General features: G+C 45.6%; 1 protein-coding gene and 1 long non-coding RNA gene across 2 annotated transcripts; both read left to right on the forward strand.

Moving 5' to 3' along the window:
• Positions 1 to 2,741: 2,741 nt before the first annotated feature.
• On the forward strand, positions 2,742 to 8,349 carry LOC138818211 (uncharacterized). Its single transcript, XR_011369009.1, has 3 exons — positions 2,742 to 2,809; positions 4,727 to 4,804; positions 7,852 to 8,349. It is a non-coding gene; the product is annotated as an uncharacterized lncRNA (long non-coding RNA).
• A 644-nt stretch (positions 8,350 to 8,993) lies between these two features.
• LOC138818210 (dermatopontin) lies at positions 8,994 to 35,541 on the forward strand. The gene is made up of 4 exons (XM_070009195.1): positions 8,994 to 9,751; positions 18,428 to 18,553; positions 30,701 to 30,808; positions 34,452 to 35,541. The coding sequence occupies exons 1-4, from the start codon at positions 9,414 to 9,416 to the stop codon at positions 34,516 to 34,518; spliced, it is 639 nt and encodes a 212-aa protein (XP_069865296.1). The 5' UTR covers positions 8,994 to 9,413; the 3' UTR covers positions 34,519 to 35,541.
• The last annotated feature ends 36,548 nt before the right edge of the window (positions 35,542 to 72,089 follow it).

The raw sequence follows: 72,089 nt of genomic DNA on the forward strand, positions 1-72,089 counted from the left end.
TTTTTTTCTAGCAGCAGAGTTTGGGACTGGCTTCACACTTGCTTTACTGGCTTGTTCACTCAGTTGGCACATCTCCAGCCCAGCTTTTTTCTTGGTTACTTTTGTTTGTGTGTTTGCATTTTAGAACAGATTTAAAAATTACCTATAGTATCTGCATCTTGATCAGTGCCACCCCTTGCTGGTAATTTTGGAGAAAGGGTTTCACAGACTTTTCCGCCTGGGCTGGCTTCAAACTCAATTCCCTCAGATCTCAGCCTCTTGGGTAGCTAGGATTACAAGTATGAACTAATGTGCCCAGGTTGCATGAAGATTTTAAAGGATTTGAGTCAAAATTTAGGGATAAGTCTCTGTCTTTGGAGTTTGGATTTGAGGAGTTTCTAAGCTTTGTGCTAGACTTGCCATAAACAAAACAAATGTTCCTTTATCACCTTTTCAGGAAGTGTCCCAGCTCAGGAAGTATCCTGGCCTCAGTTGGGTTGATCCAGGATATTTATAAGAGAATAAGAAAGGAACAGTCATATTACTGCTACCTAATAGCTCAGTAAGAGCTCAATTCAGATGGAATTCATTCTTAAATCTCATTTGTTAAGCAGAGAATCAGGCTTCCCGAGGGAAGTAGAGAAGAACTCTGATTTCAGGACTTGGGAGAGACTTTGCAAAAGGTACTACCTTCTCCATCCTAGAAAAGTAAAAATAATATGTTTCTCAGTTGGCCATTTTGGTAGACTAGCTTTTAGCCTACACTGTAATTTATAGAGCAGCAATCTATAATAATGAGCACTCTGAAGAACCAACTGGCAACCATGAATATTAAAATGTTACTCAGAAATTAAGCATTATTTCTAAACTGAAACTGCTCAGTGTTCAAAATCCTATAATAGCAACAATGAATAATAGGCATTAATTAAAAGCCAATGTACTAGTCTAAAAATGGGACTTAAGGGTGAATAACCTAACATTTCCACCTGAGGGATTTTATAGTCCAGAAAAAGTCACTAAAAATAAAATTAGGCACCACAGTAAAGCTTAGGATGTGGTGTAATAGTCTTGTGAAATGTGAATGTCTGGGAGGGGGCTGTAGACAGCTTCAAGGGCCGGGCAAGGCCTCAAAGGGAGGTGGTTGAAGCTGCAGTCTGCAGGTGGGAGTGGGGACAAGGACATTAAGAGTGTTCTCTCTGCCATGAGATGAGGCACGAGCAGGAAGGAGCAATAATCACAGAACTTTTTTAAGGTACTTACAAGTAATGCAGGGGACTGTATCATAGGCTCTCGGGCAAAACGAGAGCAGACTCTGAGGAGACAGCTCATAATCTTTCTCAATAACCTCTTCTTTTCCAGATGAATAATTTAACAGTGGCTTTAAAATTACAGGGACAGAACCATTGTTAATGCTTAAGGAAAAGTGTGGTTTTGCAAGAATATATTTGAAATATAGAATCAGTGAATGCTGGTATTAGAAAAAGCCTCTCATCTCATGCAAATTCCCTAGTTTAATAAATAAAGAAATAAGCTCAGAGAAATTTAGTGACATAGCCAAGATCCCTAGTAATAAATGTCTTTGCTTTAATAAATGTGCAAATACTTGGGTGGGGAAACAATGCTATTCAGGAGGACAACAATGAGATGTACAAATCGTTATGTCGAAAAATGAACTTTACAACTTTGGTGGTGGGGGGGGAGGATTGGGGGGAGGATGAGAAGGGATGGGAAAGGGAAACAAAGGAGGAGGCAACAATGCTTCATAAGAAATGTACTCATTACCTTGCCCATGTAATTGTAACCCCTCTGTACAGTATTTTCACAATAAAAAAGCACTTCTTTCAAAGCTACGTATAGTATTCTTAGAATTCCAGTTAAAGTGGCAAAAAATATTTTTAATCAAATAAAATCATTTTAACCATGATTTTAACAATCAAATGAAATCATTCTAGAATTAGTGACATTTAAGTGCTTGGTTCATTCAGGTGACTATTTCTTAGGACATCTCAGGCAGAAACAGAATGAAAGAATGTTCACCCTTTTTAATAACGCACAAGGTACTTTGTATGTCACATCCCACTTTTAATGGCCATGGATGCATTTTAAAAGACATCCTTTCCAGAGAAAGTGCTCTTGTCTTTAACCCTTCTCATCAGTCTGACAGGTGGCTGACAAGCAGATCCAAAGTCCTGAGACAAAGCCTGTCATGAAGGGGAAACAGCAAAGCACCACAGTCAGCCCTGCCTCAAAGCCTTCTTCCAGCACCTAAAATGTTCCTACTGTATTAGATCCTCTTCCTTCCAACTGCAGTAATAATTCATGCTTATGTAACATATTCCATTTCAAGAGTTCCCAGGGACATGCTAACATTACAGTTCTTGGTTCCTTTCTGATTAGCCATGAACGAAAGCTCTGGTTGCTCAGGAAGAGTTCTGCCCTTTCCAGTTAACTTCACCATTGTTAAACCAGGGGAGGGGTCTGCCCTCACCGAAGGCAAAACCTAAGCGAGGGAGGCACTCGGTCAGTGTGACCAAGGAGGCATTCACAGAAGGCTTTGTTTCCTTGTGAGCAGGGCTGTGGAGGCTCTCAGAGTTTGAAATCGTGGACTTCCTGAAAGCCACATTGTGACCTCTCATAGGTCTAGCTCACGTACAAGGGGGAGTGTTACCTGTCACCCAACTGTGTAAGGCAGCACATATGGGAATGGCTGAGTATGGGGCGCCTTTCACAACAGTGCAATCTCACTTGTAGGTTCAAGTAATCAGAGAAAAGAGACTACGTATACGAAGGACTAAACATGAATGCTCTTCAATACTTCCACATTATCCCAGTAAGTATTGGGCCTAAACTCAGGCTCCCTCTCACTATCGGGAAGGATGTGACCACTTCAGATCTTGTTCTGGTGACTCCTAAAGGCATTTTATTTAGGGGGAGACAGACTTGAAATGAGGAGAAGAATGAAGAGTCCTGTTAACTCATTAGTGTTAGTCTGTTTCCTCCTGTCTCACCCATGCAAGATGCTGATCCAACTACGGCCACCAATGTACCAGATTGTGAACTGAGCTGTAGGCATCAGCAGGAGGGTGACTGGTCCTCTAGCCCAGTAGACCGCAGAGTTCAGATACACTGGGGTCATCTTTTCAACTGGTGATAGATCAAAAAACTCTTCTTTCCAACCCATGTCTTGGGAGGCATCAAACACCCTTGCTTCTGAAGATATGTAATACTTACAGAGCCAAAGATTGAGAGTGACTGGTGAGGTCATGGGCTTCAGACTCCCAATTTCAGACAGCAGACACCGGACCTGTGCTTATTGAATATCAACAATGTTCCAGGGGTGATACTATACACTGGGAAAATAGCCATGTGCTAGAAATTGGCCCTTCTGGAATGTGCAGCCTAGAGCAGGATGTCAGATAGCATCAGATGATGATACAAGGAAGTGTAGAATGACAATTGGGACAACGATCGCAAAGAGGATCTTACAACAATGAGGCAGGTAGTTTTCTGAGTCAGAGCGGTCAGGAAGACTTGCTCAGGGACCAACATCTGGAGGAGAAGGAGGTTTCCTGGAGCAGGGAGAAGGGATAAGCATTCTGGGCAGAGAGAAGAGACAAATTGATTGTCGCCTCTCGTTTTCTAAGTCCCCCTTTGAGCTGGATGGGTCTGTGAATGAGGCCAGGACGCAGCCCACGCAGCTCCCGAGCGATTCCCGCGTTGTGTTGGGATTCAGTGTGAGAACGCAGCTTTGTGTTCCGGAAGACTTCAAAACAGACCCTTCCCACTAGCTAGCTGACCTCGGGCAGGGTTGTCTTTAAGCATCAATTCCCTCTTATAAAACTGACAGGATGTGTCCCTGAAAAATAGGAGGCTGACATTCCATAGAACAAGTCCAAGAGTGTTTGCCGCCCTCAGGTGGGCTGTCATAGCAAGCGGCTCTGTGAGAGGTGTTTTCTTGGCTCATGCCGGAGAAGACCTCCAGGGACAAGGTCCATGAGCCCTAGGGACAAGCCTGGCCATCCGTGTGAGGACAGCTCTGGGGGGATTTTATGAAAAAGATTTATCTTTGACTTCCTAAGGGCAAAGATCGCCAAACTCCGTGTTTAGACAGAATGCTTTGAGAACTGAGGGTTAGGAGTGAACACCCCAGGGCCAAAGATAGTGATGAGCCACCAGAGCTCCACCTTGCTAGTCCCGAAGTGGTGGGGAGAGGAAGCTGGTGACTGGATCCACGCGGAGGCTTCCATCTTGGAGGATGGCTCTGCCCAGCAAGCAGAGCGCATGCGCAGTTCATCTGCTGATGCTTCTGCTTCTTGTCTTTCCACACGCTGTGAGCACAGAGCGCGCTCCACTGGCCAAGCCCAGCCAGAAACCAGGGCCCTGCAGGAAGGGACCCAGAGTAGGGAAAAGAAAAGAAATCCTGAAGTAAACAAGAGGCCATCTGGCATGTCACCTTGAAAGAGACCTTGGGGTTTTGTTGCTGTTATCTTAGTTGTTGAACTATGGGGGTATGCTCTGTTCCAAGTGGGTTACATGTACTAGATTACGTAATGTTCATGGTATCTTAAGAGTGAAGTATGCTCATGGATGTGTGAGCACCTCTCTCTCCCTCCCTCCCTCCCTCTCTCTCTCTCCCTCTCCCTCTCCCTGTCTCTCTCTCTCTCTTTCACACACACACACACACACACACACACACACACACACACACACACACACACACACACACACACACGGATTGGCAATGCAGAAGATATGTCTCAGCTTCTATTAGTGCTGCTTTGACCGAGGAGACATGAGCTCGCTGACGCAGCGTTGGATTATTTTGGTAGGTGTTAATATTGCAGCATTTTAAGGCACGGGGTAGAAAATAGGCCTCATTAGCGTGCAGTGTGTGGAGCGGCGGCTGCGCCAGGGATGGGAGAGGCTGAGACGCTGCTGCCCTGGCTGCGGCTCTCCGCACCGCACTGTCACTGTCTGCGTGGGCCGGGAGGTGGCGAGTGGGCTCCTGCGAGCTCCGCTGTGCTGCAGCGCCCTCAGCCCAGCCGCGTGCCACAGAGCCCTGACGCACCTGCAGTGTGACCAGCCACCCGGTCACTGGCAGAGCCTGCCTGGGGTCAATGTCATTCTTGGGAAATCAGAAGCATTCCCAGGCAATAAATAAGCACCTTTGCCTGTGGTCCTGAACTTTGCTATGCATGAGGTCAAGGTAGACCTCATTCCAAAGGCAGACCCGGGGCTCTGTCGCCAGCATTCAGCCTGGGGAGGGAGGAAGGTGCTGTGAGCGGACTCCTGCGGGAACTGTCTCAAGTGTCTGGCGCCCTCCCTGAGTCAGTGTTTTGGAGTGAGAGCATGTGTCTAGAGCTGGCAGAGACTCGGCTCCCCAGACGACTAGACCAACAGCTAGAATAAAGTGCCATGCTGACAGGAAGCTAAAGAACACGGCCACAAACCGGGAGCCCCTCCGTGTACGCACACCTTAGTTAAAGTGTAATCAGCTTCAGTGTGACTCTTCGTTAAAGAGTAAGCCAGGCATCATTGGAGGACAAAGCAGAGCGAAACAGTGCTGGAGGACAAAACCAGCTGGGCGATGGGAAGACATCCTATCTTCTCCAAAGACGAAAATTACTTTAAGGAAAGTGACTGCTTTTAAATCCTGACTGCTGTACCTCACGCAGGAAGGCTGCTCAGAGAGGGGAGGGCTGACGAGAGGTAGCTTTTCCAAGTCATTCCAGAGTCCACCATCTTGTCTAGCTACAGCGCGTGTTCAGCAAGCCCTGAAATGTGAGGTCCTCAAGAGACCTAGCGGAGCTTCTTGGGACTGAGCAGGAGCGTTGGCGGGTTCGAGGGCTTCACACGCATGGATATCTCATCTACTTTTCTCAACTTCTGGGTGCACCTCTACCTTTCAGTGCCTCCATTTTTTATAGTTATATTTCTTTTTTTTAATAAGTTTTTATTACGAAAATACCATACAGAAGGGTTACAATCACATGAGCAAGGTAATGAGTACATTTCTTATCAAGCATTGTTGCTTCCTCCTTTGTTTCCCCTACCATCCCTTCCATCCTTTCTCCACTACATCCTCCCCCTCCCCCCCCCCCCGCACTATGTACAAGACATAGTGTCTTGTACATCTCATTGTTACAATGGGTCAACCTGTATCCCTATTTAAGCAATTTGTTCCATTTTTAAACTGATAAAACAGACATCATCAAGCTAGCCTTACTACTTCCATTCATGCCAAGATAAACTCAGATCATGTTCAAATGAATATTATACTTGCCAGTCCAGGGACCAGGAAGAATTGTACCCAACAGGGTGTCCAGGGGGCCAAGAGGTCACACCTAGAATGCTTCAGTGGATTTTGGTCTGCTATAAATAAACCCAGGAGTCTATGCTATTCCCAGCAAGGGTTTAGCAAGATCTACTCCAATCCTGAAAGTATAAAAATAACTGTGTTTGAGCAATGACTTGGTTCTTCAGGCCATCCTCAGCGTTCCATCTGAAATCAGAGATTAGACCATATATTCCAGATCTCCCAGAAGAGATTGTATGTCCACGGAAGCTATCTGATAAGAGTCGATTTGGGTTTCAAACAGGATCAGTGGAGTGGGCCTTGCACAGTGGGTTTGCACAGCTTTCAGAAGAACCTAAGCCTGCAAAACAAGTGTTGGTGACAATGTGGGGAAAATGTGGGTCTCTCAGACATTACTGTTGGGGGATGAAAATTGTACTGCTGTTTAGAGAAAATGGTAGTTCCTGAAAGGTTTTAAATGTAAAGTGATCATTAGCCCAACAAATCTACTCCTGGGTGGATGAAAACATCTACATAAAAACTTTTATGCCAGTGTTCATAATACCCAAAAGAAGAAAACAATCCAAATGCTCCTCAACTTCACAAATGCATAAAATGCAGTATCCACAGATATAGTATATATCCATATATGGATATGTATATCTGGATATAACTATATATAGATATAATATATATGCACACACATTAGAGTACAGTATTTTGTAGCAATATAAAGAAATGAAGTGTAGATGTATGCTACAACTTATTTCACTTAAGTAAAAGAAGATGGACATGAGCACAATAGTCAACTGTCTAGAATATTAAATCCACAGAAACAGAAAACTTCTAAAGCGATATAGGATTTCTTGTTGGGTGACTTAAGTGTTCTAAAATTGATTGTGATGACGGTTGTATAACCGCACCATACTGAGCCTTAAGTGCAGTTATATGGTATTTGAATTGTACCTTAATAATCTCAATAAAGCTATTGAAGTAGGAGGGGAAGGGAGAGGTGAAGAGGAAAGAGGAGAAAGAGAAAAAGGAGAAGGAGGAGGAGGAGCAGAAAAAAGAGGAAGGGAAAAAAAAGTAAGCTAGAAAAAGAACAACCTAGTTGAAATCCCTTGGTAAACTTTAAGTACGTTGTCCTGACCTTAGTCTGCCCTAGGAAGCCTTCTCCCTAAGGCCTCCTGCAGCTTCTGCGTCCCCTGAGATACTTACTGCACAGCACAGGATGAGCTGCTTTCGTTCCCAAGTAATAGGAATCTACACCCAGATGGACCTAAAGTATAAAAACAGTGTTTTGTACATATTCCAGAAAGCTCACCAAACATGACAGCTCAAGACAGACAGCATTTACCCCATGTACAAGGCCCTGGGTTCAGTCCCAAGCACTACAGACAGAAGGATGGGGGGGGAGGAAGAGGAGAAGGAGAGGAGGAAGAAGAAGAGAAAGAGGAGGAGGAGGAAGAGGAGAGTTAGAGAGAGAGTGAGAAATCTGCAGGGTATAGGGACAAGGTCTGGAAAATGTTGAAAAATCAACAACGTAGGATAAAGATGAGCTCTTTAACGTTTAACAGAACTCCTAGGAATGCAAGATACAAGCTCTCATGAACATCAAGATACAAACAGAGAACGTCTCCAGAGTAGTGGTCCCCCTCTCCACCCTGGCTGAACGCAAGAATGATGTGACTATTTTATATGAACACAAGAGCGATCTCACTTTAACCACCCTGTCACCTGAGCCCGGCTCGGCGCTCCTGGGCCGCCGACTCTAAGGATGGCCCCGACGATGGATACTTTTCACAGCTTCCCAAGTAACTTTTAAGAGCGGATGGTGCTGAGAACAGCTGTGCCAGCACACCAGACGCCAGAGTTGAGCTTGAGGAGGACTACGTTGCCCGCATTGGCAGTTACTGAGGGGGAGAAGCGGTGGGACATGATCATGCTAAAGAAGAAAATTGAGACTCACACGGAAGTTCAACCTGAAGCCACGTTTCCTCACGCCATAACCATAACCATCAGAGCAGTCGTGCCTAATACACATGAGGACATTCCCCACCCGCCCCCCACTTGCCTTATTTTTATGTATAGCCTTCCTTCTCCCTTCCTGTCTTTTTTGTTGTTGTTGTTGATGGTGGGGCTTGAACTCAGGGCCTGGGCATTGTCCCTGAGCTTTTTTGCTCAAGACCAGGGCTCTACCACGTTGAGCCACAGCTCCACTTCTGGTTCCCTGGTAGTCAATTGTCTCACGGACTTTCCTGCCCAGGCTTGCTTCAAACTGAGTTCCTTAGATCTCAGCCTCCTGAGTAACTAGGATTATAGGCGTGAACCACCAGTACGCAGCAAGAGAGATCGTTTTAAATGATAACTCTTGTTTAATATAAATTATACCTCAATGGAGAGGAAAGTCAGCATGAAGAAAAGAACACCAAGACTATTTTAAAAAAAAAGTAGGATTTAAAACATCTAACTGAGAGCAGCACATGGCTTCTGCATGTGGCTGTGTCCAATTTCAGCAGCTAAAGCAGGTGCTTGTGGAGAGATAATGCCCAACGTTTGACTCCAAGGACCCAGAGTTCGGTATGTAGCCCAGGAATTCTGAGTGTAGCCCCACAGACAGGATGCCTTTGCTTACATTCAAGGTGGAAAGATGTTGAGCTGAGAACTGAACAAAGACAGGCATCCAGGTTCACAGGAATCTAAATGGTTCTGTCCCTTCAGCGACCATGTTTCGGTTTTGAAATCACTGCCTGGTGACTTGTGTAATCCTAGAAAGTTGGGTTGCAGAAGGGTTATGAAGGTTTACTAGTGAGCGGCGGATGCTGAGAGATGAGAATCGCACAGGCTGCGAATGAGCTTCTTTTAAGGGCCAGTGTTTGTAAGGCGGGAGCAGCAGTTGGTTCTTACAACCTCTCTATAAAGTTGTCCTTCTTCCAGGGAATGCCTTCAGTTCACAAGTTCCCACCATATTCCTAGCATTTCCACCTTAAGACAAGCTGGATCTGCTTAGGGCTGGTTTCTCCGCGTGGGGAAGTTTGGATTCAGACATGACACACTGCAGTTGGATCCTGTCCCCACATCTGGAAGCCACATGTCTGCCGCAGCTGTATAAAAGGCAGCCCAGCAAGCCCAGGGTGACATGATCACTCTTTTTTGCCTAAACCCAAGCAGCATGGGCCTTGCTCTTCTGTGGCTGCTCCCGTCAATGCTCGCCGTGGCCTGGGGCCAGTACGGAGACTACGGGTACCCGTACCAGCAGTACCATGACTACGGCGACGACGGCTGGGTGAATCTGAACAGACAGGGCTTTAGCTACCAGTGTCCCCATGGGCAGGTGGTGGTGGCGGTGAGGAGCATCTTCAGCAAGAAGGAAGGTTCTGACAGACAGTGGAACTATGCCTGCATGCCCGCCTCCCAGAGCCTCGGGGAGCCCACGGAATGCTGGTGGGAAGAGATCAACAGGGCCGGCATGGAATGGTAAGGGGCGGCTGCCACTCGGGGGCGGGGATAGCGCTGCATGTCTCCCCAGGGAGTGTCTGAGTCTCAAGGGACCGCAGCGCCCATCGCCTGAGCAAATATGACCTGGGCCTGTATCGCTGTGCTCTCCGGCGGGCACAGGGCTGGTGCAGATTGGGTCATGTCACTGGACCAAACCGAAGGCAAGGGCATGTCCGTGCAGAGAGATGTCTTTGTGGTTCTTTCCCTTCTAGAAGTGGCTCTGTGCTCAGACCAGTTCAGGGGCTAGTGAGAATCTGCAATGCTTACGGACTGCAGAAAGCCAAGTACAGAAATTGAAATCACTTGATGGTGATTGAACTTCGCTGTGACATTGGAATGTCGTTTCCATGTCGTAACGATTTGCCATTTTACAAAAGCATTTGGTCCAGACTAGTTGGGGAGAAAAAGAAACAGTTGGTCCCCAGCACATACAGCTTGGGGAAAGAATATTGATTTAGAGCAAGTGAACAGACAGAGGGGACGAAGACTCGATGTGAAGGGAAGTAAGAGTTCTTGCTGCTCTGATTCAATGTGGTCTCGGTTTGGAGTCCTGAGCTGCTTCTCTGCCTGGGTTCTGCTGGTGGAAATTAGTTTACTAAAAGCTTTTACAGAAGGGGCTCTCCCTCCTCTCTCCCCCTCCTCCTCCCCCTGCACTCTGTCCTTGTCAGTGGCATGGAATGCCCCGGCTTGGGCTTCTCTGTGGGTTGGAGGGTCCCACTTCCCTTCTCAGCCTTGTACTTGGTCAGAAGCAGCCCATCCCAGTGGCCACTGATGGCTAGACGATGCATCCACAACTGCCTGGAAGACCCTGGCTGCAGGGGTGGGGGAGAGGGTGAAGTCTGACCCTGGGGGGGGGCGGCAGGCACAGGGATAAGGAGGCCCTGCAGGCTGGTGGCCCTCCGTGGTGTCTGGAAAGCAGCTCAGACAGCTCTGCAGGGGGGTCCAGAGGTGGGCTGAGGAGTTGGGAGGCATTGAGCAGAAACTCCTAGGGCTCGCATGACGGTCACCAGGGACCCAAGAGGAACAGCCACAAAGGGCAGGCCGGGGTAGAGAGGCCAGGCGAGAGGGGCCGCCAGTAGACACAGCTGGAATTTATTGAGTGCGTGCCCCTGAGTGGGCCCCATGCTAAGCACTTTCTATGGATTATCTCATTTAATGCTCAGAACAAAGCCATCAAGGATTTTCTAGGCAGACAAATTGCTACAGCCATGTAGAGATAAGGTGTGTGTGTGTGTGTGTGTGTGTGTGTGTGTGTGTGTGTGTGTGTGTGTGTGTGTGTGTGTGTGTGTGTGTGTGTGTGTGTGTGTGTGTGTGTGTGTTTCAGCTAGAAAGCTGGGATTTAGGCCCAGAAAAATCTCAGTTTAGCTACCGTGAGGGGCCGGCCCCTGGGGGCTTGCTCCCCCCCTGATGTGAGCTCCGAGCGGGCGGTGGGCCCCGTCAGGCCCGTCAGCACGGCCGGCGCTCCAGGAGCAGACCAGGCCAGTGGCTCACGCTGGGTAAGATGGGACTCGCAAGACCACAGTGAAGTTCAGCCCTGGAACCAGGCTGCCTGGGAGGTGCTCGTCCACCCTGCTCCCTCTGGCAAGCAGATTTAATGATCCAAGCCCCTCCAGACGGAAGGCCGGCCCCGAGAGCAGGCCTGCTGGAGGCTGGACTCCAGGCTCATGACCCGCACAAACCATGGCGATGACTTCGTGACAAACGCCTTTCTGTTCCCCCCATCTTGGGGGACCATCATGGGGGTGGGGACGCCTTCTTTTTGGAGCCCCAGTTAAAAAGCACTCCGCTATGATTGCTCCCATCCTAAAGGGAAAGCACTGGGCTGAGTCAGGAAGTCAGGAAGCGTGGTTCTGGATTCTCGCGCTGAGGACGGTGTGCCGTGCGGCCTGGGCCCAAGGCTCGGCTCTCTGGTGCCCACTTCAGTGGGTGGGGAGCCCTCCTCTCAGACTGTGGAACCCGGAGGTCCACAGAGGACACGTTCACCCTTGAACGTGAACTTGGCATCGTTCAGCATTGGTGGGTCCTTGTGGCCAATCCTGGTAGGACAGGAAGGAATGGATGTTTACTTTGAACTTTGACAACTTGTGGCTGGTCTGTCGTAACCGCCCAGGGTGAGGAAAAGTGAAATGGGGGAAACCATGAATGTGAATAACCAGAGTCCATGGAGTCTAGTGAGAAAATGTCCCTGTCTCCGCCTGCTCTGCTTTCCCTGTGCAGAGTCCAGGGATCATCCTGCCTTCCTTCCCCCTCTGCTGCCTCCTTCTTATCCGAATCACAGGGCTGAGAGCTCAGAAACATGCCAAACAGCTTCTTCTGCAGGGCTGAGCTGCCTCACGAGAGATACCAATTACTCCCCAGGCAGGATTTTTTAGATGATTATGGCTTTGAGTTCAGACTGCAGTCCCAGTGAAAAATTTGGAAGGAAAGAAATTGCTCACAGGCTGAGAAGCAATTACATCTTCCCATCGGCTGCAGGCTCTTGATCTGTTCTGGGGGAGGAGTCGCTGATGATTTAGTGCCATTCGGCTGCCTTGTGTAAGGAAATTAGCTTTTCAGTTTTATTTGAAGAGAAGGAGTATGGAATAAAAACTTGACAATAGAGTTGTGGTAAAAACTTGACTTGCTGAAGAAACTCGCTGATGGACCTCCATCTTTTAACAGGTGCTGCTCATAGCGTGCTAGAGGCATCTGTGCTAGACGTAGACTTGGTCGCAGGCTCTCTCTTGAGACTGTGTTTGTTCCGGGGGGAGGGGCCGGGAGATGACCCGTTGGGGTTGGCAAGAAGGACAGTGCTAAGATACAGCTGTCAGGGGGTGCGGTGAGCGCTTTCAGTGTTAGTGATTTTCCATCAGTATCACCTCTGTGGCCGTGGCATTTGGGGTTTTGTTTTATGGGGGTGGGGAGAGGGCTAAAGAGAGAGAGGAAGACAGAAGAGGGAAAATGTGAGGAAGGGGAAGAGAAACAGATAAGGGAAGGGAAAGGAGAAGGAAGGAAATGAGGTTGTGATATTCATCTCAGAAGGTGTGATCCTTATGAAAGAAAGTATAAAAGAACTCAAAAGCAAATGGCAATCTTAAACAAACACCTGGGACATTGCATCCTGTTGACTGACAATCAGTTAAGATGTCGTGGAAGTTGATGAGGTTTATGTTGGACACATGAGGGTTAGCTCATTCAGGAAGAATGTTGTGTCTACTGATGACTGTTTTGCTCCCCTCTATTTCAAGGAAATTGCTGAACGGCGGCTCAAAGCGACAGTATATCAGAGCTGAATTTATAAATCCATCTAGGAAAGTCACCTAGTGAAGAAACAGAAGCTATCCAACAGAGCTCTGTTAGTATCAAGGCAAACTTGAAGCTGAATATGTTGGGCAGAAACTCCATTTTCCATACTCTGACTATAGTTAAGACCAAGGCTCCATGAAGTACAGAGCCATGGTTCCAATTCCCGGTCCTGAATGTTCAGTGTGTGCAGTGCCTGCTTCCTCTGCTCCAGCACCTCCTGGCCTCTGCCCCTTCAGCATGCTTTATTTCCTGCAGCACACTGTCACTTCCAGATTCCTGTGTTGGTTATTTCCTTCACAAACATATGTTTCATGAACTTCACGGGGGCCCTTGTCCTATCACCACTGTGTCCCCAGTGCCAAAATGACACCGGCACATGACAGGGCCCGATGAGCATGAAGGCTTAAAGCAGTTGAACTAGTGTTTCCAGGAGTGCAGTTCCTAGCCAATGTCCCACCGACCTCAACAAAGAAGCCTATAGTTTCTGGGGGGTTGGGGGATATGTTGCTAACATCTGTAATACGGGCTCAGCATTTCACTCGGGTTTGTTGCATTTACTAACATGCAAGATACTCTTTTAAGAGTTCTTGGGGGCGGGGGGCTGGGAAGGTGGCTCAGTGGTAGAGCACTTGCCTTGCATGCATGAGGCCCTGGGTTCGATTCCTCAGCACCACATAAGCAGAAAAAAAAAAGCTCCTGCCTGTCCCTTGCTAGGGACTGCACAATGCCAGTCTGATGCCCAGGGCCACAGGTAAATAGAGATGTTGATTGTTTTTTCTTAGCTAAAGCTACCATGAGTTCTGAACTTAAAGTCATCAAATCCCTGTCAGAATGACTTTTGAGGGCAAGAAGGTTGGGTGTGGGAGACAAGACCCTGGCAGGTCTAGGATCCTTTCCATCTAGGTCACTCTCTTAAAGACTGGGAAATCAATTGTCTGGGGGAACTTGAGCTTTCTGAAAACAAGCAAATTAAAAAAAAAAAAAAAAGGTCTAGGCTGTTCCTGCAGGATAAAATCTTCCCAATCGATACAAGATTTTTAGAGAACTGGAGGCTCATGCCTATGCTCCTAGCTACTCTGTAGGCAGAGACCCGGCAGAGCGCTGCACACCAAGGCCGGCCTAGGCAGAAAGCCTGCAAGACTCCATCTCCAGAAGAACCAGCAAAAGCAGGGCTAAAGGCATGAACCAGCAAAAGCAGGGCTAAAGGCATGAACCAGCAAAAGCAGGGCTAAAGGCATGAACCAGCAAAAGCAGGGCTAAAGGCATGGGCCGAGTGATAGAAGGCAGATAAGCAAGCGGTTCCAGCAAGTGTGAGGCCCTGAGTTAAACACATACATAAAAAAGAATTTTAGGGAATTAGAAATTGCCCCCCTCTCTCTTTCTCTCTGGGTGCAAGTGTTTCTGTATAGGTATGATTCTGAAAGTTTATGAATTTTAGAATCAGAACAATTCCTAAAATGTAGCCCCGCTATACATCTAATGTTTAAAACAACTAAAATTGTTAAGAATTAACATGAGCGGGTCTATTTCAATGGCTGTGTGTTCTTCGGGAGATTACCTACGTTGTAGTTCCTTACAGATTACATAGTGGGGTGCATTCTGTTGCTTCTGTTCCACTGCTGTGGCCACAGAAAAGTTTCCTGTCTTTGCGTTCAGGGCCATTTTCAGAAAACCCATTTTCTCAGAACACAGCTTCAGATGTTGTTGTCAGAGGAAGAGTAATTGCCTTATGATTTTCCTTGCAGAAAGCTTCTAGTGTCAGGTGGAGCGGGATTGATATCGCTCCAGCTTGTGAAAATGAAATTGATTCTTGGCCTTCCAAGAGACGGGGAGAAAGGAGGGGAGGAGAAGGGCTGGGAAGCGGAGCACCAGGCCACCATCCCGCCGGGGAAGTCCCCGCGGCGTCCCCTCAGAACTCAGCCGGGGCTAAGACAGCTTACCCGGGAAGCTGCCGTGTGGCCTGTGCCGCACAGGTCCGGGAGCAGCAAGCAGACGCAGGGAAGTGGCTCAGCGCCTCAGTCTGTCTTTGCACCTGAACCACTTCTTTTTAACTTTTTAGCTGTCTCTTCTCACCCAGCTCCTGTGCCTGTCCGTCTGCAGTGAGCTGTGGCTGAGGCTCAGGGGACTCTAAAGCTTTTAAAAAGCGTGAGAGAGACCGAAGCAAGAGCACTTGGGAGCGTCCATTTGGGGCCCTCATTGTCTAGTGGGCCGTTCCTGGGGAGACAGGAGAGGCAGAAAGATGGACGCTTTCCCTCCCTCCACGGAAATCACGTGGACTTGAATGAGAGGCCCCGGCCAACCCATCCCTCCTTCCATAGTGAGCCACCTCGCCTGAGTACTCATGCCGTTTATTATAACGAGACCTAACGAAGCATCTACACTCCGCAGTGGGTGGAAAGACATCCCATGTCAGCCAGCTTCGTCTGAGGACAACAGTAGCTCAGGGAAGCTCAGGACAGCCCAGGATCTCACAAAGGGCTCTCCTCACCACTGGGCAGCTTGTGGGAAAGTCAGTGACTGAACACGAAGGACTGCTCCCCCAGAAATTTTATATACCTTGTCATACTGGCCCCCCTCCCAGTCACTTTACGAATTATAAGCGATTCTTGTGCCCATTAGATGGGGATATAAAGCCCGATCCTCACGACACTGCTAACCCCAGGATACTGCTAACCACAGGACACTGCTAACCACAGGACACTGCTAACCCCACGACACCGCTAACCCCAGGACACCGCTAACCCCAGGACACCGCTAACCCCAGGACGCCGCTAACCCCAGGACACCACTAACCCCACGACACTGCTAACCACAGGACACTGCTAACCCCAGGACACTGATAACCCCAGGACGCCGCTAACCCCAGGACGCCGCTAACCCCAGGACACCGCTAACCCCAGGACACTGCTAACCCCACGACACCAGGCTGGGAACACAGCCCATGCACCGAGCAAGGCCCCGCTGCCACCCTCCACACTGGGAAAAGACACCCCTGCCCAAATCCAATTCCAGAAGGGACGATTGCATACCACCAAACTCCCAAGCAGGCTCGCTCGAGCAAAGTGAAGAGGCAATCTAAATGGGGGGGGGGGAGGGTATGGTGTTCTGTTATGCATTACTTGTGTTCTCAGGTCAGAGCTGTACAGTCCAAACACTCTTCACCAGGGAGTGTTATCTGAGGTGGTTGTGAGAAAATGACACCCCATGCTTCCCATACAGGCTGTGGGGCTAGCTGCCCGGCTGACAGCTGGTGGGGGACTTGTGGCACTTGGATTGGCTTCTGAAGGAGGACTTCATGAGACAGCTCTCCTTATCTGCCTACATTTATTTGTAGTGAAGGGAACTTAACCACCGTGGCAACTCTGTCCCTTGTAGAGGTCTGAGTACATAGGACAGACAAAAATAGAGCAACAGTCACTGCAGAGAAACCATGGGAAACAATGTGACACATCTTCTCTCTTTGGGCACACAAACTTTTGACATTACCACTTGAAGCTTAGGTTAGAACAGACCTGCCCAGAAGGCCAATTATTTGGTCTCCCAAAATGCTCACCAAGTGGAAATAGTCTTGACAAGATGTGACCAATGATGTAGTTTACCAAAGGCTAGATCATCAAAGGGCCATTTAGAGTAGCATATGCATTATTGATTTCCAATAGATGAATACCAGAAATTCTTACAAGTCTTGAGAGAATGGTTGACCAACTATCAAGCCCATCTCTCTGCTATTCTCTTACTTTGTACAGTGATTAAAATCATAGCCTTGTGTTAAGCAGTTGAGTGGGTAGATGAACTTAGAAATGCCTATTTGAATGTGTATATGTCTAAATGAATGAATGTCAGTGATACAGTAGATATTTTCCAATCAACAACAGGAATACTTACTATTTAGTTTGGGCAGAGGAAGAATAAAAGGAAATCTAGTTGCACATAGTTTGAATGTGAGTTATATTTCCCTCAGACATCAGCCTAGCCTACTCATTCCTACTTTATTTGCAATACTTTCTTGAAATTTATCTTGCAGCCGTAACTGCTTTATCAATGTACAAGAGGGAGCAGGTCAACGGTTAGCAAATGGGTAGGAAATGCACAAAAATAGAAATAGCTAGAGAGCAATTTTGGAAGGGCTTGTGCTACTGTTTGATTATATTCTCCAAAGGTCATGGTCGAAAACTTAATCCCTAAATTCATATGTTGATAGAATTTGGGTCTGAGGCAGGTAGTTAGGAATAGAAGGAAAATCTCGTGTGATCATTACACCATCGCCGACTTTATAGGAAGAGGAAGAGAGACCCTACACCGTCCCATCCTGTGATGTCTTCTACCACGATATATACTGCAGCAAGAAGGCCCTACCCAGGGGCCGGTGCCACGCTCTTGTGCTTCCCAACTAACGGACTCACGTGCTAAATAAATAAGCCTTTATTCTTTATAAGTTATCCAGTATGGAACTATTTATAGCAACAGAGAGCATGCTAGGGCATTCCATATAAGGTGGGATAAAATCTGGGTATTTCAGAGTAAAAAGTACAGAGTTAAGGTAGTATGGGTTTGGGGGAATGGTAGAAGGTACTGAACATGGAATGAAAGGGGAAATGATTGCTCTGTTCCAAGCCAACACTTAGTTAGAAAGGTGTCATAAAGATAATCACAGTTTTGTTTTTTAAGCCTAATTTCTAGACCAGCACCCGCACAGGCAGAATGGAAGTAAAACTTTGTGTGGCTTGTGGGCCAGAGTGGAGGAGTTACCATATCTGAGGAATTAAGACGAAGCCAGGACAGTGAGGGAGCCTGGAGGGAAGCTGGGGTCGGTGGCCATGACGGCATTGTGAGGACCCCGCCAGAGCTCAGCCGTTCTGCAAAAGCGGAGAGCAGCCTTCCCAGACCGCCCTCGAGCCTGTGCCAGCGGCCACAGGGGGCGGCCTCGCTTTCCTGGACAAACCTCTGGACCCATCTGGGCTTTGTGTGTTGTGTAGGAGACAATGAAAAGTTGGTTTAAAGTTCATTGATTCATCGCATTTGTCTTTGCCTTCTTTGGTTTTCAGTCCAGTGACCTTGATTTCTATCGTCTCTTCTTTTAAATGGCACGAGGAAGAGACTCTTGTAAAATTCATAACCATTTATGTCTTCTCTCATCTAATGATATAAGCATAGAAGTACATCAGGAGCAGTGTCTCCCACACTCCTTTCAGTGAAGAGTCTGAGTCTTGGAACACAGGTCATTTCTACAACATAACAAAGCCTCTTATATATTACAAACTGGACAGATTGTTAGGAGCCTAAGCCACTGCGAGCATGCGTAATGGTGGCGGGCGGAGCTTGGGAAGGGTATGTTTATGCACCATTGTCCTTGGGTTCTTATCTCTGCAGGTACCAGACGTGCTCCAACAATGGACTGGTGTCGGGATTCCAGAGCCGCTACTTTGAGTCTGTGCTGGATCGAGAGTGGCAATTTTACTGCTGCCGCTACAGCAAGAGATGCCCGTATTCCTGCTGGTGAGTTCTGGAGCCAGCCTCCTCCCCCACGGGTCCCGGAGCTGCCCTGGGTTCTCTGGTCCACGTTTCAGGCTTCGGGCAGGCCTACGCCGTCACCAACTAACTTGGAAAACAATCGTCATCTCTAAGAGAATGACTGTGTACGCAGAAAGTCCACACTGGGGAGGGCCTGGGCCCATCGATGCTCCCGTAATCCTTTTGGCATTAAAGGCTGGGGCAGATAGCAGGCACGCACTAGCATGTATTGGCTGAGCAAAGGAAGCCTTGAGCCTAATCTCCGGTTTTGTTGTGAAGATTAAGAGAGGTTATTCGTGCGTGGCCTGACCGGTAGCCGCCCTCTCACAGTGACCTCGTAGGAATGGCCAAGCCTCACCCCCGAGGCCTGCAGACTCAAGGCCCACGGACTGCCCCTTGCTCAGGGTAACTTCTCCCGCATGGGAGCCTGTCACCCTGCAGACCCGCTCGGATGGTTCAGAGCCCAGTAGATGGGTTTAGATGGAACGGGAAGATGCTATTTTCTGAATCCATTTGCCTGTGAGACTCACTTCACCCATTTCTCCTTGCTAGATTCATGCCAGATTTCTCCTCTTCTAGACTTCCAACTGAAGGGGGGGGGGAGAATGTAGGTGTAGACCCACAGACAGACAGACAGACAAAGACAGACAGATACCTTGGCTGTTGATAACACATTGCATCCCAATTCCTTTGGTCTAAAGTACAAGCCAGTCATTTATGCCTTGGAGAGATATCACAGTCTGGTCAACATTCGAAGCTCAGATCGCTGGCGTGATTTATCTCTACCATTTGATGAATTGCTTCCGCTGACGAGACGGTGTGACTCTGCAGGAGCCTGAGAGGAACACCAGCATCTCAAGGGACACAGGGCAGTTCCAGAAGCTTAGCCTCTTCTTTTTGAATAATGACCAACAGCACATTCAATAGTAATGCCGAATCGCAATCCGCTTGCAGCCCTTGGATCCCTGTAGCTGTAGGATGGAGCAGGAGGCTCCTGGGTGCCCAGAGAAGGGTCCAACTGTGACAGGTTGTGAATCAGAGCCTGCAGCTGTACTGGCGGGGGAGGGGCGTGCTGGACTGGGCGCTGGGTGGCGGGGGAGGGGCGTGCTGGACTGGGGGCTCCGCTCTGTTCCAGGCTTCTCTTTGCAGTGTCCCCCTCTCTCCGCCTCTCCTGCCCACAGTGGCTGCTCCGCCCCTAGGCAGTCACATTAGTTCTCCAAGAAGCCTCCGTGCAGCCTTTAAAATCATGACTGCGTTCTCTGAGTCTCTAAAATAGTTAAAAATCAGATGGAAACTCTAGATCCTGACTTTAAGGTGTGTGTGTATGTGAGGGGTGGGTATTCACTTAAGGATGTTTACGTAAAAGTTTTCTGGGGATATCAGGAATCGTTAAACTCCTTAACAGCCATTCGTGGTGTGAGCCCCACAATGCCTCAACCCCTGTAAAAGATGAAACATCCAGAACGATTCTCAGATGATGCAGATTCCACAGGCCAGAGAGAAAGTAGGTAGGAGCCAGTCTTCAATGACATGAGGAATTGGCCTTCCTCAGCCTCCTCTTCCCCATCTTCTAGAAGAATCACACTTCCCACAGTGAAACCAGCTTCCCTTGGTTGTAAGTCATTTGAAACCAGATAAAATGCAAATAGATTCTCTGGAATATCTAGCAACAACCTAGCCCTCAATCTGTTGATGCACTGAATACACTAGCAAGTCTTTCCCTTGATCAGCCTCCAAAGGAACTCAGCAAGGTAGAGTCACACAGGGAAAGGGACCTTCCGGAAGAAAGGCGTGAGGATGAGCAGCCTCGGGGCGGGCTGCCCCTGCCCCCCCCCATCCCTGAGGCCCAGCACCTGCCCCACACCCTAACTGACTCCTAACGCAATGGATGTGCACGTGAATGATTCTGACAGACAGGCAATTCAAGGTGAGATTTCCCCCCCCCACACACACAAAATAGTTTCCTACCTGATATTTTATTCTCCACTCTCTCCTTCCCACTGCCCTGTAATATAAGCTCTGCACAAGCAGAGATCTTTATACTAATGTAGGACAAAGCCCTTTAAACTATAACCTTTGTTGAAGGAAAGATGAGGGACTTCATCCTACTCCATGTTTGTATTGAGAGGATTAAATGAGATAGTACATGACTGGTATTGTGGCCGGCTACGAGCACACAGAGCTAGCCGGTTTTCAAACACTCCTTTTTAATGTCCAGGTGTGGGAGGGATGAGCCTCTTCACCGTCCAACAACAGGCCTTTCAAGAGCAGACTCTGCCCGAGATCAGCAGCCAGGGCCTGGTGGCCTCAGAGGAGGCAGGGCTTGTGTCTGGATTTGATATGCTGTCCACTGGGGTGTCAGTGCTGGGCGTGACAAGTCACAGCTAGACGGAAGTGATTGCGGGGCAAAGGGAGCCTAACTGGAGAATCCCCGGTCGAAGGCGCTTGTGCTGAGAGCCCTGAGCTTTCTCTGTCAGGCCTGCTTCCAGCTCTTACTGACAGGGAAGAGACCCGACGGGAACTGATGAGGAGAAGGCCGAGCACCAGAATCCTTGCTTTGGAATGTTGCCCTGACTATGTCCTCCTGCACTGGTGCCAAACGGAAAACAAGTTCTGGTCCATCTAGTCAGATGACCGTGGGCTCCTTCGATCCAGAGCTGTTGTTGTTGCTGTTGAACATCACCATGTCATTACGATCCTGTCGTACTATCAAATTCCCACCCTCTGCCTCCACACGCTGGGTTTTCCCCGCGTGGTCATGGGTAGTAGCGTGTGCAGAGTAATTCTTGAGTAATTCATGTCCAGCTTTCGTGTCAAAGTAGGCTGCTCTTGGGGCAGGGCGTGATGCTCTAAGACCTTATAACCTCGAGGAAAGCGTGGGCTGGCGTGGACATGCTGGGCGGTTCTCTACCTCTCTGGGATGACCGATTTCACCTCTAAAATAATTTATCCATTAAGATAAATTATACCTTTAGTGTGTTCCACTTCCTGCCTGAATTCTTCTCTCAGGAAGAGAAGAATTCGAGCAGCTGTGCTGACCTCCTGGTGACACACTGACTCAATGTCCCTCAGCAGAGGAGAGAGCTGTGACAGCCACACAGCACACAGCAGCCAGGGTCTCTGCCAACGCGAGTGGGAGGGGCTGCGTGGGGCCTGGCTGGTCTCTGCTGGCTGGAGCCCTGGACAAACAGAGCAACAAAGCAACAGGGAGCGCTCCAGGCCCTGGGCCATCAGACAGACAGGGAAGCTGACCCACAGCAGGGAAAGGGTGGATGGAGGTGGGGTGAGGTGAAGAGGAGCCATCGAAACCATGGATGATCCTGATGGATTGCTGTGGTCTGTGCCAACACCACGCGTTGTGACTTCAAGCTTGTCCTGTATACTTGGGGGCTGAAGTCTACAAAAGACAGGTGTGTGTGTGTGTGTGTGTGTGTGTGTGTGTGTGTGTGTGTGTGTGTGTGTGTGTGTGTGTGTGTGTATGTTGTTCTGATGATACTCCGGACTCCGGTGGCTACCACCTGGAGGGCTGCAGATGATAACTTCCTCACAAATGCTCCATTTCCTTCCTGCCATAAATGTCAACAGTGCTCTCCCGAGTGTCTCTCAGGAGTGGATGACCAATGATGATGCAACCACTGTAATGATATGACAGATGTATGTAGGGACAAAGTGAACGCTTCCCAAATCCAAGTAAACAACCTTTCTTGAGTTGACACTTTACTCTAAACTTCAATCTGCAGTGACCTTCTTTTCTGTATTCCCAATCCTCTACCCTTCCCCTCTTCACCCCCTCGCCTCCTCCTCTTCCTACACACACACACACACACACACACACACACACACACACACACACATCCAGACATAAGGCTTCTTGGACATAAACATGGGATGAGGGAAGAAAAGAAAATTCCTCAGAACAAACACAGAAAGTCAACTTGGAAGCAGATCCATCCAAAGTATTCCTCAGCTTGGCTGGCTCTGTTTCTGACAGCATGGTGAACGAACTGAGAGATACCACAGTGGCTGAGGGAAACGGAACTTTTTTCAAAGGAAACCTTGGAGAAGTAGCAGAATGTGTGCAGACAAAGCGCTGTGGTGCGCGGTGTGTGACTCACCATCCCATGGGTGTCTAGACACTTCAGTGGCATCTTTAAATTGCCTTGAGTCATGACGTCATATCTTTCTCAACGGAACGAAACCCCTAGAGCATAAATTAGATCTTATTTCTCCCAAAGTCTCAGCATATTGCCTGGCACAAAATAGACCCTTAATAAATGTGTCAGACAAATAACGGCAGCCCGTGGACCTCTAGGAACAGTCATAATAATGGAACCCGGCATTGAAATGGTCCTTTTTTATCGTTGGTAAGGACTTTGTGGACATTATTTTATTTGAATTTTTGAATAGCCCTGCAGAGGCAAGTAAAGACTTTTCCTGAACCTTCACACAGCAAAACACTGGTGACTCTGATGGTTGAAAGCTTCTTTGTATCCTATTAATGGCTTGAATTACCTTCCCCAGAAGAGACCCACAGGGGTGGAGACCACTTCTCTCCTCCCGCATTGAAAGAGATTCCACAGCATGGGGTCCAACGCTGTTCCCGACGAGCTAAGAGAAGGTCCAGCACGTCTAGGCTTGTGAGCATTTAAGGATTCAGAAAAATCATCACTCTAGGCTGGGAAAAAACAAAAAGTCATCCACCAACTCCCACAGGAGTGTGAGATTTGTTTGTTTGGTGGGATCCAAGGTGCTGGCTCCTTTCAGGCTGGGCGGTTTCTTGTTGAACTCTGGCAAGAAAGTGAATTCCTGGCAGATGTGGACATGCTCTTACTAATGCTTCCCATTGGGTAGAAGGGATATGCACATTGTATGCATAGTTATTTGTAGAGAAGAAGTCCAATTCTCAGTCCAGCGGTCTGTAAACCACAAACACATGTCACTGAAGCCGCCACAGGCCTTTGGAGATGGTGTCCATTCCCCTCCTCCCAGCGCCGCTGTTCCACGGTCCCCACCGTCCTGACCCTGGCCAGGTGAACTCCGCGTGTCCCAGGAACAGAAGCCTTTGAATTAAGCGACTTCGTTGTGCACGCCACGGCTGTTGTCTACACCCATGGTCTCTCCGAGGTTCACTGGATAACACATTTGACAACATCAGTGTAGGTGGTCTCTGCATTGCTTTTCATCACTAAGATTCTCTGACGCAGGCTTTTCTTTCTCCAGTGTCTGCCTTCTCCTCTCCCTGCGCCTCCCCCCCCCAATTCAATCCTAAACAGGAGAGTGTTTTTCCTTAATTCCTGGATTGCTGTGGTTAACAGAAGCAAAATCAGCGAAGCAACGCCGTTTGTCTGTTCTCTCCAAGTCCACAGCATCTACTCATCGAGCTCCTGACCTCTTGGTCCAGATTTTAGTACCAGATGAGGTAGATTTTGCAAGACCGTTCCTGTAGTAGGGGATTGGAGATGGAGGAAGAGCTCACACTAATGAGGTGTCTGTCACCTCTGACGGCCTCCCTGATGGCCTCCCGCAGCGCAATTGCCAGGGGGCTGAGAAGGACAGATTCTCTGGGAAGCAGGGAGCTGTTATTAGAGAGCTGGAGTTTGTGTTTGGAGAAAGTCGGGCTGGTTGTTACCCCTGAGAGGGTTTAGATCCTCTGTGACAACTGACACCACGGCCTTGCCTGGCCAGAGCTAAACTCTCCTTGTGGCAGACAACAAACAGCCCCTCTGGGCATGCGCGAAATCCACCTTCCCTTTCATCAGCTGGAGTGGCTGGTGCAATTACCGACCCGTGTGGGCCTTGTAGGCGTGCATTTGCTGGCTTCGTGCAGCAGGAACACCTCTCTGCCTCTGCTCAAACCTCGGAGAGGCAGGTGGCCGATTGTCGGAGTAGCAGAGAACTCAAAGCCAGTCCCTCTCAGCTACATGATGGCCACCTACTGCTTTCTACTGCTCTTGACTCCAGCCAAGAGCCACTGGTTCTTTCCTCCATTCGTTTCATCAGTTACTGAATGGACATAAAATACAAAGTAGGTACAATACATAGATTTAGGTTGAGTTCCTAATAGAACGATGCTAATAAAATGTGTAGTAACGTTTACCCAGTGCTCACGGGTTAGTGCATTGCTTCTTCACAGATAGACATTATGATACCATTACGTGTCTCTCGACCTTCACATGGTTGGCATAGTACCAACCCCCTCTCAGTCTAGGTGAGGTACAGCAATGGGCATCGAATGGTAAAAACAGAAGAGACAGTAGTTGCTGACGCTGGAGGGAAGAGGTTGCGGTGGAGTGGCCCGGGAGGAGTGCTAGCGCACAGTTGTCCTGATGCCACACAATGGATGAAAGGCCGCATGAGCGCCAACCAAAGTTGCTGCTGCCGCCCCTGGCCTGGACAGAGTGCGGAGTTCAGTTCCACGAGAGCAACTTGAAAATGTTTAAGGGCCATCCTCCCCTCATGGAAGCCACAGACATTCCTCAGCCGGGCTCCTCGTGTCGCCATACATATCTGAACGGGTCGAAATTTGAACTCCCCAAATGCCAGATGTGAACACTTGACATTCTGGCTCGCGTTGCAGGGCCCCGGGCTTAGGCTGTCTATGCAGAGAAAGGCATTTGGGCGACTGCAGAAATTCTGGCCATCCACATCCCTGGGGGAAGCCAGAATGCTTGCTTCTTGGTATCCATTGTTTCTTTGTGTCTACTAGTTTCCTTGTATCCACCACATTTGGGCTTTATGTCCTATGAGAATGAACTGAATTCTAAAAAGTATCTTGGAAAACAGGTGCAGAGGGATTTTGTTGCAATATTTCCATACATACATTTTTCCAGACATACATTCTTTTCTCTCTCTGTAATATATATATATATATATATATATATATATATACATATTATGCAAAGGGATTTTGTTGAGATATTTTCATATAGTCCTTTTTCCGTATATGCACTTCTCTCTCTCTGTATATATGTAGTATATATTAGTTGTGCAAAGGGGTTTTGCTGAGATATTTCCATATACACCTATCATGTGTCCTGGTCACGTTCACCCTCTGTCCTTCACCTCTCTCTCCTCACCCTCTTTCTAAAACAACTTCTGTAGGCTACATTGTTCTATGTACGTCAACCATATTAACCCTTCTTCAGTCTCTTCCCATGCCCAGCACACCTGTTCTCTATACTCCTGGCCTCCATTTTGGGTGATATTTTAATTGTCCAGGGAATCTCACTGTGGCTTCACACACATGCATCCATTATAGTTGGTTCAGATTAACCCTCTCTATTGCTCCCTCCTTCTCTCACCCACTCTCTCTCTTCCCTTTACATTTGCACTCACATTCTATAGCTATTTCTCCACCCACCAATTTTATCTTATTTCAAAAAGGCCTCCTCCGTTCCATCATTCTGGTTTGTTAAACCCTAAACAGGGCCAGGAGTCTGCACTGTTTCACGCACTCACTGGTAGGAGATGTGAATATTCCCAGGGTGATGTGGAATGAGCCATTTGCCCCAAGTCTCTGCATGCCTCACAGACCCAATGAATGGAGCTCAATGCTGTGGCTTGACTTTTGGTCCAATCCCTTAGTAAATCAACAGGGTCTTGTACAGGTGGTTTTTCACACAATCTTTGGCTCAGTCACTGGAATTTTGCGGCATAAAATACACTTCCTTCTAGAAACAAATTGTATTTCTCTTCCACTCCTCAAAGTGGATGTGATAGCAAATACCCAACTTCAGCTCTGTGTTCTGTTCTAAGCCATGGCACTTCTCAGAACTCAGCAGTCTATGACTTTGTATTGGTCAGCAAATGACCACTGAGGGAGCCTGGATCTGTTGGTAGTTTGGGCACCCTAACCCTCTTAGATGGCACTGTTAGGGGAGGAACACGAGGCACAAGGCCTGTGTGCCCATGATTAGATAAAATAATAGTTATCAAAATCAACTGCAGGAAATGGACACAAGAGTTTTTTTTCTTCATTGCTGTTTTTGTTTCCTTCTTTCTGTCTTGTTTGTTCATATAGCTCTCTTCGGGAGTGTATTGGGGGCCCAGAAACAGAGGGACAAAGGGTGAACAAATGCAGCAGTGGTACTCATTAGACACAATGTAGAAAATGAACTATATGACTTGTGGGTGAGGACAGGAGGGAAAAACTGGGAGAGGATAAGGGAAGGGGTGACATTGCCCCAAAAGAAATGTAGTCATTACCTGACTGATGTAACTGTAACCCCTCTGCGTAGCACCTTTATAATAACACTATAAAATTAAAAATAAAGAATCTTAGATGGGAGAGCTTTATATCAACCCAAAAAAGTACCTTCAATTCAAACTGGGTTTTTTTTTAGTTCATAGCTAAATTCAGATGTAATTTTTTTTCATCTTGTTCAACCCTGACCAACACAAGAAGTTGTCTTATGTTAATAAGTGCTCTCTTAGCTTTGGAGCAATTGTTTCTCTTCTTGCCAGCAGACAGTGAGAAAAGTATGGGGAAATGAAACATTATCCCCTACTAGGCAAATATAGCCAAAATACTTTATGTGCTTGCATGAAAATAGACCAGTGAAGCTTGCTGAGACTGGTTTGAGAAGGTAAAAGGGAGGAGGGAAAATGACAAAAGTGCTGATTCCACTCAAGTTGTTTGCAAGCATTACACGAGCAGGTTAAAGTGAAACCTTGTGCAACTGATTCTTGCTAAGAAAACATGAAAAAAATTACACCCTCATAGACAATAGACATCCATTTGACAGTGAACATGGACACAAACATATACACACACGCATGTGTGCACAAACACACACACACACACACACACACACCATAAAGTAGGTTTTTGAAAGCGGGTAAGACTCCTTACAGTGCTTCTTAAGTGCTTTAAAAATGAACTCATTTCAATCATCTGAAAAAAGATCCTTTCTGACCTGCCTTCATCTTTCTCTTGCCAAACCAACGGCTAGTTTGTTTTAATTGGTCCAGAAATGGTGGCAATGCCCAGTAGGAAGTGGCTTTGCCGAAAATCTGCCTGACCTGACCTAGTAATTCACCAGAAAGCTGGAGCCGGTGAATTCCTCCCCCACTCCCCCTCAGGGTGGCTAAGATCACAGCAGATGAACCCTGATCGTTCTATTTCTTTGTATATCTAGATCTGAAAGTTTAAACTCATTGTTCTGAGTATCTATTACTAGGACTTGCATTTATTAGGATTGTGTGTGTGTGTGTGTGTGTGTGTGTGAGAGAGAGAGTATGCTTGTGTATACATACATAGAACCACATGCATATGTGTAGAAGATGATATGAAGAACTAAATTCAAAAACTGTAACAATCCTGGCTCATGTTGAAACCAAAGTTTTTGCTGTGGATAATGTTTGGGACATTTGTCTTCCTACTAATGATTGAGTCTGTTTCTCTATATTTTTCATTTCACAAAGTACTCATGACTTCCATCAATGTCCATTTTAACCCAGGGATCTGGGTAAAATAGTCTAAACTTGATCTCATGGTTTATGATGACCATGAATCAACAGCCACCACAAAATAAAAAATAACGAAGAACGAAGCAAAAGAAAAACCTAAACCTGGCTGGGACAGAGATGGAAACATACCAAGGAGCACATATCATCTTCTTCAGAATATTCTGGAATCTAATGGACAGCAAGATCTGCTCTGCAAAAAGGCTTCTAAGAAAAACTGTTGAGCTGAGAGGAAGCTCCTGTCTGTTCTTTACCAAACACGAAGAGACAGGGAGTCTTAGCTAGAAAACATTGGATGATGTTTTCCACCCTTGGAATCTTAAACTTCTTTTCACTTTCTCATTTTTCACTGAAAGCAGATCTGAGTGGTCAAGAAAAACTTAAGAAGATAAGAATGTAGCCCAATTATTTTCAAATGGATTTGGCAGTTGGATTTAACCTAATTTGTTATTGCCAAATAGAGATACTGCCTTGGCAGAAATATAAATGTTGGAAAAATATTTTTTGTGCCAGTACCAGGTCTTGAAGTAAGGGTCATCGTCTAGCTTAGCTTTTCCACTCAAGGCTAGTGCTCTACTACTTGATTCAGATCTCCATTTCTGGCTCTTTAGTGATTAACTGTAGGTAAGAAAAGTCTCACAGACTTTTCTGCCTGGGCTGGCTTTGAACTGTAGTCCTCAGATATCAGCTTCTTGATTATAGCTAAGAATTAGGTATGAGCCACTGGTGCCTAGTTTGAAAAATCACTTTTATATATTGTATCCAAAGAGTGCTTCCATAATATTCTAGAAAAGATACTATGTTCTCTGAAATGAGTAGAATGCCCAAGACCCTATTTACATTACTCAAGTTTTCAACAATCCCCCCTTTCTTTGGGTCAACTTTAGTATAGTCTTTATTAGACTCCTTAGAGATCACAAGCCAAAGGGACTGATTAAGGCCTTATTATGTCCATTTATGAACTATTTACCTTATGTTTTCATTGCAAATCAGTAGTGCTGCTTCCGGATCCCTTTAGAAACACAGGTGGCTTTTTCCTTTCCCTTCATGATCACATCAAGCAAAAATATGCAATCTACTCTGTGTTCTGACTTGTACTACAGTATCATTATGTCCTAAGATGAATGGCAAAACAAGGACAAATAAAGGGAAAGAATGGTTATGAAAGGGAATAGCGTTTAGAGTGCTGGCTAATTCTTCATCCTTTTGGGTTAACCATTAATTTTGCTGAACCTAAGCACTGAGATCTTCGTGGGACCCCTTCCATGGGACCCCTTCCAGTTATAAAGCAAGTTTTTTCCAATTTTCATGATAATCTTTATAATCTTAAGAGAAAGATCATTGGTCTGCAGAAGGGAAGAGCTTTCTTTCATTGATACACTATGGCAAACCTAAATTCAAATGAAATCATTGAAACTTGCTACTCAGCTGTTTGACAAGCAGCATTTGGGAAGACCCTCAGAGTCAAAACCTTCACGAGAACTAGGAGATTGTAGATTTATTCTAGAAGGAACTACAATGAGTCCTCTAGAGAATCACATACTAGGAGATCCAATATTGACTCAATCTTGGAAGGAATAAGAAGGGGGAAGAAGAGGAGAGGAAGGAAGAAGAAGAGAAGGAGGGGAAAAGGGGGAGGAGGAAAAAAGAGGAAGAAGATGACAACGATGAAACAAAATAGCTTCTCATAACCCTGTACCTGCCACATACCATTATATCATATATATTTTTATTAGTAGCAGTAAGATTTCTATATGATGATTGTTTCTCTTTAGGGCTTGAACTCAGGGCCTGGGTGCTGTTCTCAAGCTGCTTCTGCTCAAGACTAGTGCTGTCTACCACCTGAGCCATGGCACTCCTCCTGGCTTTTTCTCAGTAGCTTATTGAAGATGAGTCTCACGGACTTTTCTACCTTTCCTACCACAATCCTCAGATCTCAACCTCCTGAGGAGCTAGGTTTACAGGCGTGAGCCACCAGCACCCAGCCACTTTCATTCTTTTATAGATCAGGAAACAGATTGGTTCTCTCAAAGCCATTTTATTTATTAACAAATATTCACTATGTACTTTAGCCTCTTGAAAAACATTGTAGACAGACAAAATTTCTCCCTTTGTTAAAGCCTACATTTTAGTTACATAGTTCTAACACCTTTTGATTATTAGTTATAATAAGAAATATACAAACTACCACAGAATATTTGTATCATATAAATACATACATATCTTTGAAAAAATTCCATACCCATGAATCTATCTTTATTGCATTCAATGACTCATCTGAATGTGTTTCCATTTTTATTTTATTTCTCCAATTTCACTGATTTTATGATCTAATAGTGAGTCATAATCCATAGTTTGAAAACATTGTCTTAGGTGAGTTGACTGGAGTTGGAGTTCATATGAATATTATTCAATGGTGCTTCCAAGCCTGCCGAGTTAGCTGCGTGCCTCCCAGCATACAGCTTCGTGGTCAGGAAGAGAAAGGTGAACAGTAGAAGAGCACAACCTTTTCCCAGCCAGGGATGGAGGCTGGGGTTAGTGGAAGGCCGTTTAGATCACCCAAGATGTTCTCAGACTTAATCTCTTTTTCATGCATGACTTGTACGAGCTCCAGGGGTACATTGTGTTTATTGGCTTCTCCTGTAACCTCTTGTTCCCTCCGCACAGGCTGACAACCGAGTACCCGGGCCACTATGGGGAGGACATGGACATGATTTCCTATGACTATGATTACTACATGAGAGGTGCCACCACCACTTTCTCTGCCGTGGAAAGGTGAGCAGGATGACCTTTTCCAGCGGGTATCGGTTTACAGAAGACGGGGATCTTGTGTGCTGAAATCCTTGCCTGGGGGTTCCCCTCGTTTTAGTTTCCTATTTCACGAAGGATTTACCAAAGGACTGGCTGGACGGCATCAGGCACGCAGAGGGGCAGCGCCCGCAGGAGTGCACCTGACAAGGCAGCTAGCTCCTCCCCGGAATCGAGGGCGGACTCGGGGTCCAGCCCTGGACTTGCTAGCCCTGACTTAGTGTTTCAGGATCTCCCGACAGTCAATGTCAAAGAGCACTTGTCCAAAAGAGAGAGCGAAATGGCGAGAGAAGCAGACACTGTCAGACCAGACCCTCAGTAGCCCCGGGCTCCACGGGGTCACCCCTTCAGGCTGTAGGAAAGAGAGAGAGGAGAAGAGGAAACAGGAGGAAAGACACACATAAAGCCCACCCATCTGGGCCTTTCGCGCTGCTGCTACACAACACCTTAGACTGACGGATTTTCCAGCAATGAGAAGTCATCGCTCCCAGAGCTGAGAGCTGGAAAATCCGAGCTCAGGATCACAGCAAATGTGACGTCCGGTGCGGGCTCTCTCCTTCAGACACCCACTGGGTTCTAAGTCTTGGCGGAGGGAACGTCAGCACACGTCATCATCTTTATAAGGGCATCCATCCGCTCATGAGGGTGAGCCCGTATAACTCAAGCACCCCCTAAAGCCCCCCCGCAACCATTACATTGGATGTTGGGTTCCAACAAATAATTTTAAGGAATATTAGCGTTCACACCATAGTACCTACTAGCCACATGTAGAAACAGAAGGCTCATGGGTCATCCATTGATACAGATAAAATTTTTATTTAAAAATAGATTTTTTAAAAAGAATAGGGCACTGTTTTTATTCCTTTTCTCATAATCATCCTTGCAACTCTCTTCTAAATACATCAGAACAATAAGAAGAAAGCAAGAACAGAATTCCTGTAAATATAGTCCTTACACACAAGCTGGTCTCTAGCCAGCCCCTCTATTAACTTACAGAGAGGTGTGAATAAATGTCAGAAAGTAAAAGTCGCTTTGACCACTTTTAGTTAGGTGATAATCACATTATGCAAAAGTGAATTCCTGGAAAGTTACCAATACATATTTTGCAAACTGAATAAAGCTTCCAATAAGTCACTAGATAATGAGGTTAGGATAAATTTGAGTGTGGTTTATCTATTATGTTTCCAAATGAAATTGCATTTTATTTAACTTATTGAATATGGCTTGCAATTTCCTATGGAAAAGATGTATTTGTTTGTTTTTTGTTATCAGACTCCATAAGCAAAAATTCCATGTTTACCTATAGGAGAACCCCCTGAGTTTTCCCACATTGCTTATTTTTGCTTTACATGAAGTTTTAACTGTTACCCATTTCTCAGAAACAACCATTTAGGATGAGAATATCAGTTACAGTAAAATTCATTTCATCTTTGAGAAGAAATAACTGAATGGTAGGACATGCACAACAAAAATACTGAAGAAAATGAAGAAAAAGCAAAGCTCTGGGAACTCAGAGAATATGGAAGCGTGTCTTGGTTATCAGGGAAGTATTCCCTGGAGTGCAAAGCTTAGTAGCAGTATAACAGGGTAATCAATACTGTCCCAAGGTCCAAAAGAAAACTCGTTTTGTGTTTCTTGGTTTAAAGGATAGGAAACAATGAAGAAAGAATTTCATCCAAAAATATTACAAAAGAAATAGATTTAGTTAATTAAAATGCCCAACTCCTGTTGGACTGGGAATTTCCAGTTATTTGGATAACAGAACCATGGAAACTGAGAGATGCCCCCCCCACCAGGAAACGAGCCCCCCACCAGGAAACGAGCCCCCCACCAGGAAATGAGTCCCCCCACCAGGAAACGAGCCCCCCACCAAGGAAAACGAGCATGCCCGTGTTGCTGCTGTCACTCATTTTCATAGCGTACAGACTCCCCACTTGGGTTTTCTCCATTCTTCTGAAGATAGTGAAGTTCCCAAGATGGGGAAATGGTGTCAGTGCAAGGGCCCTCCTCCTCACCTCTCCAGGATTCCTCCTGACATAGACCCCCTCAGCCTGCGCGGACTTGACAGCTGGAGCCTGATACTTCTTCACTGTTAGATATTATCCTGTGATTCTAGATGTTTAACCTCCACATTAGGTTACCTCTAGCAGCCTACTCCCAATTGTGGCAATCAAAACAGTTTGGACTTTATAGACCTTGTCATTCATAGATGGATAGATGGATAGCTAGCTAGCTAGATAAATTGAGATAATAAATTGATAGATAGATAGATAAATTGAGAGAGAGAGAGAGAGAGAGAGAGAGAGAGAGAGAGAGAGAGAGAGAGATCTAGGATAGCACATGTGTCCCTAGTTGGAAACAGCTGTCTTAGAGGATAACCAGATATCTCATTCCTCTTAGGATTGCTTGTAAATTTTTCTCAATATTAATTAATGGCCTCTGAAAAGAGCTGTACAAATAAAAGATTTGGTGGCTCGTACCTGTAATCTTAGCTTTGCAGAAGGCTAAGATCTAGAGGCTAAAATTAGAAGGAATGTATGATTTGAGACTATCAGGGGCAAACAAGTTTGCTGAACTCTATCTCAACCAACCAAGGCTGAGCATTGTGGCATGTACCTGGCATCCCAGCTCCACAGGAAACATAAAGAGGAGAAGGGAAATCCTGGCCAGTGGGGACATAAATGCAAGAACTTTTTATTTATTTGAAAAATAACCAAAGCAAAACAGGCTGAGGTCGTGGCTTAAATGGTACAGTACTTGCTTAGCAAATTCAAGGCTCTGAGTTCAAACTCTAATATTATAAAGAGAAAAAATTAAAAAAATTCCTGGCCATAGGTTCTTGTTTGTCTTTGTTCCCTGATATTGTGATAAATAAATTGGCCGTGATAAATACATTTATTTAGTAAACAAGCATAGCATCGTTTGCTAAACATCTTGAAGAGGCCACACCCTCCGTTGCCAATTCTAGGAGCAAATATCAATAAAACTGTCCTGCCCAGCTTCTCAAAGACGTGTGCTGGAGAATTGTGTGCACAGCTTAAATGAGCACCCAGGAGCAGACACACACGCCATCCCACCTCTTAAACAAATGATAATTCCGTTTCCGGTGTGCCAGAGAGCCAGACAGCTGCTTTTTTACTTTAAGCAATTCTAAAGATGTTTCCCCTCACTTTATTTCTCTATAAGAAAGCTTTCGGGAGAGAAATACGTAAATGCCCTAGAGACCGGTGCAGGATAACGGCTCCGTGATGTGAAGAGCCGGGGAGGAAAGGGGTGGCCTTCTAAACGACTTTCTACAATGAAACGACCACATTAAATAAGCACTTGGATTTCAAACAGCCGCTGACTCCTACACCCTGGACATGCTTGGGGTCAGCGCAGGGAGCTGACCGCCAGCCACGGCCAGGCGCCTGTGCACCGAGCATGATTTTAGGTGACGCCTCAGCCTTGTTAAAGTTCTTCAGTTCTCTGCAGACGCCACAAGGAATCTTCTGGGAACACAGGGAGATCAGGGCCCTTCTGTCCCCGCCAGCCGCCTCCCTTGCTCCCCTCGCAGAATTTTCCCATGGCAGGAGCCTCGCTGATGTTCGCTTCTCACTCTCCTCCCCAGGGACCGCCAGTGGAAGTTCATCATGTGCCGGATGACCACTTACGACTGCGAATTCGAAAATGTTTAGCTTTGACAACTTCCAAAGCTGGGCGAAGGAAAGGGGCCACTGGTCCTGAGCGTTTCCCACACATTAACTCCAGCTGGGACGCCTGTAGCTCCCTGGCTGCCCGCTTTCCTTCCCCTGAGCCGGCGGCTGCGTGGCCAGCCGCCTGGGCCTTACTGACCTAATATCAGCCATCTACTCAAATCCACAATGAAACCATATTGCTCACTTTCAACCCATTCCTGACCGACCCTGACAAGTGATGGAGAGTCGTTTCTCTGCCTAGCGCACACGTGTGTGTACACACACACGCACACACGCACACACGTACGCAGCATGCATGCATGTTGGTCCCCAGCCTCCCCCAAGAGCCTTGGGATCGCTTTTCCTGTACAATGAGTTTCAAGTTCAGCATGGTGACCTTGGAGGAAGTGCAGGGCGGGGCTGGAGAAGGAGTGCAGTAGGTGCTCTCTAGATTCCCAGGGTCCTCACCAAGAGTGTGCTTTCGGCCTGAGGGGACTTGCACCTGCTCCCCCCCCCCCAGCCACTCCTGCCCCCAACCCCAGGGCTGGCTCGGAGTTCCAAGAGGGAGGGGACTGGCAGGTGAACTTGGGAGGTGGAAAGATTTACGGGCAGTGCGGAAAGACTTTCAAGAATTCCCTGAACTCAAAGATGGGTGTTAGCATACTCGGTGATGAAAATGAATTCAGGGCTAGGAAGAACCCATAAGAAGCAGTCTCAGGTAAGAGAACTCACCCCGAGGTGGTCAGAGAATGGGAATCAGGTTGGGAACTTGGAGAGGCCTGGGAAACGGAAAAGGCCGTGGAGCCACTGGCAGCCGGAGGCAGCCCCAGGTTCCCGGGAAGGGTGTCTGCATCCCGAAGCCACAGGGGACTGCCGACCCGTCACCGGGCCTGTCGCCAGCCGCTGCCCCCATGCGCAGCTGAGCACCATCTTTCTCTCTCCTGTGATGTCTCTGCCCCCAGCCTTTTGTACTCTCTTCCTTATAAAACAAATAAAAAATATCAACATTCGCTATACTACAAATAGTAAGAGCCGTTTGTGTTTTACTTTCTACCTGTCTCCTTTGTAGTCATTGACTCATTCTGAAAATACTGCTTAGCATTGCGACGTGTCACAGCACCAAGAAAGCGATGATGTGGATGACGGAGTGGTTGGGGCATAAGATAATCAAAACAAGACCTGATACATCCTTACTTTACCTAAGGACTAGATGAAAGATGGAGCCACACGTGTCTGGATTTGAGTTGAGCGTGATTGTGCTTCAGTAGACTTCAAACCGTTCACGCCCCATGCATGTCAGGTATCATGTTAGCCAAAAGAGGATCCTCGTTCCTTTATTAGCAGAGTTGGCCTTTTCTTCTCCGATCGCATTCTCTCTCCCAGTCAGCCCAGCAGAACCAGCCACGCAGCACTCTCGTGTACACTTTGCTACACACCCATCTAGGTGTTCAGACAGTGACTCTCAGCCAGTGATGGCTACATTCTCCACTACAGAAGCTCCCAGCCCATCGACGGGCACGCAGAGCTAAGGACATTCTCCTGGTTTTTCTCATTACTGGGATTTTGTTTTATTTCCTCCATTTCATTGTTTCTGCCTCCTCAGCAACTTGAATTTAGAGTCAGAAGCTGCGTGTTGTTACTTTTCACAGAGGGAGTCGTTAATATTTCAGTCATGGCAGCAGCGGTTCCTGATGACAGCCCAGCTGCGGCCATGGTCGGACATGGGGTGCACAGCTGGAAGGAAGACAAATGGTGCTGATTGGCTGGGTTGGCATCAGAGTAGTGGAAAGCAAGGGAGGAGCTGACGAGAGGCCTGCAGCGGGAGGAAACTGCAGGAGAACACGCCCGTCAGGAAAGAGCCTAGGAACGTAGCCAGAAGAGCCTACAGCAACTGGGACGAGCAGAGATTTTCACAGAGACAGAAACTATCCTTTGTAAATAGGCTGAGAGCAACGAGAAGAAGAGCATAGTCAGCTTGGTTTGAATCTGAATAATTTACACTTAATACTATGTATCAGACGGTGAGTACTAAGTATCAACGTGAGGATTAAATCCCAGATCCAACTGAAGTTCTTTATTTTTCTTCATTGTCACCTTCTGCTAAGCATCTTCAGAGAATAGGAGAAATCACTGCCTTCTTTTAGGAGGTCTTTCTAGAAGCAAGACACCAGTCTAGGTAATTGAGCACATTCTTACAATTCTAAAACTTTATGAACTCTATCATCTACCCAGAATTGTTTATATGGGGAATGCTAATGCATTTTGTTTTTGGAGAGAAGCAGCCTGGAGCTATGATTGAAGATTGCTCCTGCTGTTGGCTCCAACAGAGAGTGGATTTATAATAGTAAATCCCAAGGCTGCCATTTGCTTTTCTGCCCAATACAGACAGGAATCTCTTTCCCACCAGCCTCACAAGAGGGTGGTCATATACGATGAGATGATGTGAAGAAGAGAAATAAGATTCCTCTGTCACAGAGCCTGCCAGCGAGAAAGCAGGCCATGAACTTGAGTACAGGAAAGCGTTCTGATGAAACCGAGACTTCAGTGGGCCACGAAGGGCCCAGGACCTTCCTGCAGTGAGCAGTACACTGTGGACTGTGGTCTGGGCACTAATCCCGCCTGTCACGTTCTGGCTTCATGACCTTGGCCACGTTACCAAGCTTTCCTTCATTTTGTAAATAGTTTTATTGCTGTGATAAAGCTGGTAGACAGAAGGTTACAGTTACATTTCTTTTTGGAGATGTCACTTTTCCCTCACCCTCTCCCCGTTTTTCCTTCATCGCACACACAAGTCGCATAGTTCATTTTCAACATAGTGTCTCGTGAGTACCACTGCTGTGTTGGTTCACCCTTTGTCCCTCCATTTCTGTGCCCCCTTACCCTCCCAAAGATAGATAAGGCAAAAAGAAAACAAAACGGTAAAAAAGAAAAAATAAACCTCTGCGTTTCCATTTCCTAGAGTTGATTTTGATAAATTTTATATGACCAGAGGCACATAGGCAATGCGCCCTTTCTGTTCCTCCCCTAAGAATATTCTTCTTTGGTCCCACTGTATGTGAATGCCTCGTATATTTTAGATCTAGCTTCTGGATATAAGAGGAAACATACTCTGACTAACCTTTCTTGATTGTATTTGCTTCCCTGTAGAGAGCCTAATTTCTGCATCATGACATCGTTGTAAAAATTAAATGAGGGCACATGTTTTATGCATAAAATGCACTCAATAAATGCAGGAAGAGAAGGGGAACAGTATTAGTTTGGATTCAAAATAAAGTTCCTCAGGTAAGGTAAATTTTAATAGGAATTTTATGAGTTTTTCGAATAATAAGAAAAAAGTTCATAAGATAGGGGAACTCACTTAAGTTTGGGTCTGATTCGTTCGTTCATTTGTTCAGTTACTGCATCATCAGTGCACAGCTCCTGCATCTCAGAGGATTGTAAGCCAAAGGAGCCAGATAAAAGGAACTATGCTAAAGCATTATAGTATAGTTGGATGGGTCAGTGACAGATGACATTCAAGACAGGGTCGTAAGGAAGTAGGATACGAAAGTGCCACTTCAGACAAAGAAGCCCATGATAGGCATAAAACAGTGTTTCAAGTTAAGGAAATTTCCCCCAGAAAATGAGCCTCACGAAGGAGGTCCGGGAGTCCCACCATTATGTCCAAAGCAGGATTGGCAGTTCACGTCAGAACTATAGATAGGGTACTCTTTCTCTATGTTATTGCAATTTATTATTTATTACATGTATCTAGAACTCTTAATGTGGGGATTCATGGTCCTAAGAATATATGGACAGGAAATACATACCTCTCACTCACTCTCACACATACACACACACACACACACACACACACACACACACACACACACACACACACACACACACACACACGCCCATGCACGCATACTTTATTCCTTTGGCCAGATGACATTTTCCCTTCATCCTGGATCTTCTTCCCACATCTTGTCTTTATCTTCAACTGGCCTCAGACATAAACTTCAACGCTTTTTTGACTTCTTTCAGATGACTACATTCTCACAAAAGTATTAGTGAATACACAAAGTAAAAAGAAAAGGAAAAGAAACCTAGACATTTCCTCTTCCAAACAGTTTTCATCTGTCATGAAAGAATGGAATTTTTCTGTGTTCAACTAGGACCTGATCTAGATGCTTACATTTCTTCTCCTCCTATTAAGCTCTGTTTAGTCGAACCACAGGGTTAACATTCTGGAATCATTCAGGGAGGTCAGATATGTGGAGTCCTTCCCAGAGCCTTCCTGGGGATGTAATCCCTACACAATAACTTGCTGGTTTTCTGTTACTCACCTCTAACTCCTGCTAAGAACTTAAATCCACCAGTATGTGACCAGTTACCTCTCCTCACCACAACGCAGGCCTAAGCAGGAAGTCCAGCTACCATTGTGGACGAATGATACTTTCAGAGACAAATACAAAATACAAATTTTCATTTGCAAAATGAAAATTATTATATTCTCTGGAGCATGCGCATGCATTGCTTTTTTGCCCTTCTTGTACCATTTGCCTTTGCCAGCATATAAACAGCTAGCATGGATGGTGCTGACCATCAAAAGAGGAAAGTCATTTTAAGCTCAGGGAACAAAAATAGTCGCTGGCTGCCGAGCAGTTGAACCCTAGGGTGGTGTTCCAGCTGAGAGGTGACCAGATGGCCACTGCAGGGAAAGAATGAGATTAGAAACCGAGACCCTTTCATCTAAACAGCTGCCTGGTGGGTTGTAATTTAATATGCAGAACTACCTGCACTTTCCGACGTCTCTCTGTCCCCGGAGACAGTAGAACAGATGCTCACCCTGTCATGTGGCCAGTGCGAAAGGACCGTTGAAGACAGTCGCTGGAAACCTCCTCCCCAACTCTCCCCCTCTCACCCAGACGCTCAACGTCAGGGCCAAGGAGAGAGCTGGCTTCTTCCCCACACGCAGCCCCTCCCCGAATCTGAGGTTCTCGCGGGCACTCCGTGTCTGCCTTTCTGCTTCACCCAGGGGTGCTGCCTCAGCCTGGCTCCCATTCGCGAATCAGTGTCACTCATTGACCATGGATCTCTTGCACGGAGGAGGGTGATTTACACAGGGTGACAATCAAGAGAAATGCTATCAATTTCACCTCGCTATTTGGTTGCTCTTCAGTTTTTAGTGAGAAGATGAGCCAGCGTTCTCAGTAATTGATACTGAAAGTGTGTCTAAAAGCACTTGGACAATTATGAGATTCCGTTAAAATGTGAAGTATTATCATGGCACTGTGGTTCCAAGAAGGATTGATGCCAACTTCTACTCTTGTTCCCCAACATTATTAGACACTGTGTGTGTGTGCGTGCGTGTGTGCATGTGTACACACACGTGTGCTGGTCCTGGGGCTTAAACTCGAGATGGGGGAGCTGTCAGCATTTTTTGCTCAAGGCTCTCATTCCACCACTTGAACCACAACTCCACGTTTGGCTTTTTTACTGGTTAATTGGAGATAAGAGTCTCACAGGCTGACTTTGAACTGCAGTCCTCAGATCTTAGTCTTCTAAATAGCCACTGGCTTCCAGCTTAGATTTGTGTTTAAATTTCATCTTTTAAAGAACTATTTGTTGATGATGAGTGAGTGTCGCAGTTACCACTTTCACCTTCAGAAACTTTCACCATCCTAGGAAACTGAGAAGCAGTTTTGGTGTTTTTACAAACTATGAGCTATACTGAAATGATGATCTCAGTAGCTCACACAATATTAGGCACTTGCTAGAAATCAAGCCTTGTTGACCAACCTCTGAATACACCAAGGATCAAGGGTCTGTGAGGCTCAGATGGTTTAAATAAATGACTCACAATGTAGATTTCTAAAACTATCACTATTAGCCCATAGGTTGTATGTGCCCAATACTGCTCAAGTACAGTATGTGCATTGATTTATTTAACCCTGCTAACGCAAAGGTCGATGACTTCTTTTATCTCATACAGTAGAAAAAGTAAAGCACTGAAAGGTGAACAGCTTGTCTAGGTATCTGGGCTGGCTCAAAACCACGTGTCTTCCTGCTATCTGATAATATCTCCACATTCTACGTATGAATGCCATCCCTGAATAAGAACCACATCAATCCATCCATTATTTTTTGCCTCTGTGGGCCTCTCTTCTTGGCAGACTCAAAGGTGAGCTCATTAGCCATGATCTCCTAGGAAAGATGTCCTTGGAAGCCAAACACGCTCTGAGTTACACCATCCTGTCCCCTAACACAGGAGGACATGTCATGCAGATTGGTTCCACTCACAGGCTTCCAGGGGGAAGGACCCGCGCATCTCTCCACGGTGAAGCTGCGCAGCCGATATGGGAGAGATTTCACAGAAACTCACGCAGTGAGGCCGAGCTCTTACTTCTCTTCTATTTAACAGTGAGCAACCAAAAAAAAAAAAAAAAAAAAAAAGACCCCACAAAATTCCACAGATCCCTGCAGAGAGCTGAAAACAATGGGAACAAACAGACAGGTGATCCTGAGGACTCAGTTCTTCCAAGAATAACATGGCTTGTTCCAAATTGGTCATCTCTCAGGGCTGAGTTTTCGTGCACACAATGTATCTATGATATATACCTTATGCATCATACGGTATTACTTATTAATCACCTATTTTGTTCCTGGCCCCAAATGAAGAGACATTAAATACACTTTTTTATTTAGACAGGTATATTCGGGTCTAGAGAGGGGCACAAGAATTGGAACCTGGAAAGGTTGATGAATAAAAGAAGGTGGAGCCCAGTGAATGCCATGCACAGGAAAGGGTGTGCGCTTCTGAGGTAGGGGATCATGGTGGGCGGGTGAACCTATGAAGGTGGAAGGAGCGAAGGCAGCAGAAGGTTCGTGCCAGCAGCAGAGATGCCTGAGGAAGTAGAGGATACCCCCAACGGCGCGCAGGGAAATCTTCTGCCACTCAGTGGGAGCCTTGGTGCCGTCCAACACCCGGAAGTGACAGGGATCCATCTAGAATCTAAGACGCCAGTGAGAAACACGCACAGAATCCTTACACTCAGGAGGTGAAGGAGGGAGGATTGTAAGTTCAAGGCCAGCCTAGACTATCTAAGGAGACCCTGTCCCCAAACACAAACAAGTGAAGGGAGAACCGTCAGCTCTTAGCTTGCGACAGACGCTGTCGGGCTCTCGCGCAGCGGTTTTGTGAGGGGAGGATGGTGCCCAGCAGGCTCTCGCTTCCGCCGGCTCCCAGGCTGCCATCCAACACTCTCAGCTTCTCCAGACAGGTGCCCGCTGTCACGGCAGAGAGATGGAGAAAGGCGCCCGAAATAGCACCTTGACGAAAGCCACACAGCCGACAGGAATGGACTTTGAGCCCAAGTCCAGCTGCCTCTGCTGGGCCAACTTGGATCGAAGGAGAGGCATCTTCTCTAAATTCTGCTTTTTGAAGTGCCGTCGGTGTCTGCTGACCAACAGGAAGAAGCGCTTGACAGATGTATTCCAGCATCTTAAGTATCAACCTCGGGAGCGATGGCGTTGTAAGGAAGTCTGTGGGTTGAAAATCATGAGGTTGCTGTTCCTGCTTTTCATATTAACATAGATCTTGCCCATTGTGGGAAACCACATCTCCAGCACTTACAGTAGTCTCATTGTCCTCTAAATGCTATCTGAATACCACACTCTGGGCCCAAATCGGGACTGGTCTGTCGGGTGGGATAGCAGTGGCCTTTTCTTGCTCTCTCAGCTTCCCCAGTTGTTCCTCTTCTCCACACGAGCCTCAGCTTCGTGTATCTTTGTGTGACTGCCCTGTGGAATGCTCTGCCTGGTGATCTGGCACTCTCTGGAAGCTTCACAGTTCTTCTCTTCAGCTGATTAGGCCCCAGGATGCTCAGTCCATTAGCAGCAATGTGCTGGCTTGATACATCCAGCCCGCCGCATTGCTAGATGGCCATTTTTAATGTTATCTAAGGAGTGGGCAGGCTGTCCCCGATGGAAACCAAACTGGAACTGGACAGTTAGAATAGAGTCTAGTCTGGTAAATTACTATTCATTAGCCTTTACTCTCAGTGAAGGAATTTCAACACCTAGTCTAAGGACATTGCAAAGGTCTCACTGAAAGTAAGAAGATCAGAAAACGTACAGCAGAGAAAAGAGCACCTTGAGGTCCTTTCCTACAAAGTCAGTGTTAACTGCCAAGCGATAGGGCCTCGGGGCAGCTTTGGGCACTTGGCCCCTGTGAATCCCCTGTGAGTCCTTCGTCATCTGAGGTTCCAGGTCTCTGATTCACCTGTGACTCTAACACACACACACACACACACACACACACACACACACACACATGATCCCAGACACACACACACACACACACACACACGATCCCAGATAATGAGGATAACAGCAGTTAATGACTTTTATGCATACCCTGAGCCAGACCCTTTACTCAGGAATGTACCTGCACCTCATTTAAATATTCATCGTCTACTTCCAAGGTGGCTATCATTAGCCTCCTTTCACCAATGAGAAAACTAAGAGGTTGAAGAGATTGAGCTATGTTCTCAGGGGAACAGACTCTATGCAGTGGAGAAGAATTCAGAGTCATGTCTGAATCACTACAAGACATGAGTTAGAATGTTCTATGCTATCCTGAGACGCCAGTATGGACTGTGCTGAGCTGGTTTCATTAGGCCCTGCATGGACTGCTCAATCGTGTTGACTCTCACAGCCTTGGCCTCCGTGGGCATGTGCACCCATCAACCCAGCAGCAAAGCTTACTTGAAATAGCAGTATACTGAGTGTGCTGCTGGTGCTCAACCAATCTTGCTGAGAGGCTGGGCTGCCGGTGAATTGCAGAGCGAGTGAATGTGTAGGGCCCTGACTATGACCCAAGCATGTGCCTCTCCCCCACCGCATACTGCTTTCTATGCGAGAGCTTGTTTAGCCTCCAGCTGCTCCTCCACCATCTTCCTCCGACCTCCATATGTACACATATATATGCAGATATGACTCTCTCTCTCTCTCTCTCTCTCTCTCTCTCTCTCTCTCTCTATATATATATATATATATATATATATATATATATATATATATATTGCTCTTTGGTAAACAGCAAAATCTGATGATACCATAGAAGGTAATTAGAAAATAAAATCAAATAATCTTCACAAAATTCCTGCTCACTTCATAAGGCAAGACTTCTTTTTATTATCTTTTAGTTGTTGTACAGAAGAGTTTCAACTCAGCATGTCAATTTATGAGTGCAGTATGCAAAGCTAATGACACGTGGCATTAGCACCACAGCACAGTACAGCTAATTCCATTCCATTCCATCCCATTAGCCATCATGTAACACTCCCTTTCATCAGGCAAGCTTTCAGGCAATTGGTCAACAAGTATTTATCAAAAATATCTTGTGGAGATAACATCATATTGGGTGCAACAGGGAATAATGAAGCAATAGGTTTCTATACTCAGCATTTATTTAGGCAGAACAAAGAGACACCTAAGAACAATCAAAGATAATCTAGAAATACAAAACCCAGGCATTTACCACTGCAGATCTGATTAGATGAAGGCTTAATGGAGCAAGTAGGAGTCAGAAGATCTGGATAGTTGGAAATGTTTTTTACAGAACTTGAGAGGAAACATGTTTCTTTTGTTTGTCACTTTATTGGTTTAGCAAAGATTCATTGAAATTGAGAGTCCAAGACAAATTTACCTCCATCATCAAGGGCTTTGTGCTATGTTTGATAACTACCGATGAACCAAACACAGCAAACAGATGTACACTTTCTCCCCAGATGAATGCTGCACGTACTATTGCACTCATTTTACAAATGAGGAACTAGGTACTCAGGGATTGTGACCTGCCCAACTTTACATAGCTAGACCAGACAGAACTAAAATTTGAACCCATTCTTCTAAAATCCAAACTTAAGGAAGCTCACTGCACTACCATGCAAAAAGTACCTGCGAATTTTGGCCAAAATGTAACATTAGTCCTTCCAAATTCTCTGTAGCATGAGACTATAGACCAGTGCTGTTAAGGTAGATGTGGTTTTGTGTATTGTACTCTCACATCTATCCTATGTCTTCTGATGCAAAGTAAAGAATCCTCTCTAGTCTGCATTTGTGACATCGACCAATTCAGTCATCTTTCAGCCATTATGACTGAGTTGTTTTCAAACAACCAATCGGGTTAGTGAAGAACCAAAAAGTATGTCTGACTTACAAAATTAGAGATTTTAAGCAGATCAGTTAAAAATGTAAAGCAAAGCCACAGTCTTAATCAAGAATACTATTACCTCATCATTCAGTGTTATATTTAATAGGGCAAAATTCCTGTTTATAAACAATATCGTATCCTAATTAAAATTGCATTTTGCCTCTGAGAGCTTCTGATAAAATTTATGTAGATGATTCAGAATTATTCCCTGGTGTTCTTCTAGCTTCCGCCTTAGTTTTATTGAGTGTACTGTTGTTATAACTTGAGCATCACACGTATTAAATATCTATAGGATTCTCTCCTTTCTTAGGACACGAAGTATATTTGATCTATTCACCTGACTCTCTCTGAAGAGGGTTTTCAAAGGCCTTTTGGCGGTGTTAGAGCAATTGTCAGCTGGCCTCCAGCTCCAAGTGCTGGGTCGTTCTTTCCCCCAGAATGAATCCCCAGGAGACAAGGACTGTGCCGTGCTGCTTTCTCAAGGTAGTATTGCTGAAGATAGTTTTGAAGTAGCTCAGCCACAGAGACGGCCTAGGTGCCGCCCAGGGTTTGAATCATCTGATTTGCTCAGGCATGTGCTGGCTACAACTACTCTTTGTTCATCTGTGTGAGGCAGCTTCATTCCACCTTGACCTGACTTCCAGGCATAGGATCCCATTGCTGAATTCCTAGACAAATATCCTCCCTTAAGGAACGATTGCAGCCCAGTGCTGGTGGCTCACACCTGTAATCCTAACTACTCAGGAAGCTGAGATCTGAGGATCCCGTGAGGATCAGGGTTCAAAGCCAGCCTGGGCAGGAAAGTCTATGAGACTCGTATCTCCAATTAACCACCAGAAAACTGGAAGTGACATGGTGGCTAAGAGTGTCAGAGTGCTAGCCTTAAAAAAAAGAATAGAAAAGAAAAGAAAAAAGTACCAGGGCCAGTGGCGCATGCCTATAATCCTAGCTACTAAGGAATCTGAGATCTGAGGATTGTGGTTCAAAGATAGCCCAGGCAGAATAGTCTCCGTGAGACTCTTATTTCCAATAAAGTACTCAGAAAAAGTCAAAAGTGGTATTGTGGCTCAAGTAGTAGAGCTCTAGCTTTGAGCACAAAGAGTTTCAGGGACAGAGCCCAGGCCCTGAGTTCAAGGCCCACTATCTATTAAAAACAACAACAACAACAAAACTATTGCAACTTAATTAAATCTTTCTTTCTATTGGTATTCACCTGATCCATGGTATGAAACATCATAGTTGCTCTAGAACAGAAAAAACTTTCACTATCAAGGAATTTCAGATCAATTGAACTATCTGTTTGCACAGGTCAAATTGTCTAATTGATTCTTCAGTTGAAAGGGGGCAAATTCTTCCACTGAATACATCCGAGGGAAAATTGTCCAGTTGATCTGGACTATTTTACAGAGGCTAACATTTCATGTTTTCAAGCATATCCATCCTTCTAAAGAAAGTTGGGAAGTTTTGAGTGTGTAATGTGCAAGTTAATCTACTAAGGTCTTTACCTATAGTATCTAATTAAATACGACTACTCAATGAGCCAAGGCATTTTAGATGACCATTTTTTAAGTGATCAAACTGAGTCTTATGCTGAGAAATAGTTCCGTGTCAAAGCACTTGCTTAGCAACTGCAACATCCTGGGTTCGACCTCCATACCAAAAAAGAAAAAGACCAAAAAAGACCCAAAACAACACAGACACACAGACACACACACACACACACACACACACACACACACACACGCACACGCACACACACACACACACACACACAAACACAAACCCAACCTGAATCTTAGTTAAATTGCCCACACCATAGCAGAGTTAGATTTCCAAAAGGCGTATTTTCAATTACCTTTGCAAATACTGCTATTTGTACTGTCCATTCAGGTTTTGAAGGATCACAAGCATTAATAAGAAAGCAGCTCAAATGAATCCGTTGTGTAATGCTGTGTTCTTTGTGAATCTGTTTTCAGAGTCTCTTTGAGGCGCACACACTTCGGCACTAACCATTTTAGCTGCTGAGCAGGGAATGTCGCTGACCTGAACTTGGTTTGCAAACCACTGCTAAACAAATGAAAAGCTTGGAGAAAGGCAGAGGCACGGAGCCTTGCCTGGTCCCGAGAATGCTCCTGGCTTTCTCTAACACTTGGCGATGCCCAAGGCTGAGATCCAAGACAGCCCAAGAAAAGCACCGTTGGGCTTTGGGAAGTCAAGTCACCATGAAAGGCAGCTGGGTGAGAGGTGGTTTCGACTAGCCCAGCATTTTGTAAACATTATCCTGAGTTCCAGTGGCAGCTTGGGGTCTTTCTGCCCCTGTTCTCCCCATCAAACTGAAAGTCGTCCAAGGCCAGCGTTGTGGCCCGAAGCTCCATCACCACTGTTTCTGAGCCCTCAGCCGCAGCCCATCGCCCTGGGTCTGGCCACTTGCTTGGTCACCTACCACCTGTGGTTCTGCGGCCGGCCCTTCGAGGGAATCATCTTTCCTCTGTTGGGAGGGCCGCACATGACTGCAGCTGAGCAGTGTTATTGACTCATCTCCTACCTACAGTGTCTTGGGAGGGTGAAAATCATTGATTTTGTTCAGTCTCTTGTCCCTTTTCAGTCCACGTTGGCACCTCACCTTCCTTAAGGTATCATGGGCCTCGACGTCTACCAAGAGAATGAGAGCCGTTAGATGAGCTTGTACTCCACAGAACCATCCTGGCTAACCGCTCTCTACCCCTGGCTGCGTCTACACTGGGTAAGTGTATCCATGAGTCACATGTCTGAGATTTCCTGCTCTCCCCTGACCGTCTCTCCAGAGCATATCTGTTCAACATTGCATTTCCTAGTTTTAGCATCCTTTCAAATCTAGGTCAGGTGGGAACCTCTCAAAAAACCAAAGATGGTTCTTCTTGGCTCACTGTTTTCTTCGGTAATGTATCTCTTTCTTCTCACATTTACTATAAAGAGCAAAGGAAAACCAGGCTTCACCCTCAATATTTTGCTGGAAAATTCCTTAGCTAAATATTCATCTGTATCCTTTACAAGTTCTGTCTTCTACCCAAATGTAGAACACAATTTGTAGAACACAGATTTTCTGGTACTTTATAACAATAACTTATCTTTCCTCTAGTTTCAAACTTGAAACTGGAAGGGGTGACATTAATCAAGATGTATTGTGGCCCAGGAAGGAATTGACACTGCATTTTACAGGCAGAATTCAGGAAAATGTGCTTTGCTTTTAAGGCATTTCAATGAATTAGATGAGAGGCCCACCCATATTATCAAGGATAATCTTTTTTCTTTCTTCTTTTTCATTTCTTTATTGAGATCAAGTGATTACATAAATTTCACAGTCTTGTGGGATGGTGATACTTAGCTAAAGTCACAAACACATTTTAACCCTCACCAGGCAAATTGTCATTATCTTGGTCTATAAAGCTTAGGAACTCTATGAACTTTGACAATACAACGATTTCTTCCAAATCAGGCGATATGTACAACAGAATGAGAGAGAAAGAGGGAACAGCTTACACTCAGCCAAAGGAAAGAAAAGTGCATCAGGATCATCACTTAAAATCAATAGATCAATTCTCTTGGCTTATTTAGTCTTTATATGAGAACAAAAAGATAGTGCCTCACCAATTAATTTATATGATATCAAATCTGACAGAAAACATACTTACACACTATTGGGTATAGGAAGGTACATTTATGATTTTGTTCCTAGAAGAACACAGTGAATCCTATTCAATTATTACTTATTATCATTTTGCAGTGCTCGCCCCAAAGTCAATCGAAATGACTTCTGTTTGTCCCTTCACTTCCTTGAAATGTCCCCAAAGGTAGAATGTTATATCCCCTGCACGGTGACCCAAAATACCACGGTTGACGCATTGCTTCAGTTTAGATGCGTGCTAGAGATAGGCACTTATGTAGTTCTCAAATTATGGTGGAGGCACTGGAAAAATAATCGTGGGGCATTTTCTGTGTTGTGTAAAGACCTGAGATGACATTGATGCATTGTTCTGTTTTGCTTTGCTTTGCTTTGCTTTGTTTTTGCTGGTCCTGGGGCTTGAACTCAGGGCCAGGGCACTGTCCTTGAGCGTTTGTGCTCAAGGCTAGTGCTCTGCCACTTGAGCCACAGCACCCCTTCTGGAATTTTGGTGATTAACTGGAGATGAGTCTCATAGACTTTCCTGCCTGGGCTGGCTTTGAACTGCGATCTTCAGATCTCAGTGCCTTGAGTTTAGCTAGGATTATAGGCATGAGCCATCAGCACCCAGCTTCCCTGACTCTATCTTAAAAGAAAACTTTGATCGATAGGCATACAAGGGTAAAACATGCCAGTGTTTTGGATAAAGCACTGGCAGGCTGGATATCCCATAAGAGTGTTCATTCTCCTTTTATTTTTCCTTAGGAATCAGCATCCCATAACTTGGAAATATAATGGAGATCCACATTGTCTCCGATGTGTGCCGTCAAAGTCACAATTACATAAGAGAAAATGGCTTCTCCCGGGCTTTTCAGTTTTCCTTGCTAAGTTCCTTTGAGGTGACTTACTCAGAAGCTTTGGGAACTGGAGCTATAAATAGCCGTCACCGCGGTGGCGCGGGCTGCTGGGCTCGAGCCTGGAGGCTGCTGCAGCGCCGCCAAGCCTGCACCTCGGTGTCTCTGGCGTCCTGCCAAGAAGAGCAGCACGCTGGAGGAAGAGCCCCTCGCTCCCCTCGCGGCGGCCGCGAACTAGGAGTCAAGGATGATGTCAACCTTCTGCCAGTAATGTGCACACTGAACACTGCTGAGTCACGGCTTCATGACACACTGAAGTTGGGAAGGACCAGGGCCCTGGAAATGTTCAGTTCAAGTCAAACTTAAAATCATAAAGAGACTGTCTCTGAGCCGGCCAGATGTCAGCTCCTCAGTGTCTCTGACCAGTGACAGACAAAAGCAATCAGATGCTTTAAACACTCTTGAATATCTTGTGACTGTCACTTATTCATTGATCATTACGAACCAGAGAATGTATCCTCACCAAAATCCCATGAGAAAAGTAAGTCTCAGCGCTTTGGAGATGAGAAAGAAGAGGAAAATAATGTAAGTAACTATACTACTTCCCCAAGATTACAGTCATAAAGCCTGCTTTACATGACTCCTAACAAGTAACATTACAAGATTCTCAAGTTGGAGGCTGACATAAATGAGACTCTGTCAAACGTGTCTTTGATCAGGAGAAAAAGAAAAGACCACCAAGGGACCCACCTAAGTGTCCATCAGCCAATGAATGGAAAACAAAAGTCACTATACATATACGCCATTTAGCCATAAAGAAAAATGAGATTATACCATTTTCAGGAGAATGAAGGGAATTAGAGATCATCATACTGAACTGTGGAGTCCAATGTAGCATCTTATCACATATGAACAATCTGTCCTTGAATGGACAGGAGTGTAAACAGACTCTGGTTGGGTCTGGGGCCAGCAGGAGGATGGGGACGGGTGAGGTTCCCCAGAAAAATCTATGTTGACTTGAAGTTCTGCAGCTACTAGGCTTTACCTCTTGATCTACCTATATCATTTCCCAATCGCTATGGGCAAAGGCAAGGAGGCCTTATCCAAACCATTGCCAACTTTTCTGGTTATTTAATAGTTGAAACCAACTGTCCAATTTCGGTGCTCTTTTAGAAGGCACAAATGCTTTCTGTAAAACATGAGAGCTGCCGAATAAGCACTTCATGAAGACCAAATGTGTTTTAGCTAACCTGAAGGTCTCTCCCTCTTTTTCTTCTGTATTCAAACGTGTACTGACCAGAATAGTTCTCTGTCTTGGTTATATTCGCTACTCACCAAGTGTTTCTTGTGCTCCAGTAGGTAGGCCCACGGACGATTTTCATTTGTTGGCTCCCTTTGATTTCAATTAGGCCACATACATTGGGAGCATCTGTTGGGTCTTATAAATTGAGCCAGTCAGTTGGGAGCAGAAGGGCCATTGTCACTGAAGGGTGGGACAGTAGAACCTTTCTCTTCATGTCTTTATTTATAGTGACAACTCACCTTTGGGGTGATGGCTGCTCTACCAGTCTAAATCCCAGCCTGAGAAGACAAGAAACAGAACTCCCAGACTACGTAGGAGAGATATATAAATCTTGTTAGTATAAAGCAATATTTGCTTGTTTAGGTTCAGTGATAAAAGCCAGACACAGGGGGATAAATACTGTATGACCTCACTTATATCTGGAATATAAAGAAGTCTTTTACAGAAACAGAAGATATAGACACGAGGGTTTTTTGTTTTGTTTTCATTTTATTTTTAAATATACTGTGTGAAGTTATTTCTTTTTTTCTTTCATTTTTCTTTTTCCTTTGGCTTATCCCCTGTTGTCACTGTTTGTTTTTTTTATTTTGGTACCCTGTCTTTTGTATGTATGATTATCTGATTTGGGGAAAGGAAGGGAAATCACAAAATGGTGACAAAGAAAGAAGAAAGGGTGACTATAGCATCAAAATAGGACGGCCCCTCATTTTTGAGGTATGTTTGAGTGCAGTCTTACATTGCACGCAACAGGCACTGTCTCCTCCTGGTCTCCCCTACCTTCCTATATTTACAATCTTTCATAACCAGATGTCCAACAGCCAAAGAAGTTTGAAACCATCGAGGACTCTATTAAGTAAAATATAAATGTATCCATTTACGTTCTCATGTACATGACTCATGAGTTCTCACATCAGTTATATAAGAGAGGTGAGGTGAGCGGGCACATCTACAATCCTCGCTACTCAGGAGACAGATCTGAGGGTCACAGTTTGAAGCCAGCTGAGGCAGGAAAGCTCATAAGATTCTTATCTACAACTTTGGGGGGGGGTAGGTGAGGAGGTGGGGGGGATGGGAAGGCATGGGAAGAGGAAACAAAGGAGGAGGCAACAATGCTTGATAAGAAATGTACTCATTACCTTGCCCATGTAATTGTAACCCCTCTGAAGGGTATTTTCACAATTAAAAAAAAAAAAAAGACTTACCTAGGAAGATGCTTTCCCATGGATCAACACACACCACTGCCTTCACCACCATTTTCCTGGTCACCCTTCCCATAATTCTAATTTCGTGCATTGATATGGGAATCTGACAAACCCAAAGGCTTCTTGTTTGTATGATCTACCCCTTACACTTTGAGAAGGGTGGCCAATTCTTTTCGGGCACTGATTTAATCACTTATTAATGTGAGGGGGAATTAATTAGCAGTCAGGGTATTGAAGGTGATTGGCAGGTCTTATAGGAGGCAGAGTGTTAGTGGTTTAACACAGCACGAATGTGTTTCTAAAGAGTCCGGTGCCGGGAAGGTGGCCTCCATTCATGAACTGGTGCTGGGAAACCTGCTGCCATCTTCAAACGTGGTTTCTGAAGGCTGTCCCAGGAGCCTGCATCCAGGAAATGGACCACCAAAGAAAGAGCGAGAAGAATGGTCTGGGGGTTACTTTGGAAGGGCCAGCTCGGCAAGTGGTAGCTATTTCCTCTCAGATGCCACACCTGGCCCTGCCCAGGTGCGGGGTAGGTGGGGGGTGCTGAGAAACATAGCCCTATCTTTAGGGAACTGCTCCCTAGAAAAACTATGTACTGGTAGGTACTTTGGACCTCCAGTAGTAGTCATGGCCTTCACAGACATCTGTGGAGGGAGAGTATGTGCCAAACTATGGCTGTGTGCAATGGGACCGTTTTGAGGCAAAGGTAAAGATACAGAGTGCCAAGCTGGTCTCAGGATTAAAGATGCTTTCCTCAAAAAATACTACATCCTAACCCATGTGCGTTTCCTTACAAGGCCAAACAAGTCACGAAATAAAGACGACTTTGTCAATGGGACTGTGAAGGATCTTGGGATAGGAGATCATCCTAATTTCTCTGAGCCAGCCCCAAAGCTCCATTATTGATCTTACAGGGGAAGGCAGGGGGAGTCTTTGCACAGAGATCCACAAAGGAGAAGCTGAGAGAGCTGGAGGATCTGGCCCCGAAGATGCAGGTGTGAGGGATACAGCCGCCAGCCAGGGAGCGTCAGCAGCCATCAAAGCCGGTGACGCAGGAAGGGCGCTGCATCCACAATCCCTCAGAGGTCAGCTGGGGCTGGTCTCAGACTTCTGGCTCCCATTACCGTGAACGCCTAAGTTCATGTCCTTTTGAGATGTTGAACTTGTAATTCGTGTCGGCAGCCAACGAAAGCGAGTCCAGGACCCCAAGAGGTTCAGTCATTTTGCCAGTGAAGGGATTGAAAAAGCCAATGCCTACCTCTTTGCAGAGACCTCCCCACTGAAGGGCGAAAGACAGAAGACGAGCACATTAGAAAGCTTTATTCTAGCGTTTCCAGGCACTCTGGCATAAACATTTGGCAGCTTCCAGGGCCCGAGATTTACAGGAGAAAAGCAAGAATTTTAGGGCCCTGGCTGGCATCCCCCCAACATCTCCAGCCAAAGCCATGAGTCAGCCCGCTGCAGGGAGCGTGGCAGGCCAAGTCTGCGTGATGAGCCAGCTGCTTAGCGCTTTTCTTTTGCTCTGTTCTGAGTTTGCAGGGGGATCAGCATATTTTTCAACCAAAGGAAGATTCTGGAGTTTGGCAGGCAAAAACCTCTATAGCGATGAATGACCGTTTTAAAGGGGCACCTCGTTAATTGACTGGCATGACGAATGTGGCTGAGAGGTGCAAGGCGCTGCGCAGAGGCTCACTGAGCAGTCCTGTCAGGGATGGCCACCACGTCAACCACTCCTGAGCCAATCCAGAGCATAGTGTCCTTGCTCTTTCCAGTTCACAAGGATAATAGGACACATCCCATTACAGAGCCCAGAACCAAAGAAACGTCTCAGGGATTCATAGCTTCCGGTCTCCAGGATGTCTCCAGGAACTCACTGGGTAGGCTCCGGACTCACATGGGCCACCTCACGCTACAAAGATGCTGCATGAACCTGGGGGCTCTCCAATCTCCATGTCTCCCTCGGCCAAGGACTCAGCCACGCCAGGAGGCTAGCTGGAGGGAGCAGCCCGCACTCCTTGTCAGAGGGTCTGGCTTAAGCCCTGACGGTTAAAATCTGGCCTTTTTTTTCATGCTTTTGGCCTACAACTTAAAAAAAAATTATCTTCACATAGTTGTACGATTTTTTTCTTACCTCTAACAAAGAAAAATGAGAGCCTTTCCATGTGAAATGTTGTATAAATATCTTCAAGTAGTTATACAGGGGTTTCAATCCAACACGTCAGTGAGTGAGTTCCAGGCGTCTTGATCAATACCACCTCTTCCATCATTCTGCCCATCCCCCAGCCCCTCAAGTTCCCGGTTCTATCTTCACGTAAGTGCATTGAATAGTATAATTGTAGTGGTCCAGCCTTCATCTCCATTCGCCTTCCCTCCTCTCTCTGGACCACTCCCAGCCACACGTGTCTAAAATTCTTTCCAATTCTGACACCTGTGATTCTGCAACTAGGCAAGGAACGTAATCAGGACCAAGACCCACAGAGAGAGGCACACATCTGTGTCCTGACTGCATCCCTCAGGCCCAGGGTGCCTGTCCTGCCTATCCCTCAGGGTACACTGACGCACAATCCTCTGCCTTGTGGCTATTTGCAAGCTGCACTACGCGCTGGCAACTGCATATTTATCCGCCGCTTCCAGTAGGTCTTCCCTGCCACAGGCTCACCAATCTATCCATTTCAGACCTGTGCTCCCGTTCCACTGGGAGAAAAGCGAAACATCAGTATGAAAAGAAAGCTTGTGGGAACTCCACAAATATCACCACGCAGAAGACATTATTTTCTTAAAATATAAGATTTTAAATTCTATAAGCCTATCCCTAGGTAGTATAAAAATGCAGCTTGCAATAGTAAAAGCAAACTGCAGAAAAAAAGGCTTCTGATGATTGAAAGCCAGATAAAAATGTAAGCTTGAATTCCAAGGCTTCTATTTGCTTCCTGATGGGAGGCATTAGCTGTTTTGTGGGAGAGAGAGAGAAGAGTTCTGCTATGAACCTGGCTCTTTTATGTACTAAGGATAACAAGGGGGAAAATTTAAATTTCTCAGATTCAGTTTCTTTATATTATACATGTAAATTATATAATATATAATCCATAATATATTCTATTCTTTTAAAATTATATCATTTATAGTTTAAGACATAGTTATGTAATCATAATTATTATACTATAATATTATATAGTATATTTTATAGTATAGTATATATTATATAGTATAATATTATATAGTCTATGTAAATATACAACATGTTATATTGTATATTTATAAACTATATAATACCATGTTACACATTATATTATATACCATATATAATATTTATTATTACATTAGACAGTGTGTAAGTATGTACTATATATTATACATACATTATACATTAGATTATATATTACATATAATATGTAACATATAGTACTATACATAATATATAATATTATATAGGATGTCAAAATCTCTTCTGACGGTGTTATCAGAATTCAGTGGTGTTAGTATATGTAAAATCTTTCTATACAGCCAGGAGTATCTGACAGCTCAGGATCTGATGCTAGCAAAGGTGGAGGACAGCCCAGGCATGGATATTTATATGGAGAGAGTGAATAAATGACTGTTTCACATGCTTTACCTGAACATGAAAGAGTCAAGTAAAAGAGATGAAGGCTAGGTGGCCATCGATTTTATACTCTTATTGTTTGTTTTTGTTTGGCTGTTATTTTTGTGTCTTCTGAGACAGGAGCAGAACTCAGTAGGGTGAGTGAGAGGCTGGTGAGGGAGACGCACCGTGAGTGAGCCGGTGTGAGACAGACGCTGAAGGTGACGAGAATGTGCCCGGGGCCAAGTGCATCCTGGGAGCACCGAATGGATGCTCACGGAGTGTCGTCGGTGTCCAAGCTGTTAGGACAAAAGTGAATTTGTTCATCTGCCCCAAGGGAGTTCAACTGAGACACAAGTCAAGTGAGCCCAAGGGTTGAAAGGGGTTGCAACCAATGAACGTGCAGGCTACAAACCACGGAGCCTGTGAACTGCCCCAACAGCAAACTTCACAACCTGAGAAGCAAAGAGTGTGGGTCAGCTGTGCTTCATGAATGGAGTAGGCAGACTGGAGAGGAATGCAAGATGAAGAAGAAGAAGAGGAAGAGGAAGGAGGAGGAGGAGGAGGAGGAGGAGGAGGAGGAGGAGGAGGAGGAGGAGGAGGAGGAGGAGGAGGAGGAGGAGGAGGAGGAGGAGGAAGAGGAGGAGGAGGAGGAGGAGGAGGAAGAGGAGGAGGAGGAGGAGGAGGAGGAGGAGGAGGAAGAGGAGGAGGAGGAGGAGGAGGAGGAGGAGGAGGAGGCAGCAGCAGCAATAAACTTACTGAATGCCAAAGGGTGGTCTAGCTTGGTCAGAGTTAAGAACAGGCAAAATTATACATTTATAAAAGGAACAAAATAGTGTCAATAGCAAGACTTATTTTGTTCACTATTATTGCTAGTCTAATGCTTCAAAGTGATTAAAAACTCACATCTGAGAGCTTTTTTTCTAGGGACTTTTCTGCACAGATTTGGAGGAAGCATTTTCATTTTCTTAATTCGCCGATCTTTGCCACCTTCTCAGTTCATCGTGTCAACATTTACCTGTTTGCTCGGCCAGATCTGTCACTCAGAACATTTCTCCTTCACGACTCTTCCTCACTCTCTCTGCTCCTCGGCCAGCCGTCAGCCAGGCTTGTCATCATGAAAATCCCTCCTGAATCCAGTCTCTTTTTCACCATTTCCTGGTGCAACCATTGGCCATTTTTTTCACTTGAACTCTGGGCACTAATTTGCCACGCCCGATCCCAGTTCAAGCCTTATCATTTTTCATCTTTATTAGTTTTCTTTATTAGTTTTCTTCCTTCATCCTCATTATTACTCACTCAGTCTCCCTGTTTGTGCCCTTGTTCTCCTCTGTTCTTTTGGTTATCACACTTTAAAACAAAAATTAAATTATGTTGTTTACAATCCCATGGTGGTTTTTTTGTTTTGGTCCAGTAGTGGGGCCTGAACTCTGGGCCTGGGCGCTGTCCCTCAGCTCTTCAGCTCAAGGCTAGCGCTCTACCACATGAGCCACAGCGCCACTTCTGGCTTTTTTCTTTTTGCTTATGTGGTGCTGAGGAATCGAACCCAAGGCCTCAGCCATGCAAGGCAAGCGCTCGACCACTGAGCCACCTTCCCAGCCCCCATGGTGGTTTTTTTTATTATTATACTTAGAACCAGTGTGGATCTGGCTTTGGCAACACTCAGTGCTCACCCCTGGCTTTCCGCTTCCCAAGTCATTCATTCTGTTTGAACTTTTGACCGGGTTCTGGTCATTGTTTCTACCAGTATTAACACCTCGAAGAAGTCTTTTTTGGCCTGCCCACCAGAACCGTTCCCCTGCGCTTCACCCTGCCTGAGCCCCTGAGACCCTTCAGCCTGGCCACTGTGCCCGGAGCACTCACAGTTGCCTGAAATAGCTTTCCACTGCAAAGTCTTCCCCATGTCTGCAAACTCGATGAGAGAAAAGGGTTTGTTTCGTTTATTGGTACATAGCTAACACCTGCAACAAGGATCCTTAATAAAATGTTTGCTGATTGGAGGGAAGAATGATGAAATGAATGATCACTATTAAATGACTGAAGGATGAAAGTTAATGCCCAAAGCCTCTCTCTCTCCATCCGCTTCTTCTTCCATACACTTGCCAACAAATGTTTGAAAAAAAACCTTTGAAAAATTTCAGGAGTGACGCTGAACATTGTGAAGTTTCAATCAAGAGCAATGGTTCCTGTTGAGAATTTAAGCATCGAATTGTTTCTCTTCTCACTAGAATCATCAGATGCTAACTCAAACTCAATTCAAAAGCAGTGCTAACTTAGACAACGCCCACACTGAATCAAATGAAAGTTAGGACTATTGGACACAACAGAGAGAGTAGGATCTAGAGTGAGAACAGCTGGGCTCAACCCCATTGGTCACTTACTCATGAATTATTGAGCCTGTCTTATACTCTATTTCATCATGCATAAACTAGAGTAAAGGTATAATGACTCCACAGATTTGCCGTAAGGATTAATACTGGTCTATTTATAAGAGGGCTCTGGAAGTTCAGAAATACATGTCAAATCATGTTAAAAACATGTCTTTGTATTAATGATCTGTGCATGCAGATTCCACATGTGTTATAACTTGTCTTCTGAAAAGAAAAACAAGATTCTTATGTTTTTTAAATGAGTTACTGCTCTAGAATAGATTTGCATTTTAACAAGTCCTCCATTGGGGGGAAAAGACTGCTTAGCAAAAGGAATAAATACAGTGTTGGAGACTTCAATTACTACCCGAAGAGAGGAAGACAGGGAGATTTTTATAAGGAACAGGCTAGAGCCTTAGCTTTCTGTTATTTCTTGATGAATGACCTTGGAGGGGTTATTTAATGCTGAATTTTAGGAACCTAATCTGTAGAGAGAATACATTAATTTCTACTCTAGAGATTTGTTGTAAAGATAAAATGAGAAATTATGTGTAGAAACATCTGGCTGCAGGCTCAGCTCATTGAGCAACTGAGAAATTGTGTTTACATTCAGGGTTCCTTGATCTGCAAAGTCCAATGTAACAACTATCTCTTCTCTAGAGGAAGGAGCCCCAAACAGGGTGTCCTGAAAGAACCTTTGAGTTCACTGAGATGAAGGAAGATTTAGAAGGAAAGATGGGGGCTAGGTATAAGAGGTAGTGCTCAGTTAGAGATCCCAGTGAGAATCTGAAGGCCGGGGAACACGGAGGAAGTGGACCAGTCTTGTTGACTGATCAATCCAGTGAGGGTTGTACTTCCTGCCAAGGATTTTTCTACCTTATCCAAGACAAGGTTCAGCATTTACAGACTTATACTTAGGCCTGATGCCAGAAACTGGGTTTTCCAAATGCAGGCCCCATTCAAGCATGGACTCTCTACATTCAGGGGGTTAAAAAATGCTCATTGAAGCAGACACAGTACATGGAAAGTTACAAAGTTTTATACCAAAGCTGTTCAAACTCATCCGGAGGTTGCTGATGAGTGGTGGAATTAATTTCTAGTTGACATAACTCTCTTTGTTTCTAGTCTAGGTGCTAGACTAGAAATAATGGAGCATATCTGTTTCTCAGAATTAATTCCTAACTGAATATATGTATATATATATATATATATATATATATATATATTTGATAGCATTAAAAAGCAGGCAAGTGTGTGATATAAGGAGACATCAAATGAGCTACTAAAGTTACTTTTTTTAAGACTGTATACGCCGGTTAAGCCAACCTTATCTGAATCCAAAATAGTGACGCAGGCAGATCAAACAAGGTCCATGCTTGCTGAAGCCTTTTGATTCAGCCATAGATCCATCCTGCCTAGGGAACACCCCTACGAGCCTCCCAGATCCCCTCATGGCCGTCAACAAGCCCTGACACGTGTCCCAGGGAAATTGGCAAAATGGGCATCATATCTTGATACCAAGGACTCTTGATCAGCACAATCTTAACAACACAAGCGTAGTACCATACTGAGCTGTCAAGTGAACGTTCAGGACAGATCACTAAGGTCTCATGTTTATACAGTTCATACCATGAATATCATGTTAACAGAACGTGTTGCAAGGAACGGACATGCGCGATTGAAAAACCGATACAACCAACGCTCATCACTCAAAACTCCTGCCTTCGCCAAAATAAACCGTCAGTGGTCCCAGCCACCCTTCCTCAGGGCCTTGGAGCACTCTTGCTCAGGCCTTCACAGACACGAAGCACATTCCTTTACTTTCGCTTTACCAACGCAGTTCTGCCATTGCTCATGTGCTTCTGCCTCAATCCTTTGCTCAAGTTGCCAAGAACCTGGAAGAACACCTAGCGCAGACCAGCATGCAGTAAAATGATAGGAGAGAATCAGCCACGAAATCTGGACAGGACTCAGAGGCCATAAACATTGCCATCGTCGGAGACAGGTCATCGAGGTCCATGTGCTGACACCACGCCGAGATCCCTTGCTCAGCTTTACTTACAGGCGTTCTAGGAGTAGCTGGCTCTTCTGAGCTGCCCCAGAGCCTTATTTCTACCTCATCCCCAAATGGCTAATAAGGACAAATATCTGGACAAGGACGGATGATAAACATTCACTTTAATTCACTTACATACAATAACAGAGTTGTTCAAACAGTAATTTAGGGAGGAATACAGGGGTCATAGAAAATAAAATAAAAAACGGGAGGTATGCGTGTAAAACAAAATTCTTGTCTTAGGCATGAAGAGAAGCAGGGGAGAGGAGAGGCATGAGAAAGGAAGTTTGTTGTGTTGACAGTGGCTGTGATTACAGCAGAAACTTGAGAGACTGAAATCTTCCTAGGTCTGGGTAGGGTTGAACTGAAGCAGCAGAATGAATAAATACGATGGCTGGATACATTTGTGTCAGAAAACCATCGCTTGTGGTGTTTCCAGATTATGAATGATGGGAATTGGACCTGTTTCCCACTACTAGTGATAACTGGGTGGTAACACTAAATGTAGACAGGATCCCAGAGTTGGTGTTTTCTATCCCCCAAAGAATAGGAAAGAACTTGGCCTTTAGTCTTGATTACATGAGTTCAAATATTTAAACAAGGCACTTTCTAGATGTTTGGGAAAATTAACCACCTTCCAGCCTTTCAGTGTCATTATAAAAAGTAGTGAAGAGACCCTGTGATATTGTACCTTTTTTTAGATGATCTTTATTTCTGTGTAAATACTCATAAAACATCAAAGAGGGACATAATTGAGGGCTATCGTCTTTATAGATGTCATTAAGCAGTGCATATTTGGATCCCTGGTAATCTGGTTAGGATCTGACTTATGATTTATGAGGGGCCAAAAGTTCCCTATCACATTACCTACCCTCTGCGTCATCAGGCTTCCAAGAATAGACACACCGATTCTGTGTGCTGAACTAGGTGTCTGAAACAGCTGTTAGACTCTCAGTGTCAAAACTGTCAGTGCTTGAACTGCAAATAGAGCTGTGGTGAAGGGCGAAGGAGGTACAGCTGGCCTGTGCCTGTGGTGGACAGGTGATCACAGGTTGGGTTCTTCAGAGAGATAGCATTTATACGCTGTGTGGCTAGACACAAATTCTCTTTCTCTCAGAGGCTGAATTTTCTTATAATCCTGAAATAGTAATTGCATTTTTATGATAATCCTTGCGGGCAGTAGGATTCTTGTAAAAACCAAAGAGACGATGTATCTAAGAACCCTTGGCAAATCGTGAAGGTTTAGGTGATGGCTGTGCTCCATCTCAAGGTTCCATCTTGCCCCATGGAATGCCAGCTCAATGGAAAAGCCAGCAGCGTCTCTGAGTCCTTTCTCTTTCCTGATTACCTCCCTCATCTTGTCAGTCAGCAAGCCCACACACCTGTACTCCCTAAATACAGCCTGCATCTGTCCTCTTCTTTCCGTCTCTCCTGGTGGCCCCCGATACCAAAGCTCTCATTCAGACTTTCTAATAATAATCATAATAGTGACTCCCAGGGCTGGGAAGGTGGCTCAGTGGTAGAGCGCTTGCCTTGCATGCCTGAGGCCCTGGGTTCGATTCCTCAGCACCACATAAGCAGAAAAAGCCGGAAGTGGTGCTATGGCTCAAGTGGTAGAGCGCTAGCCTTGAGCTGAAGAGCAGAGGGACAGCGCCCAGGCCCAGAACTGACAAAAAATAATAAATAATGACTCCTAACCTAGCTTCCTTTGTGTACTTTGAACTCACTAAAATTCATTCTCCAAATAGCCAGAATGCAGTTCTCTAAACATAAATCAGGATGTCATCAAAAGTCATCAAAAGCCTTCTCTGTGTGAGTAAGCAATGATTTTAGTAATCCTCTTCACAAACAGATTAAATCCAAACAAGAGCAGATCTGCTCACTTCCCACCACAGCAGAGCCTTCCCTCCCTCTCCCCCCTCCATTCCCCCCCCCCACTCTGACCCCTGGCCATCCCAAGGACAAGGTTTTCTTTGTAAAGTTTTGTCATCTATCTCATATATTTAAATCTATGATGATCCACATTAAATTGATTTCTCATATGTAGCATAAGTGAAGGTTTGGGAAGTTTTTGCATATGCATTCCAGTTGTGTTTACATTGTTTGTAAAGATTATCCTTTCTCTGCTGAATTTCTTTGTTACCTTTGCCAAAAATAATTGAACATATAATGTATTCAATATGGACTCCATTGTGTTTATTCATACAGATAGATGATAGATAGCTAGATAGATAGAAATAGATCTATAGCTACACACACACATACATATACACCTAAATTACTGAAGCCTTGTAATAAATCCTGAACTCTTTAGTCCTTAAATTTTACTCTTTTCCAAAATGTTTTCCTTTATATTTTGATTCAAATCATCTTATCGATTTCTACTTGAATTTTTTATACCCCACCCACTTCCCGTCCCGTGAGCTGACTTGAATTGCCTGAGCAGCAGCGATGTGATTTGTGATGATCACCTGTGCTCCCACTGGAACTCTGGCTTCATGAGGCCACCATGATCTGTGTCCTTCATCTCTATGTACCTGGGGCTCCTCGTATAATGCCTTTCAGTGAATGCTTGTTGAATACATGAGCTCATTGGTTTAGATGTTGTTTTTCTCCTGACAATCTCTCTTGTGTATAAACTCTCCTCCTTGCTATTGAGGATTCAGGGTTTGACTACGCTTTTATGGTGTTTTCATAGACTGGAAGGATTTTCAACGTCACCACTCCCTCCTCTGTGCCTAGAAATATTGAGAATAGACAATACATGGTGTCTAATTCTGCTTTGCCACTAACAGTAAAAACTTGGGGAAAGCCACTTAACGGCTCCAAGTATGCATTATATTTTGATGGAGTTGCATGTTCCTATGTGTTCACACACACACACACACACACACACACACACACACACACACACTTATGATACTGCCTACCGTATAATAAGTGATTGGTGGATATTATTCTAAATATAATTATCATTTAGGTAATTAAAACTTCCGGAAGCTGATCTGGGATCTCTTCAGAGCCAATTGAAAGCTGGAGGAAAGTGAAGAGAGCACACAAAAGACATAATGGAAAACCTTGGGAAGATCGGACACGGCCGCCCTGAGTAACGACGTTGCTTCGTCTGGAGTGAAGCTGCCAGGCAAGGAGCAGCGTGGCCAGCACGCCATCTTCCCAGAGACGAGCCTCTGCCATCACCGCCGCTCCCCAAACGCCCAGGGACTGTCCACCCACCCCCATTGAGCCGCACCGGCCATCGTGCTACTACTTACTAGAATTCAGAGAAAACTGGGGAAAGGGGAGGAAGAGCTGGGGCAGAGAGGACTGAGGGTATCATTCACGCTGTGTGTGAATCTGCTCCTTTGTAGTGTGTGTGTGCATGCATGTGTGTGTGTGTGTGTGTGTGTGTGTGTGTGTGGAGAGAGAGAGAGAGAGAGAGAATGAGAGGGAAAGGGGGAAAGGAGGGCAAGACAATCGAGAGGAGAGTAGGGGAGAAGAGAAGAAAGAGGAGGCATTTGAGAAAGGAGTTTAGCTGTATTGACAGTGGCTGTGATTACGGAAGTTATTGAGAGCACTGTTTCTTGCGGGCAGGATCACAGACCGAAGCCTGTCTGTGTCTGTTTGGCTAGGGCTGACCCGGAAGTGGCACAATGCATCAAGAGGGTGGCGGGATAAATGTGTGCATTGTTTGACCAGCGCCTTTGACCTGTGCTGGGGACAGGTAAGCCAGCCAGCAGGAAAGCAGCCAAGTGGCATGGGAACAGCGCCCACCTCTCTGTCCCTCTCTCGAGTGATTTACAGTGACCTGCAACATTTGAAAGACTCAAATCGGAGGGACCTCCCCTAGTATGGTAAACCTCAGAAGCGTTGAGAAAAGCCATGGCTGTTTCTAGGAAACACTAGGAAACCGCCACGTTCAGGAGAGTAGACTCACCTAAACCCCAGGAGAAAGGGAATGTTTGAAAATGGTGCTTCGGGGCCCTGGTAGGCGAGTAGCTGCTTAAGCTCTGCCCGTCCTCAGCCTTCGGGCAGGGAGCAGGTGCTGCGGGCCAGGCTGGGGTTCACTGCGCACAGGACACACAAAAGGACCCAGGAGACTGCTAAGAATAGAGCAGATTCCCTCCCCAAGCCACACGTTACAGTCTACACAAATGGGAGACTTTCATTGCGAACTTGGCCCTGCTGCTTTGTAGAATGCGTGCTCCACACATCTTCCTGTCCACTTCCCCGACAGAGGAAGACTCTGGGAAAACAGGGCAGGAGCGCCCAAAACAGAGCCGGCGCAAGGAACTAAGAACACAAAACCATGTCACCACAGGTCACCTTCAGAGACCACTGGAAAATGAAGTGTTCTGGGAAGGAACGATGCTAGGAGATGACACGGTGATACACAAATAATACTTCTCAAGCTGAAAACAAGGTGCCGGGGAGCGTTCCCAGATTGCAGAACTCTTAAGTTTACAAAGAAACTTTCACCACCAGAGTTTAAGACATAGAAAGGTTGCTCTGATGACGCCCCAAGGCCTACAAGGTTAGGGGGCATTGAAGTCACAGCATGCCAGGAAAATGCAGGCAAGCCGGACCAGAAGAAGAAAGCTCAGGCTTCCTCCTGCCAGTGCAGGAATCCTCTGACCCCGTTCGCCCTGCCTGTGCTGAGATGCAGAGGTGAACAGGAGTTTTCTCCCGCAGGAAACCCGCAGGGTCTGGGCAAAAGACGATTTTCCTCACAGGACCAACATCTGCCCCTTGCAACCTCCATAGTTCTCTTCCTGGAAAAATACACAATAACTGTATTCTTGCTCTCCTTTTCATGACCCTTTAAGTATTTGGGTATTACAGCGAACTCTGATTTAATGCATCGTAACGCCATCTAGCTATCCTTCTCTTGCAACAAATTGTCAGCTGACTATCCTGGGCAGCTCAGCACCTGCTCTGAGGTAGAAAGGAACCTCCAGCCATCTTGCCTCAGACAAACAACAGGCCCGAACTCCCTTGTCAGAGCTAGACGATGGGAAACACCACCACCGAGCAGTGTAATCTGTAAGAGTAATTGAAAACAACAACAACTCTACGTGGAAAACAGAAAAAGGAACCACTTGCGCTTTCTTGGCCAATCCACATGGAAGTGGCCTTAGGTTACTGCGGACAGACAAATGTCAGAGAACTTAGCACTTTCCTGCCAAGTTCAGGAGCAGATATTTCCTGTACTTCTTGTTCCTGGATACTTGGGGGAGTGGAGGGAAGGAAGACTCTACCTGTCAGCTTCACCATCTCTCCCTCTCTGTCCCTTTGTTCTCTCTCTCCCTCATCATACTAATACTAAAATGTTGCGTCTGAGAATACCCAAGAGCTGGACTAGGAAGCGCTCACATGAAGGAGCCGGTCTCCCTCGAAGGCCCCTGACCCAGAGAGGGAAGCGTCTGAGAAATTCACATTATTTCACAACGGAAGCAAGGAGGGCTCCTCCGAGAAAGGGTAGATCACACTTCGGCTAGTTTTCTAGGTTCAGCTGAAAAGAAAGTTCATGTAATTTACTTCAGAAGCTAAATAAAGTAAATGATTTTCTGAGAGTTGCTTTATACTAAAAAACATCCCCCAAACGATAGAATGCCCACTTCTATGCAATAATAACAATACTTAACAGCTGCGTTCACGTTTATCATCAGCTTTTGTTCACCCAGTTCTCCCATATTCCGAGCCATGCCCTGTCTCTGGGCTTTCCCGTGATGGTTTAGAGAACATATAGAGCAAGTAGAAGCCATGGCTCAAGTGATAGACTGCTTGCCCAGAAAGCATATGGATCTACTTCTAGCAACTTCTCTTCTACTGCCCTCATTCCTTGTCAGTGGTTCTGTTGAGGTTTCATTTGGACATTGACTCTCATGCTTTTGGTCATGTTATCTTTCTACATTTGTCAGAGTGTCCTTACAGATGACCTATGACCAAGTAACTTATGTGGATTAGGGATAAAGTTCCTAAATCAAAGAATGATAATGTAGTTGAGTTAAAATAGAGCACCTACTACTTAATAAAAAATACTATCGCAAAGTGTCTAAGTTGAGTGCTTAAAATCCTTGAGTGCAATTTCTCATGGTCATTGAGTTAGGCACATAATATCATGTTGTAATAACGTTATTAGTGCTCTATTTTGAGTAAAATAGGCCTCATAAAGTAGCTGGAGTAAGCAATCATCATTTATAATGATAGATCATGGGAAGATACCTGTTGGTTCCTCTCCAGTGTCACCCTTCTCCTGATTCCTGCAAGATCTTGGTGTGATGCTAGGTACTGGGGTTCTAAGTATAGATCCAGTCTGCAAAGAGGTTGCTGTTAAGTTGATAAGAGACATAGGCGAGCGAATGAATCGGGTGTCACACAGTGGCACATTAAAAGGGTGATGGAAGGTATGGATGAGCACCTAGAAGGAGTGAGGAGAGTAGAATGATTCCTCCAGGAGCTAACGGAGGAAGCGAATTCTTCCAGGGAAATCAAGAAGATGATCCAAGAGAGGCAAGGCGAGGTGAGGCATCCCCTCAGTGAGGGAAGGGTCCTAACGTTGGGTATGTGTAAAGCGCCCAGGTCTCCCCTTTGGAACGTTCATTGCCATGTTAGACTGTCTCCTGAACTCCTGTCTAGGTGGATACAAACACGCATGTCTCAAAACATCCCATTGGAAGAAGGGCCTTTCAGATACACATACAGAATAGACTTTTTGGACTCTTAAACACAAAAACTAGAGCAAAATCCTAATAAGGATCCCTGGAAATCTTTCTGGGAAGGATGAGGTGTGAGATTTGGCTTAAAGACATCATAAATGCAAGGATGGAAGAGACCAAAGCATGGAAAGAAGTGTGGCAGGATTCAAGTCCTACCTCCCTCCCTCCATTACCCACGCCAGTCTACACACGGATGGTTCAGAGTAAGCATCAAGGAGGCAAACATCCGAGCATTAATCATTAAAAAAAAAAACAAAACCATTGCCTTTAAGTTAGATACAATGATGGTTGAAAGATGATTTCTCTAAGCATAAGTAAGTGAGCTCTCAGAGCAAGATTATAGGTGATAAGAGACGTCATTTTTAGTTTTATTTGTAAGTCTATTACCTTAATCTCTTGAGCTGTCTCAGCTCAGTGGTAGAGTGCTTGTCTCTGGGTTTGATGTCCAGTAGCACAGAGCAACCAATGGGTCACTCACGTTCCATACAGAACATGAAGTTCAACCAAAGCATCACTGAGCTAGAGTGGGTCAGAGTCCAAATTTCCTAACTGAGAAAATTAAGGTCTGGCAGGGACTGCTGAAATTTCAAGCAAGAAGCATCCTGCTTCTTTGCAACGGAACTGAATAGATACGGACATACAAAGAGAAGTGGCTTTTGGCAGAACTTCCTCTCCACACGTGTTCACCAAATCCTTTTGAACGCCAGGGACTCCAGTGGGACCTTACAATATTTGCTTCTACATAGAGAGAATAATTGCCTCTCAGGGATTCATATCACTAACATTGTATATAATGTCATATGGTGGGACATTTTGTCATAGATAAAATTTTACTTTCAACTAATGGTTTCCCAATTTAATCTGTCTTCTGGAAGAAAAGGCCTGCCCACCTGTGTCCCTGTGCCAGGTTCTGTGAAGCCATCACCTCTGTGGTTACCTTAGAAACGGGACTAAATTTACCTCCTTCCCAACAGAGCCGCTGTGAGGACAGCATCTGTGGTGACCCAGCTCTCTTTCCTGGGCACACATCAATAAACCATGAATAATGCCTGGCGTAGATGCTGAAGCTTTGGTTTTCCCATGGTGCTTTGGGCAGTCCTGACTATGCATTGAACATGACACTGATCATCACTCTCCACTGTCACGTCATCTACCAGCCACCATTGCCATTTCTCCCTGGGGGCCAGACGCAGCAAAGATGTTCTCTTCTGCTACTCTAGGATCTTTCTAAAGTCCTTGCTAAAACCACTGGAAAATGGAGTTGGTGTCAGGGAAGGGCTCATTCAGTATTCTAGAGTTTATGCAATCTTAGGTATCATAGGAGAAGTTGAATAAGAAATGAACTCGTTCCCTTACTTACGTGACTGTAACCCCTCTGGGCATCTCCTTGACAATAAAGTGCAATTTAAAAAAAAAGAGATGAGAGGTTCATGGGCTGGAGCCATGACTCCAGTCTTCAGGCTTCCTACTTGCCTTGCAAATGTGAGACCCTGAATTCAAACCCCAGCACCAACAGAAGGGAGAGAGGTTAAACGTTCGTATAAAAATGTAACAACAGATGTTCTGATAACCAACATTACTTCCTTGCTACACCTGTAGGTGAATAAGGTAGAACTCTCCATGCCACATACCACAATCTCTTTTCCTGTCCAAGAGATTCAGAGCCAAGCTTGGCTTTCAGTGTCATAGCCCATACTAGTCAAGAAGAATCGAGAAATGCAGATAACTGAGTTTAACCTTCTCTGTACTAAGAAACAGGGTTGCATATAGACATATGGTCTCTACATTCAAACTAACAAAGTAAATCACATTATTCTACTTAGTGAAAATACTGAATCACAGTATTTCCCTTGCATAATCCGCAGATCATTTGCATCAATACATCCTGAGATGCTTCATTACAGCATCTATCTTCCCGAGCCCTTTATTAAAATTCTGATTCAGAATAGTTGAAGGATGAGTCCTGAGAATTCACAAGTCAACGAACTCCCTGCACTACCCATTCAGCTGAGAGACTGTCTCATCCATCGGGCTGTGGGAATGAGCACTCTGCAGGAGCCCCGGGGGCCCTTTTTTTAATGGGAATGGAGCAAGTCAAGAGAGAATGCTGCACTCTCCGCATCTGAGCCAGATGAGGGCATCCTGGCCACGAGTCTGCAGAAGACAGGAAAAGATCGGAGTCAGGAGGATGGAGCATGCAGCACGCACCGTCCACACATGATCTTGAAGACGGCAGACGCTCTCCCTCACTACTAAGCCAAAGTAGGCAGTGCGTATTTTTGCACACAGCACGTTCTGAAAAGGCTTGTGGCAAAGGGAAGTCGTGCGGTGCCGAGAATCCTGCCTGTGCTTTCTGAATACTCTGTCATGTCTTGTCTGCTGTCACTGATCAATGAGTGAAAGAGCAGGTGCTCTGGCCACCTATGTAACCGAAGAATGAACTGTACCATTCTCTCTCCTCTTCCCTTTGTGTATCGAATTCCCCAGGTCTGGGCCTAATCAGAATTGTGAACACACACACACACACACACACACACACACACACACACACACACACACACACACACACACACACACACCTGTGCGCACACACGGACGTTCTCATCTTCCAAACCAGTGATGTCAGCTCGGAATCACTTCTCACGCTCCCTCCTGTCCTGTCCCCACCTCATTTCCTCTAAGCTGACATATGCAAAACTAGAGAATCCGCACAGCCGGATTCACTCGATGTGCTCTTCCATCTAAATGACATGGAATGACTTTTGGGAGTCTCCCCTCAACTTCTGTGCCTCTCCATTGCCTTATGTATCGGGTAGGAGTGAATATAAAAAGATAGGACTTGGGTGAGAGCCCGGTTCCATGAGCCAATCAAGTCTAATGGACATGGCGCTGAGGAAGAAGCGGCTGTGCTCTGAGGACTGCTGGCTTCTGGTCACAGAGACTAACTTGCGTGGACGCAGTCCCAGAATGGTCAGTGCAGCATGATTTCACCTCAGCCCTTCTCCACCCCCGCCCCCGCCGTATTCTCAAACATCTATCCCCACGCGTTATCCTTCAGCAAGTTCCCCAAGACTCACATGGTGTGAGTCACCGAGATATTAATAAGCCGCCCTTTATGTGGATGATGCCATCACTGGTCTGCGGGGAACGCGTGCCCTGGGCAGTTTCCCTCACAGCAGGACGAGTGGACATCCCAGGCCGCCTGTGCCATAGCTCACTTCCCCAAAAACGATTCCAAGAACGTTCTAGACTGAGATTGGGGGTGCAGCAAGGAGACTTAGAATAGAAGAAAACCAATGTGCTATTTCCTACTGAGCCAGAGGAGGCTTAGGAAACCCATATTCCAAACTAGGGGTCACTGGAACTCAGTAACCGAAATTGCTTTACTCGTATTTGATTGCGATTTGAACCAATGAGGTACAAGGCATTAGAGTTCTTGGTGGAGAAGCTACCAGTCAGCAAGGACACAGTAAGTATACCATCTGTATCTTGAATCCTCTGAACCATCCTTAGGAAACTGATACCCATGGAAAGGAAACAACTTGAAAAGGCCCTGGGCCTAATCAGTGCTACGGCCAGGACGTAAATGCACATTATACCACAGTGCCACGTCTTCCTGCTTCCGGTTCTCCCTTCTTGGGTGCTGATAAAGTGAGGCTGGGCTGGTAGCACAGAAGAACTCAGTAGCAGCGTAAGTGGCAGAGAAGTCCTCTCTGGCTGACTTCCCCTTTCACAGGCCTTTTCCGGGCCCGAGTCGGAGGTGCTTTGTCACTGGAGATCTGATGACTAACACCTGTCCTCAGAGCTAAGTGTACACTTTTACAACACACTACTTTACTCCTGGCAAGGAAGTAGGGTCCATGTTTGGCCTGTCTTTACTGGGCACTTACATGCTCTTATTACTTCAACTGCCTGGTACAGGAATAAGTAAAATGCCATAGGCACAGTGTGTACCTTGCGTGGTGCCTGGGCAGGGGTCTCAAGTTGATTGGGGTTAGGTGAAGTGAGGCCTGGTAAATTTCACCCTTGCATGGTAACATGTTGCATCTGTACTCCTTCTCGGCCTAGATTGGAAGCAGGATGGACATGGTCTCTGAGTCAATGATGACACTGACGCCTATGGTGACAATAATAATGGACAACGTCATCGCAGCTGCTTAGGCCGTACCAGCTTGCCATCCGTTGCTGAGATGAGAATGTGGCAGAGGTCTACTGATTTCAGAACTACCCACTTACGGTGTTTTCAAAAAATCTCATGGAGAAAAGGGAGAAATAAATAAATAAATGTTCATCCATTCCCCAGCTTTGAAAATAAGAGAGAATGCTCAATTCCATAAATGACTTGGTGGATACCCACTATATTCTAGCCTTTAGACTAAGTTGTACGGATATAGAATCTTATTTATTTATTAATTGTTGGTCTTGGGCCCTGAACTCTGGGCCTGGGCACTGTCCCTGAGCTTTTGTGCTCAAGGTAGCACTCTTGTACCCTCGAGCACCACTGCATGCTTTTTATGGTTAACTGGAGGTAAGAATCTCATGACTTTCATGCCTAGGCTGACTTTGAATCACAATCCTCAGATCTCAGCCTCCTGAGTACTTAGGATTGCAGGTGTGAGCCACCAGTGCCCAATCATAGATATAATTTTATTTTCAAAAACTTAAACTGGATGCTAGTAGTTCATGCCTAATAGCCTAGTGTTTCCAAGGTTAAGGCAAGAGGATTTCAAGTTTAAGACCCACTTGGCTACGCAGAAAGATACTGTCTCAGTTAAAAAAAAATTGAAGTCACTGAAATGAAGTCTGTTAGCCAGGTAGTGGGGCTGGCAGAGGACTCTGTGCTCAAATGTCCTCCCCCTCGCTGAGTAGGTCTGCGCCTCACAGCAGTGCTGAGCTCTGTGGCTGAGCTGCAGTCTCTGTGCAAGAACCATGTCTATCAGCTCATTAACCTTCGTCCTTGACTGAAGAGTTTCTTCGTTGTCTGAATAGAGAACCTAGAAGTAGCTCCCCCTTAGTCAAAGCATAGTGACAAAAAATAATAATTCACCATATTGTCATTGTTTCTTGTGTACACTGAACTTTTACATACTACTCCAAACATTTTCCTGGTATTAAGGTAAAGCTGTCTGCAAAGAATTATTATTGCTATCCCTAGCTTATGAAGAAAAGAGCATCAATACAAACCCAGGTTATAGATTTAAGCTGATTTATCTTATCTGCTTTATGAGATTTTTCTGGAGGGAGATGGAACATTTCATCTCAGGCCTATTCTATTTGTCATCTCTAAACTTTGTTCTTTCCTCAGAAGCTTCCTTTAATAACAACGCTCTTCCCTTTAGTGGAAGCTCCAAATCTGTCCTCTGAACAGCATCCATCCAAGTCCCCGGCACATCGATTCCAACGCAGTTCAGCCCAGGCTCCACTGGCTGAGCACTCTGAGGGTCTTCAAGTCCCTTCTGGTCACGAGGTCAGTGGCGAGCTGGCACGGAGCACCTCCAGTTTGGCCTCGGACACATTCAAATGCTTAAAATACCAGTGCAGTCATAGGCCAGCCTGGCAGAAGAAAGCTGACCGACAGGAAGGACAGACATTCCGAAGAAAGTTCTCTCAGTTTCCAATCCCCAGTGCTCGTCCAACATCAGCCTCTGAG

Source organism: Dipodomys merriami, unplaced genomic scaffold, assembly GCF_024711535.1.
Source record: "Dipodomys merriami isolate MVZ:Mamm:240054 unplaced genomic scaffold, mDipMer1.0.p SCAF_72, whole genome shotgun sequence".
NCBI classification, from domain to species: domain Eukaryota; kingdom Metazoa; phylum Chordata; class Mammalia; order Rodentia; family Heteromyidae; genus Dipodomys; species Dipodomys merriami.

What these genes read in the sequence shown, in the direction of transcription:
- LOC138818210 (XM_070009195.1), top strand. Translation starts at nt 9,414, where the DNA reads ATGATCACTCTTTTTTGCCTAAACCCAAGCAGCATGGGCCTTGCTCTT. An exon ending in AGATGCCCGTATTCCTGCTG is followed by an intron (nt 18,554 to 30,700) that starts GTGAGTTCTGGA and finishes CCCTCCGCACAG; the next exon opens with GCTGACAACCGAGTACCCGG. An exon ending in ACTTTCTCTGCCGTGGAAAG is followed by an intron (nt 30,809 to 34,451) that starts GTGAGCAGGATG and finishes TCTCCTCCCCAG; the next exon opens with GGACCGCCAGTGGAAGTTCA.